We start from the raw sequence: 72,089 nt of genomic DNA, 5'->3' as shown, positions 1-72,089 counted from the left end.
TTAAATGGTTTAATAATTTTGTATTTAATTTCCGTGGGTGTAGTTTATGCACGGCAGATCTTAAAAGACACTATTTAGGTTGTGGTTTTCTTTTAAACGCTATGGTCTAATAATTTTATATATACTCTGCCTGGCATTTACACTCTCAAAGTCTCAAAGTTTCTGTTGATGGTGGATGATAATAGATAACTTTCTCTATGGCTCGGGTTTGAGCCTCGAAGATGATCACCATAGTTGGTGGGTGTGAGATTATTGATGTGTAGCTGTAGCACCCAACCTCCCGTCTAGGGTTCCACTATAACAAAGGTTATTGACATTTTTTTTAATGAAAATTAATTGTCTAAAATTGTCTGAATTTTACCTAACCTTCTGTCTGTCCCACCTGGAATCGGCTTTATGCCATACATTTTTAGGATTTTCATAGATATTAAAATATTTTATAAAATAAAAATTTAATGAATAAAATGATATATCATATAATTATAATAAATAAATAAATAAATCTAAAAAGCATAAATTTATTATAATTTGAAATTTGAAATTAAATAGGAGTGGAACTCATTCACATACCTTTAAATTTAAATAAAACTATCTAGATCTTTGAAAATTCATGTAAATCATAATTATCTCAATCTTGTACATAATTTTCTATATCTACTCTCAAAATTATTAATTCAAATTTTTTATTAATATAAATATAATTAACTTGATATTAAATTTATATATTTGGAATTGTTGAAGGATTATCGGAACTATTTGAAGGAGTTTCTCTCTGCTTGTATCTCCTAAGAAAGGTGCACAATTTGTTACCTATGTTTGTTTTCAATGGCCAATGTTAACTAGATTTGTCAATACTCTAATGTGGAATGACTTTGTTCATTATTGTTGAAGTATTGTTGAACAATCCATACAAAAAATAAATAACATATCTATCTATATATATAGATATATATATTTATGAAATAATATATAGATTTATGACATCCATTGTTCATATTTTCAAAAAAAAAAAAGTGTGTGAAAGTTGCACTTGATCTACTTAATTCAATAGCATAAGATTAGGGAGAGATGGTTTATCAAATGTGATTTTGTAGTTTATTTTGAGTGTTTTTTTCATATCAATATTGTATTTATATTCATATTCTTTTTTTCTAAGTTAGATTAGTCTATTAATATGTAACAAAAATGTACAGAGAGGACGAGGCCTCAACATAGTTTAACATAGTGTATCAGAGAATATCTGGACTGCCCCAACATTGGGGAAACCAGTCCGCAGAGACAAAAATACCCAGATGGGATATCAGTCCTTAAGACCAGAAACAACAAAAACCAGAGAAGTTTTACCATGACAAAAAAGATCCAGACAGATTCTAGTAGAACTAACATAACAAAAAAGACCAGACAAAAGACACCTGGCAGCCACGTCATCTCAATTGAGTTCGTCCGGGATGGTTCCTCAACAATCGGACACGCCCAGTCATCCGCGTCTTTATATTCATATTACTTTATGAATAATTTTATATTATTTGTAAATATATTTAAATTACTCATAATTAACCTAATTAATTGTTCACTATAAATTAACTATGTGGCACTATGAATTAACTTTTCCACCCAAACAAGTGGAACATGTTCTATTAAATGTTCATTGTAAAGAATGTCACACCTTTTTCTACTCGTTTAAAAGCCTTGTAAAATAAACAAATCTTTTCAAAAAAAAATTAGAGAAACTTTAAACACATTTTTTTTATTCTTTCGTAAATTATAATTACAAAAAGAACATTGTATAATAAAAATATGTATAAGAATAGATTAATTCAATAAAACAATTCTTTTCGATTTTTTAAAAAGAAACTTTAAACACCTTACTTAATATATGTTTAAATTCATGTGTTTTTAGATTTTCTATTGTTTTTAATTTGGCCAAAATTCTTTGGAATTACAAGTAAATTTGAGTAAAGATTGTTTGGAATCACAAGTAAAATGTAGTTAGTTCCAACCAAAAATTCGTTAACATCTACTTGTTAGACAACCCATTAAAAATATTTATAAACACATAAAATAAAAATAATAATTCAGTTTTAAGATTAAGATCAAGTTATATATCATTATTTTTTTAAAACAATGGAGACATATAGAATTAAAACACATTTTCTTAATGGTTAAAAACATTTAAATTATAACTATTATGATTAGTGTATCTTTAAAAATTACATTATTAAGTAACAAATACTATTTTAATAAATATTAAGAAATTCAAATAATTAAAAAACGTTATAAATATATAAATTATGTTGGAAAATCTCACAAACATAAAACATATTACATATTACATTTTTTATTATTTAAATTTCCTAATATTTATTAATTTAACCTCGATAAACCACATAATCATAATCATGCAGTTTTTTATTCTTTCATAAATTATAATTACAAAAAAAACATTGTATAATAAAAATATGTATAGGAATAGATTAATTCAATAAAACAAATCTTTTCAATTTTTTTTAAAAGAAACTTTAAACACCTTACTTAATATATGTTTAAATTCATGTGTTTTTAGATTTTTTATTGTTTTTAATTTGGCCAAAATTCTTTGGAATTACAAGTAAATTTAATTCAACGAACAAAATAAAAATTATAAGAAAATTTGAGTAAAGATTGTTTGGAATCACAAGTAAAATGTAGTTAGTTCCAACCAAAACTTCGTCAACATCTACTTGTTAAACAATGCTTTAAAAATATTTATAAACACACAAAATAGAAATAATAATTCAATTTTAAGATTAAGATCAAGTTATATATCATTATTTTTTTAAAACAATAGAGACATATAGCATTAATTATTTTGGAAAACACATTTTCTTAATGGTTAAGAACATGTAAATTATAACTATTATGATTAGTGTATCGTTAAAAATTACATTATTAAGTAAGAAATACTATTTTAATAAATATTAAGAAATTCAAATAATTAAAAAAAGTTATAAATATATAAAATTATGTTGAAAAATATCACAAACATAAAACATATTACATTTTATTATTATTTAAATTTCCTAATATTTATTAATTTAGCCTCCATATACCACATAATCATAGTCATGTAGATATTAATGTAGTCCACTAGAATGCTTAGGTTGTGATATTAATGCAGTCCATTACAAGGATTATCTTATCATATTAACAATCTATTGTTATATTAATAAATAAGTAAAATGATTTTGGATTAATTCTAAATATGAAAAAAATTAATACATACGAATAGGTTGTTTTAGAAATTTAGTAATATAATTTTAATTTGATATTTTTGGATTCATTATGATTGAGTCAATTTCTTTTGTCAAATTCCAACCACAAAATTATTTAGGTCATTCACATTACATACATAATTAAGACACATAACTAAAATAAATTCACAACTATACAAAAACTGGTAGCCATGTGATCTTCAATCTAGAAAAGACACCAAGTTGTTCACCAAATATTTTTTATTAGTTCAAATTTCACTCTTACACAACCATTAACATTTCTTATCCTTAAAAAAATGGAAAAATGTGTATGGTAAATTATGTAATTATGTTACTTTTAATTTTATTCAACATTAAATTCTTTTGTTGATATCAAATGCCCTTTTTTTATTGTTAGGTGATTTCACTGTTTCATCATGGATCCAACTATTTGGAGTTGCCTTCCATTCGAAGTTCTTGAACTTGTCTTCCTGTGGCTCCCTTTATCAGTTCTGATAAATTTTGTCACTGTTTATAAAAAATGGAAGAATGCTTTGCAAAAACCTTCTTTCTTTTTACATTGCAAGAATGTCTCTACGGACGAATCTAGATTTCTCGTTCCTTTCTTCAATAGTGAAGACAATTGTTTTGCTGCTCAATACCTTAATCAGAATGGCCACATATATCAATTTCATTTGGGATTCATAGATTCAAGATACAGAGTAGAGTGTATTGTTGGACCAATGGTGGTTTTATCCTTACCAATAGAATGCTCCCAAACACACAACTATTTTGTAACGAATCCATTTACAAAGGCATTTAAAAACATAGGGCCAATACGAATTGGAGACTCAGGATTCTTTTCATTATTGGAAAATGTAAGCAGCAGAAAATATGATTGGGTTGTTCTAAAACATATCTATGATAGAATGCAGTCTGAATTTTATGTTTGTAGTAGTCTTGATAGGGTATGGCAAAGGGCTGTTGTTCCATTTGGTGGCACTTCACCCCCTAAGAATGTAGTGTTTTATAAAAGTAAATTGTTTTGGCTATATCTCGACAAGGAGTATGAAGATTATCCTTGGTACGGGTATACAATCTACTGGTTTGATGTAATAAAAAATGAGTGGGGTTTTTCATTTGTTCCAATTAGTGACATACATTGTATGTCATTAGCAATATACATGAATCAGTTGATATGCCTCGTCAATGATGGATCCACTTCTGTATGGTCAATTGAAGAATTAGATCATTTCCAATTTGGTCAACCATGTGTTGACCGAAGAATTAACTACTTTGAAGATGATTTGGGTTTCAAATGGAAGTTGTTGGAAGAAATTTCTGCAGATATAAATAGCAAATGTCCCGACTATCTTTCGTTTCGAACAGTCCATGGTCTGGTTCTTATGTGAAACATCAGTGAAGTTCCTTTCCTATTATATGACATGGTAACTCGCATCTGTTTTCCAATAGATATTGATAATTCAACTAATGAGCAGGTGTCTCAATTTTGGTACCTGACATTGGAGGATTGCAATGATTTGATTGAGTATGGAGATGTTTTTGCAATTACTCCCCGTATGGATTCTGTTGATGAGATTCCACCATTGGATATGGCTATGGATTCTTAGGATATTAGTATTCTTAGGAGTTCTTATAAATATTTCCATTTTATATACTCTCTATGGTTGTGGAAAATATTTCCATTTTTTTCTCTATACATACTATGTGTCTTTATGGTAATACTTTAAAATTATGTTTGTATCGATCTTTGTGATGTAAAATATTTAATATTGTTTCCCCTAAAGTTTTCTTATTTACATGTAAATGTTTCTCGATGTTATGCATTTTTCTTTGTTTGTATAATTATAATTTCTATGATTTATGTTATACATATTATTTGTATTGGTTTTTGTCATTGATTCTCAAACAATGTTATATGTTTATGTTCATTTTAATATTTATATTTATATTTTGATAGTATATATAGTTCCAAATTTTTAGATATACTTCCAATTCATATAATTCTTAGATTATTGTGTCCCAATAGTATGGGTTTCATTTTGATTATAATATGACACATGGAAATTTAGAATTTTTTGTTTAGGCCATTTGGAAGAATTCATTTCTTTTTTTTTTCCATTTTGAAATTTTTTGTTTTTGTTTTTAGCCATTTCGAAAAAGCCTTATACATTTTGATAAGTTTATATGGTTGGAAAAAAATAACATATACACTTTTTATGTTCCATGTTTATGATTCCATAATGAATATTTTATTATTCATTGTAGACATGTCATTTGAAGGCACAAGAAAGCGTACAAGAAAAAGAAATTTGTCACCAAAATCACATGAGAGGTCTAATGAAAGTTTTCATTTAAGGTATCAACAAAATAAGGATGCCATAAATGAGCATAGGAGAGATACATATAATAGAAAAATGACTGAAGCCACTCTTCAAAATGATTTTATAATTCCTCGTAAGTATTGTACTATGGATGATATAATGGAAAGAACATTTCCTGTTAATAGTTCATTATCAGGATATGCTCCTCCTTAGCATAATCTTGTTGTTCAATGCTCTTTTGAAAATGTTCATAACATTGGGGAAACATCTTGAAATCGGGAAGAACACCATATCGATATTGTGGATGCAAATGTCCACCATAACCCTTCTGTGTGTCCAATTGCATGTTTTGATGGCCAAAGGTTGCAAAACATCCATGGTGGAGGTAATGATGACATTTTGTGTGATGATTTAGATGATAGTTTACTTGGCCATTTGTTTGATAATTTGGATCTAGTTGCTCGAAACATCAGATCTTCAAATCCCGCTTCTCAAAGTAATGTGGTCCCACCAAGAGAATCAGTCATCCCTAATAGCATTTCGTGTGGAACAATGGAGGTAACACAATTATATTTTGATTTTCGCTGCAATAGTGGTTGTTCTATTACATTCCTATATTTACAAAGTTTTGTTTACTAAACTTATGTTATTTTATTCTCTTCAAATAGGATACAACTTGTTTTAATAGAGGTCTAGAAATTAACTCCCAAAGTGTTCCATCTACTAATCTGAGAAGTGAAGATGAAGCATGTCATAATCTTCCTGTGCATTCTCCTCGACGATCAAATTTCCAGACTAATGTAAATTTTCAATGTTTTTTATTTGCTTTTCATTTTTTAAATTTCTAGTTGCTTAGACATTGAATTTTATGGCGTATTTTATTTTCTTTGAACAGGACACAAGTCATTTCAATAGAGGCATACAAATTAACTTCATAGATGTTCCATCTACTGATGTTAGAAGTGAAGAGGAACCATCTCATAGCGTTCATCCACATCACCAAACAAATGTAAATGTTGAGTGCATTTGATATTTTTCTCTTTTTTTCATTTATAGATGTCTACAAATTGTGTTTTGTAACCTTTCATGGAGAAACCATGATCTCATCTCATTGGGTTGAAGAATTGGAATCCAAAACATCAAATTGTAAAACTGATGTAGATGTTCAATGTATTTGATTTATTTTCAATTTTTGAATCTTTCTTTTTTGGACATTTAGTTTATAACGTATTTTATTTTTTTGAAACAAGGAAAAACTCATTTGAATAGAGGCAAAGAAACTACATCCAAAAATGTTCCATCCACTGATCTTAGAATCCAAGAGCAACCATCTCATAACCCTCATCCACATGAAGACACAAATGTAAATTTTGAATGCATTTGATTCTTTTTCATTTTCTTCATTTATAATTAGTTGGAAATTAAATTTTATAGTCCTTTATGACAAACAGACCTTTATATCCTCCTAGGTTCATGAAATGCACACCATAAATTTAGAAAGACATTCTCATATATCCATTCCACATGCTTCAAATTTGCGAAGGGAATCTCATGTTCTTGAAGATGAAGTAAATGTTAGAAGAGATTTTACTCATCCAAATGGTTTTCAACATGGTTCGACGAGTAGATATCATATTCATTTTGATGAAAACATGATTGCAATGCATAAAAGGTTTCGAGCAAATATAGATAGCTTGTCAGTTGTCCAAATGTGCCACATTTGCCAAGAATCATATCCCGGAATCCATGTTGTGAGACATTTTGAAGGACCTATTTGCAGACGATGTAAGAGTGAAAGAGGAGCCCATCGTTTTTGTCGATATAATAACATGGATCCTAGTGAGAAACCTCATATTTTAAGAGTTCTTACTCAAGTTGAAGAAATGCTAATAGCACGTGTGAATCCTATTTTTAAAGTGACACATGCTCGAGGTGGGAAATATAAGTATAGTGGTCATACAATTAGCTTTCCTTAAGATATTTCTACAATTGTACAAAGCCTTCCCGACATGTTGAATATATTGACTTAATTGTGAGGAGACATGGCACTCATTCTAAATATTATGAATGTTATGTCAAAAGATCTCGAGTGATGGCTACATTGCTTTTCAAAATCCAACATGATCAATATTATCGAGATGTTGTAATTGATTATGATTCAGTGAATTCTCTGCCCGAAAGATCAACAGATGTCTCCTCCAGGCTTAAATTTGTTGATTGTGATATTGAAGAATCTGAGATCAATGAAACTAATAATGAAGGGTTTCATGTTGATCATTTGCCCTCTCATCCTTCTTCTTTGTTGCTCACCTACCAAACGAATGAAGAGAAGTGGAAGAAATTAGAGCATTTCTTGATAATGTTGATTCTTCACATGTTCAAGACATGGATTGGCCCAGTATTGGAACCTCTCCAGTGAATGAATATAATATAGAGGGGTTATTAGATATGGCATTCCCAACATTGTTCCCCACTGGTGATGCTGATTGGTTGCAACCACGTATTTGTAGTGTTGAAATTCATGAATATGCAATGAATATTCTTAGGTACTATGATCAGAGATTCAGAAGCCATCCTCACTTTAGATATTACCTATTAAACATGATAATGCAGCATCGGAGCCAAGCAACTGCTGTAGTTTTTGCAAAGAAACATTTACATGATAACTCACCTACAATAGTTAAGGAGTTGCGTCACCAACTATCTGATTTACCAGATAATAAGTTGGCTGAGCATCTTATGCAGTTTGGTTCTTCTCTGAGAGGTACAAGGGAATACTGGACTAAGTGTCGATCTGAATTGATGGACATGATTACTCAGTTAGGATGTCCATCTTTATTTTTTACTTTGAGTGCAGCTGACACAAAGTGGCCAGAGTTGCATAACCTCATGCCCATACATTCACATTCTCATTCTTCAAATGAGCATCATATGAAAATTGAGAATGTTATCCAGTACCCTCATATTGTTGTGACATTTATGCACCACATATTCAATATTTTTTGAGAGGAAGTTATCCAAAAATATCTTAAAGCTAAAGACTTTTGGTACAGGTTTGTGTTCAATTTTTTTTCTATACTTTTTCAACTTTTATTATGATTCTATTTATATTTTTTGTAGTAACTATATCTTCATTTATTTCAGATATGAGTGGCAACATAGAGGTTCAGCACATATCCATGGTTTCCTATGGTTAGAAGGTGCTCTTGACATGGAAATACTTGATTGGTCAAATAGTTCTGATGTACAACTTGCAAAGATATTCTTCGACAAATATGTAACTGCATGGAATCCACGTGACATACATCGTCGCAACATAATGGTTCCACGAAGCCTCAATGATGACCCTTGCCTATTGAATACTGGTCAGATTTTCTCTTCTAATCCTCATAATGATTACGAAGAATTGTTAAACCATGTCCAAAGACACAGAAAGTGTACTGTAGATTCTTCTTTGTGCAAAAAGGGCACTATGCTAACATGTCGGTACAATGCTCCATGGGATCTTTGTGATGAATCAAGGTTGTTCATTGATGATTAAGGAAGAAAAAATTATGAGCCAGCAAGCAATGATGACAGGCTTAATGTACATAACATTGACCTTCTAATAATGTGCCGTGTAAATGTTGATTGCCAGCCAGTGCTTTCTCGCAATGCTGTGTTGTGCTAAATATGCATCGAAAGCATAAAAAAGGTCTAAAAGTTATCATCATATGTTAAATAGAATTGCAAATTCTATTGGCTCTGAGGATCATGATTTATGTGCATATGGAAAGTTTCTTGTACAAATGATTGTTGACCGTGACATTGGAGCAGAAGAAACATGCCATATGTTGCTTAAGCTACCTCTTGTTGTTTGTAGTCATAAATTTGTTTCCTTAAATGTTGGAAGAAAGGTTTTTAGGAAAATATCAAGGGATGGCTTGCAATGTTAATCTGAGAATACTTTTGTTCAACAATATCAGAAGAGACCTTTTTTCCTTGAACATCTATCTTTGATAGAAACAACAAAATCTTGGACATTTGATAGCAAGCATAAACAAGATCCATGGAAGCCTAGAGATGTGCTATTGTTCGGGTTTGGCCATGATTTTATTGTATTCCTGGTGAGGCTTCAGAGGAATTTGAAACCTTTTTCTAGATAGAATTACTATTGTACAAGCCATTTCGTGACATTATTGTAGAAATTGGCCTTTCAGCTGAAATTATTATTGAAAGTTGGAGGAATTTTCGATATCGAGCATGGCATGTTGATTGAAATCCATCAATTATAGACAATATTGAAGATGAAGAAGATGGTGATTTTTCTAACCAGGAAATGAATCTTGAAGATGATTTTCAAGAATGGCATATTTTCTCTCGTTTGATTCCACCAAATGATGTGAATGTTTCTGATCTTCACACCCTTAGTTGAAGGGACTTTGATATATTCTTTGACTGGGAAAGTACAACTATTTCTGATGATGTTGCAGAAGAAGCTATTAATTTTATAAGGAATGCAAAATCAATGGGTGATATTGTTGACCTTTCAAACAGAACATTTGCATCTCCAGATTCTTTGTCGAAAAAACAACGACTTGCTTTTGAAATTGTCTTAAGGCACTTTGCTAAATATGAGATTCTTGAAGCCCTTCTTATGATTATTCAAGGCATTACGGGCACTGGGAAGTCTTTCCTTATCCATTGTATTTTTGAAGCTCTTTCTAATTCATCAAGTAATGGAAGAAGGCCTTTGCTTCTTTTGGTCCCAACAGGAATAGATGCTTTTAATATACATGCAAAAACAATACACTCAGCTCTAAAAATTCCAATTAAAGATATGCAGCCACTACAGGGGCAGTCACTTGTAGTATTCCAAGAAGAAATGCGACATGTTAGATATATATTGATTGATGAAATGAGATTTCTAGGATCAAGGTTGTTTATGCAAATAGATGCTCGATTACAAGAAGCATTTCCAGAGAAAAAGAATTGTCCTTTTGGTGGAAGATCCATCATCCTTGTGGGTGACCTTGGCCAACTGCCTCCTGTCAGAGATAAGCCTTTGTATGTAGGTAATATAGCATGGAAAGTCTTGTGGAACAAATTCAACATTGTTGTCACTCTTGACACAATCTTTCACCAACAAGGGAATAATGAGAAACAATCTTGTTTTCATAGAGTCCTCAATAACATAAGAAATGTAGAACGTGTTCTTGAAGATTGAGAGATTCTTATGTCACGGGCTGATATGAGATTGCATCCTGGAGAAAGAGATTGATTTAATGCAATAGTTCACATGTTTCTAACAAATAATTTGGTATCCTTCCATAATAGGCATATGTTAAAATCATTAAATTCTCCAATTGCATGATGTGTTGCTGAGCATTCAAGACGTTCAAAAATCAGTGGTGCTGATGATGATCAATTAGACCGTGAAGTTTTGCTGTGCAGTGGTTAGCGTGTTATGTTGACATGTAATTTATGGGTTGAAACTGGCTTGGTGAATGGTGCACCTGGTTTTGTTAAGGATATATTCTATCCACCTACCTCTAAGCCACCTCAACTTCCAATGTTCACAAATGTTGTTTTTGATAAGTATGTTGGTGTTCCATTTGATGCAAGCAATCCAAACATTGTCCCTATCACCCCATTGATAATAGGAAATAGAAAACAAATTCCTTTGAAGATGGCATGGGCTCTTACAATCCACAACTCATAGGGATTGAATTTAGAATGAGCATCAGTTGATATCGGGAATAAAGAGCAGAAAGGCGTTACCTTCACAGTGATATCAAGAGTGAAATCAATAGATGGCTTATGCATTGCACCGCATTTTTCTTTCCAACATTATGCCAAGATGAAAGATAGCGCATATGTTACAATTAGGAAGAAGGCAGAGGAGCGATTAAAGTTCATATCACTATGAAATACACCTAATAACATTGTGACCTTCTTTATAGTATGTTTTTTGAAATTATTTTAGTATTCTCTTGATTTACTTTTAATATAATAATCATTTTCATATATTTATTAGATTAATAAATTCATAATATTCATAGTAATATTTGAGAAAGTTGTTTACATCATTTTTCATGTTGTTCATTTTACTTTTTTTTTTTTTTTAAGCGCCTATTTCTATTTTCTTTGAAACAAACCATTCAAACATAAATAATGAGTTATATGAACCAATCATTCCAAATCATTTCTATAACTAGTTCGTATTGATATTAATATTGTGGATTCATATTACATCATGAAATGAAAAAATGGAGGTTTTGAATACTGGCCATCACCATGGCCAATATTCATTTTTTGAATATTGGCCACGGTTTTATTCTATTTCTATAGTTTTTTCTATTGCATTTTGAAATGAGGCTTATATTTGTAGAAATTTTTATATCGTTTGGTTCATGTAACACTAGATTGTTTTTTTTTCATGTAACACTATAACATTATTTTTTTTTAACATAAATAAAAATGGGGTGTCAATTTTTATGTATATATATATATATATGTGTGTGTGTGTGTGTGTGTCTCTGCTTATTTATTTGTGCATTTCTTTATTGATTTTGCTTTTGTTTTTGTGTCTTTCAAATGCAGATATGGACAATAATGATGTCATATATTATTCCAAAACAATACGGGATATTGTTGGAGCTATAAGATTTCTTTCCTATCTTCGTAACATGTTTTATAGAAAACATGGGTTCCACCCTGCATTTCTTGATGATCATATTCGTGAGCTAGATCAAACAAAAACACACGTAAAATAATTGAAACATGTGCACCAAAGGGAGTCTGGGAGGAGAACAAGAAGGAATTGGTTGGAAAGTGTTTTAAGTATTGTGATCATTATCCTATTTATTTGAATTGGTGTTGCTTTGGTCATTGGTCTGGTTGTGTTTTGGAAGAGGCCACTCTGATGATGAATTTTGAAACATTGTTTGAACTTCGATTTTGTAGTGGAATTATTTGATGTAAAGAAAACAAAAAATATATGTTAAGACTCAATGTTCTTTCTGTGGTTGCAATGTTGGTTAAATTGATTATTTTAAACACTAATGTTGTTTTTATGTACAAAATTGTATATCTCTGGTCTTAAAATGTCCTATTATGTTGTTCTTCTTTAAATCCAATGTGTGCAATTTAGATGTGTTTTTTTCATTTATGTTGTTTTGCTCCAGTGGCAGTGTTACTATTTTATATCTTTCTCTTGCATTTCTGATTGTTGTGGTTTTTTGTGTGGATCCCTTCACTTTTTTCATGTCTTCCATAAATGAAAATATTGTTTACATTTATAATATTATTTTTGGGATTTCATGTTGTAGGTGTTTATATCAATATTCTTGAGATTTATACTATTAATACATTCGTTTATTGATACAATGTATTTATGGCTTAAATTCTATTTATTGTTTATAATGTAGTGTTATAAATGTGTTATTATTAATGTAATGATGATTTATCATGTTTTAATGCTTTATGGTTCGCAATGTGGTTCTTATTTTGGTTTTGGTTTATGTTTTTTATTTTTATTTTGTGTTAAAGCAATATTTATGTTTATGTATTGATGCCATGGATTTAGGGCTTAGGTTCGGTTTACTATTTCTTTGGATTTATAATATTAAATGATTAGGTTTATTTGTTCTTTAAGTTTGTAATATTAATAATTCCTTCGGTTTATCATTTATACCCTTTGTTTTGTTAATCCCCAACATTAAGGTTTAAATAATAGTCCTAAGGTTTAATATTAATCCCTTACATTTACAATGCTTATTCCTTCAATTTATTGACGTGCTACTTTCATAATACTAACAATCCCTATGGTTTATTGATCCATTAGGTTTATAATATTCATAGTCACGTGGGTTGATCAATCCGTTAGGTTTAAAAAAATAATTCCTATTAATCCCTTTCCATTTTTTATCCATTTGGTTTCTAATATTTTTCCCTTGGGTTTATTAATTCTCAATGGTTTATAATATCAAATTATTGGGTTTCTTCATTCTTCAACTTTTTAATATTAATAATTCCTTGGGTTCATAATCCCTTGAGGTTTTAGTGTTAATCCCTTGGGTTTATTATTCCTTTGGGTTTATTATATCAATCACTTGGATTCATTATTCCCTTGGGTTTATATTATTAGTCCCTTTTGTTTAATAATATTGTCTTAGGTTCATAATCCCTTGGCGTTTTAGTATTAATCCCATGGGTTTATAATATCAATCGCTTGGGTTTATTATTCCCGAGTCAAACATGGTTTATTATAATGTCGACCATGGTCCAACGTGGAATTGTGATAGGAATTGTCTCAATATGTTAATCAATGATGGTCGATCATATTTATTTAAGTTTGTAATATTTGTCTTAGGGTTTATATACGTTGGGTTTATAACATTAGTCCCTTGGATTTAATATTATTCCCTTGGGTTCATAATCCCTTAGGGTCTTAGTATTAATCCCTTCGTTTTATTATTCCTTTGGGTTTCTCATATTAATCCCTTGGGTTTATTATTCCCATAGGTTTATAATATCGATCATGGTAAACCATTGTCAATCATAGCCAACCATGCTTGAATGTCACATTGTGACAATGATTGTCTCACCATGAAAATAAATAATAATCCCTTGGGTTTATTATTCCTTTGGGTTTATTATATCAATCCCTTGGGTTTATTATTTCCTTGGGTTTATATTATTGGTCCCTTTTGTTTAATAGTATTCCATTTGGTTAATAATTCCTTAGGGTTTTAGTATTAATCCCTTGGGTTTATAATATCAATCGCTTGGGTTTATTATTCCTTAGTCAAACATGGTTTATTATGATGTCGACCATGGTCCAACATGGAATTGTGATAAGGATTGTCTCAATATGAAAATCAATGATGATCCATCATGTTTATTTCAATGTTTATAATATTTGTCATAGGGTTTATATACGTTGGGTTTATAATATTAGTCTCTTGGGTTTAATATTATTCCATTGGGTTCATAATCCCTTGGGGTTTTGGTATTAATCCCTTCATTTTATTATTCATTTGGGTTTATAATATCAATCCATTGGGCTTATTATTATCTCATGTTTATAATATCAATCATGTTCAAACATGGTTGAATGTCACATTGTCACAAGGATTGTCTCACCATGAATAAATCATGTTTATTTTAGTCTTTGTAATATTTATATTTTGGTTTACAAATGTTGGGTTTATAATATTAGTCCCTTGGGCTTAATATTATTCCCTTGGGTTCATAATCCCTTGGGGTTTTAGTATTAATCCCTTGGGATTAATATTATTCCCTTGGGTTCATAATCCCTTGGGGTTTTAGTATTAATCCCTTTGGCTTAATATTATTCCCTTGGGTTCATAATCCCTTGGGGTTTTAGTATTAATCCCTTGGGTTTATTATTCATTTGGGTTTATAATGTAAATAAGTTTGGTTTACTATTCCCTTAGGTTTATAATATCAAACATGGTCAACCATTGTGAATCATAGCCAACCATGGTCAGCCATGTTTGAATATTGCATTATGATAAGGATTGTCTCACCATCAAAATAAACCATGTTTATTTTAGTGTTTGTAGTATTTATATTTGGGTTTATCAATATTGGGTTTATAATATTAGTCCCTTGGCCTTAATATTATTCCCTTGGGTTCATAATCCCTTGGGGTTTTAGTATTAATGTAAATAAGTTGGGTTTTCTATTCCCTTAGGTTTATAATATGAAAATCAATGATGGTCGATCATGTTTATTTTAATGTTTATAATATTTGTCTTAGAGTTTATATATGTTGGGTTTATAATATTAGTCCCTTGGATTTAATATTATTCCCTTGGGTTCATAATCCCTTGGGGTCTTAGTATCAATCCCTTCGTTTTATTATTCCTTTGGGTTTCTCATATTAATCCCTTGGGTTTATTATTCCCTTAGGTTTATAATATCGATCATGGTAAACCATTGTTAATCATAGCCAACCAGGGTCAACCATGCTTGAATGTCACATTGTGACAACGGTTGTCTCACCATGAAAATAAATAATAATCCCTTGGGTTTATTATTCCTTTGGCTTTATTATATCAAACCCTTGGGTTTATTATTCCCTTGGTTTTATATTATTAGTCCCTTTTGTTTAATAATATTCCCTTTGGTTCATAATCCCTTGTGCTTCAGTATTAATCCCTTGGGTTTATAATATCAATCGCTTGGGTTTATTATTCCTGAGTCAAACATGGTTTATTATGATGTCGACCATAGTCCAACATGGAATTGTGATAAGGATTGTCTCAATATCAAAAATTAGTGATGGTCCATCATGTTTATTTCAATGTTTATAATATTTGTCTTAGGCTTTATATACGTTGGGTTTATAATATTAGTCCCTTGGGTTTAATATTATTCCCTTGGGTTCATAATCCCTTGGGGTTTTAGTAATAATCTCTTCGTTTTATTATTCCTTCAGGTTTCTAATATTAATCCCTTGGGTTTATTATTCTCTTAGGTTTATAATATCAATCATGTTAAACCATTGTCAATCATAGCCAACCATGGTCAACCATGCTTGAATGTCACATTGTCACAAGGATTGTCTTAACATGAAAATAAATGATGTTTATTTTAGTGTTTGTAATATTTATATTTGGGTTTACGAATGTTGGGTTTATAATATAGTCCCTTTAGTTTAATATTATTCCCTTGGGTTCATAATCCCTTGGGGTTTTCGTATTAATCCCTTGGGTTTATTATTCATTTGGGTTTATAATATCAATCCCTTGGGTTTATTATTACCTCATGTTTATAATATCAATCATGGTCAACCATGGTTGAATGTCACATTGTCACAAGGATTGTATCACCATGAATAAATCATGTTTATTTTAGTCTTTGTAATATTTATATTTGGGTTTACAAATGTTGGGTTTATAATATTAGTCCCTTGGTCTTAATACTATTCCCTTGGGTTCATAATCCCTTGGGGTTTTAGTATTGATCCTTGGGCTTAATATTATTCTCTTGGGTTCATAATCCCTTTGGGTTTTAGTATTAATCCCTTGGGTTTATTATTCATTTGGGTTTATAATGTAAATAAGTTGGGTTTACTATTCCCTTAGGTTTATAATATCAATCATGGTCAACCATTGTCAATCATAGCCAACCATGGTCAACCATGTTTGAATGTTGCATTGTGACAAGGATTGTCTCACCATCAAAATAAACCATGTTTATTTTAGTGTTTGTAGTATTTATATTTGGGTTTATCAATATTGGGTTTATAATATTAGTCCCATGGGTTTAATATTATTCCCTTCGGTTCATAATCCCTTGGGGTTTTAGTATTAATCCCTTAGTTTTATTATTCCTTTGGGTTTATAATATCAATCCCTTGGGTTTATTATTCCCTTAGGTTTATAATATCAATCATGGTCAACCATGGTTGAATCTCGCATTGTGACAAGGATTGTCTCACTGTCAAAATAAATCATGTTTATTTTAGTGTTTTTAGTATTTATATTTGGGTTTACCAAATTTTGGTTTATAATATTAGTCTCATGGTTGAATGTCGCATTTTGACAAAGGTTGTCGCACCATGAAAATAAACAATGTTTATTTTAGTGTTTGTAATATTTATATTTGGGTTTACCATATTAGTCACATCCTTGAATGTCTCATTTTGACAAATATTGTCTCACCATGAAAATAAATCATGTTTATTTTGGTCTTTGTAGCATTTACATTTGGGTTTACAATTGTTGGGTCTATAATATTAGGCCCTTGGGTTTAATATTATTCCATTGGATTGATAATCCCTTGGGGTTTTAGCATTAATCCCTTGGGTTTATTGTTCATTTGGGTTTTAATATCAATCCTTTGGGTTTTAATATCAATCCTTTGGGTTTGTTATTCCAACAAGGTTTATAATATCAAACATGGTCAACCATGTTGAATGTCACATTGTGACAAGGATTGTCTCACGATGAAAATAAATCATGTTTATTTTAGACATTTTAATATTTATATTTGGTTTTACGAATGTTGGGTTTATAATATTAGTCCCTTGGGTTTAATATTATTCCCTTGGGTTCATAATCCCTTGTGTTTATTATTCCCTTTGGCTGATAATATAAATCATGGTAAACCACTGTCAATCATAGCCAAACATCGCCAACCATGGTTGAATGTCGCATTGTGACAAGAATTGTCTCACCATCAAAATAAACCATGTTTATTTTAGTATTTCTATTTGGGTTTACCAATGTTGGTTTTATAATATTAGTCCTTTGGTTGAATGTCGCATTTTGACAAGGATTGACTCACCATGAAAATAAACCATGTTTATTTTAGTGTTTGTAGTGTTTATATTTGGGTTTAACAATGTTGGGTTTATAATATTAGTCTCATGGGTTTAATATTATTCCCTTCGGGTAATCATATTAATCCCTTAGTTTTATTATTTCTTGGGGTTTATAATATCAATGCCTTGGGTTTATTATTCCCTTAGGCTTATAATATCGATCATGGTCAACCATTGTCAATCATAGACAACCATGACCAACCATGGTTGAATGTCACATTGTGACAAGGATTCTCTCACCATGAAAATAAACCATGTTCATTTTGGTCTTTCTAATATTTATATTAGGGTTTACCAATGTTGGGTTTATAATATTAGTCCCTTGGGTTTAACATTACTTCCTTTGGTTCATAATCCCTTGGGGTTTTAGTATTAATCCTTTGGGTTTATAATATCAATCATGGTCATCTTTATGTTTCTCTTGTGTTTGTAATATCAATTCCTTGTGCTTCTTGATCCCTTAGGTTTTTAATATTTATCCGTTGGGTTCACTAATTCCTTAGGTTTATAATATTAAAGAGTTGGGTTTATTAGTTCCTTGGGTTTATAATATTAATCCTTTTTGTTTAATATTATTCCCGTTGGTTCATAATCCCTTGGGATTTTAGTATTAAACCCTTAGGTAATAATAAACAAAAGGGACTAATATTATAAACCCAATGTATACAAACCCTGAGATAAATATTAAAAATACTAAAGCCTAATCCTAATAATAATAATAATAATATGAGCTTATATTATGATAATATTATTAATATAATAATCATAAATATATAAATATATAAGAATATTGTTGCTATTAGCCCCAAGGGTTAGCTTAGTTGGTAAAAAATCGTGCCTTGCCATCGGGAGGTCACAGAGTCGATTCTACCTGAAGCCCTTGGGGTTAGGTCTTGCTAGTAGGCCGAAGGGCGATTAGCCCAAATTTTCCCATAGACGTAGCGACCACTCACTGACAAAGGTGTTCGTGAACCACATCGTGTATATATATATAAGTTGTTATTATTTGTATAATTATTAATTATCATAAATAATTGGCCTTTATTGTTATTATTGTAATACTATATTATAATAATATTGATTATACTATTATTATAATAATATTTCTATTGATATATTATTATATATTATAATAAGATATTATTATTATTATTATATTTTATTATTATAATAATAATACAATATAATTGTTATGATTTTTTTTATAATTTTATATTATTATATTATTTTAATAATATAATTATAATCTAATATTATTATGAGCTATTCTTATTATTAATTAATATATATTAAGATTTTATATTCTTATTATAATAATAATATAATATTTATATAATAATATATATAAATAATCTGGTTGTTAATATTTATATAGTTATTAATAATGCTAAATACCAATAATAATTAACCCAATGTGTACAAACCCTAAGATAAACATTAAAAATAGTAAAGCCTAATAATAATAATAATAATAATAATAATAATAATAATAATAGTTTATGATAATGATAATGGTTAACGTCCATTGAGACCAAAATTTGGTCTATCTAACCTAAAGAAATGAATTATTAAGTTTGAATTAAGATTTTATTCCTATGCTCAAAATAATAATATTATAATAATATTAAGATAATAATTATAAATATATATATAGGAATATAGTTGTTATTATTTGTATAGTTATTAATTATCATAAATAATAAATAATTGGTCTTTATTGTTATTATTATTATAATAATATGTTATTACAATATTATTATATTATTATTATAATAACAATTATATTTGTATATTATTATAATATTATAATCAGATATTATTATTATTATTATTATTTTAATAATATAATGATAATCTAATATTATTATGAGTTATTCTTATTATTAATTAATATATATTAGGAGTTTATATTATTATTATAATATTTATATAATAATATATATAAATAATATGGTTGTTAATATTCATATAGTTATTAATAATCCTAAATACCAATAATAATTAACCCAATGTATACAAACCCTAAGATAAATATTAAAATACTAAACCCTAATAATAATAATAATAATAATAATAATAATAATAATAATAATAATAATTCATATTATTATAATAATATTAATATAATAATCATAAATATATAAGAATATAGTTGCTATTATTTGTATAGTTATTAATTATCATAAATAATTGATCTTTATTGTTATTATTTTTTATATAATTTTATATTATTAAATTATTTTAATAATATAATGATAATGTAATATTATTATGAGCTATTTTTATTATTAATTAATATATATTAGGAGTTTATATTATTATTATAATATTAATATAATATTTATATAATAAACAATATAAATAATCTGGTTGTTAATATTTATATAGTTATTAATAATTTTAAATACAAATAATAATTAATCCAATGTATATAAATCCTAAGATAAATATTAAAAATACTAAAGCCTAAGAATAATAATAGTAATAATATTATGAGCTTATATTATTGTAATAATCATAAATATATAAGAATATAATTGCTATTATTTGTACAATTATTAATTATCAATAATAAATAATTGGTCTTTATTGTTATTATTATAATAATATATTATAATAGTATTGATTATATTATTATTATTATAATAATTATTATAATTTATTATTATAATAATAATACAATATAATTGTTATTATTTTTTTTTATAATTTTATATTATTATATTATTTTAATAATATAATGATAATGTAATATTATTATGAGCTATTTTTAATATTAATTAATATATATTATGAATTTATATTATTATTATAATATTAATATAATATCTATATAATAAACAATATAAATAATCTGGTTGTTAATATTTATATAGCTATTGATAATCCAAAATCTGGCTGATAATATTTATATAAGTATAGGGTTTTACGCAGTGCATTATATTAGATATCATTTTGGGATTCAACTGCGTTAAGTAAGTCATTCACGTATGACCATTTCCATGAGAGGTAGTCGTAACTAACTGATTTCTCATGATTTTTGAATAGTTCACTTAGCACTCATTGCATCGGGTGATGCTCACAAGGGTGAAGAAGTGGGATTGAAACTAGTGAAATGAATCACATAGCGTCAATAATCACTTCCAATCATCACTTCCGGGGCTTGTACCTGGTAACCAAGACTTCCCGAGAGGTCACCCATCCCTGATCGCCTCTGGCTCAATTGTGCTTAACTGTGGAGTTTTCCCGACAATCAAAGCTACTTAGCATGCTACCCCATTTGCAAAACCTTAGCAAGTATTGTGCCTCATGAACCGTTCAAGTAGAGATCCCTTCACTCTTTTTGAATTTAAGTATGGGAGTTTACATAGTGCATTAAGTATGGGAGTTTACATAGTGCATTATATTAGAGTGAAGGGATCTCTACTTGAATGGTTCACGAGGCACAATACTTGCTAAGGTTTTGCAAATGGGGTAGCAAGCTAAGTGGCCTTGATTGTGGGAAGAACTCCATAGTTAAACGTGCTTGAGCTAGAGGCAATCTGGGATAGGTGACCTCCCGAGAAGTCCTGGTTACCGGATGCAAGCCCCGGAAGTGATGATTGAAGCTATGTGATTCATTTCACTACTTTCAATCCCACTTCTTCACCCCTATGAGCATCACCCGATCCAATGAGTGCTAAGTGAACTAATAAAAAATCTTGACAAATTAGTGAGTTACGACTACCTCTCATGGAAATTGTCATATGTGAATGACTTACTTAACGGAGTTGAATCCCAAAATGATATCTAATATCTCATGGAAATGGTCATACGTGAATGACTTACTTAACGCAGTTGAATCCCAAAATGATATCTAATATAATGTAATGCTTAAACCCCCATACTTAAATTCAAAAAGAGTGAAGGGATCTCTACTTGAATAGTTCATGAGGCACAATACTTGTTAAGGTTTTGCAAATGGGGTAGCAAGCTGAGTGGCTATGATTGTGGTGGAAACTCGACAGTTAAGCCCACTTGAGCAAGAGGCGATATGGGATGGGTGACCTCTCGGGAAGTCCTGTTTATATTTCACTAGTTTCAATCGCACTTCTTCACCCCTGTGAGCATCACCCGATGCAATGAGTGCTAAGTGAACTATTCAAAAATCACGATGAAATGAATGCTAAATGAACTATTCAAAAATCATGAGAAATTAGTCAACTAAGACTACCTCTCATGGAATATTTATATAGTTATTAATAATCCTAAATACCCATAATAATTATTAATGTGATTGATATAAGCATATAGGCATATATCAACCACATTGGAAAATGTGGTTGTATATATGTTTCATATACGCCTATCAACATTTATCATTCACATTGATAAATGTGATTGTGCTAATAATACTCGTGCCAAAACTTTGGTTATAAGACTGAAGAAGTTAGACTCACGACATGTTTTCAAAGGGTTCTTCTTAGATCAATCTCTTAGCGAGCGATCTTTCTTTCAAAAAGTATGTCTTTCATAGATACTGCGCTTCCAATTGATAGGCGTACTCAGCATTCGATGCTTACTCTTTTTTTTGTGTTTCCGGGGACCTCGATAGCTTTTTCTGCGGAAGGTTCCCTGGTTTCATAAGATATCTATCTGCCTCCTCCCTCATGTGGTGTCTATTATCACCCCAAGAAACTCTCCTAGGTTTTATATTGGAGATGCTCGGGAACATTAGAAACTCAACAAAAAGTTGGAAATGGATGAATGGAAGGAATGATGCATATTCAAGCCAGATAACCACTTCTACTATGCTTAACCCCAGACATGGCTGAACACCCCCAGACTACAAGGCTTTAGACCACCAATTACTCATAGTTTGAGGATTAAGTGAACATGGAGAATACTGACCACACCAGCAGATGCACAAGACCATGTGATAGCCAATTGCAACTAGTAAAGAGGTCTGCAAATCTATTTCCTAATGCACAGACAGGATGAAAACTCTCTGCCACTAAGTAAACAGAAACTTGAAACAACACATTCACTGATACATGCAATATTCTAACACAGAGGTGGGATGACAGCCCCTCTAATGCTAAACATCATGAGCACATGAAAAATGCATAATAGGCACAACCTAGAACAGAATAGAAGTGGAAAGTGAGCTATTAACAACAAAAGAAGCTTGTATTAACTGAAAATGAAGACCGGACACTGCAAGTATCACAGTAGTTACAGTCTCCAGAAGTTGAACCTTACATCAAAACAACAACCATCAACCTTCATTACATCTTGTCTCTGGGTATATATAGAGGTTGATTACAAAAATATCTGCTATCCTATGCGTGGAGGGGTCATAATGGACCACCAACCACCTTAACTCTCTGATATGGATCTCTGCTACAATCAGTGTGCTTTAATGAACAAGATTTGATCTTTCTGCTGCTTGGCTTTCCTTCTCAGGCAGGTAGAGTGTAATATGCATAAAAATCCATGCATGATTAATGCTTTGATCTGCTTGAGGCCGTCCTTTCTCTTCTCGTCCATCTTCTTCCTTAAATACAGTTTTTGAGGATTAAAGAACAGTCGAGGGTGGTACAGACAATATGGCAGAGGCGTGAGTATAACAGGAACAATTATTGGCCATCGGATCGCGCAGATGAATGGATGAGATTGCATCGGAGAGAGCTATCGGGAGGAAGCGGGCGGAGACAAATGCGAGCCGTTGGATCACGGTCGGGCAGATCCGACAGCTATCGCGTGAAAGGTGCATGGAGATTAACGACCGGGGAACAGTGGTCTTGTGGGCGGGCAGTATTCCTCGCACCACCTTTGGACCTGCGGTGGTTTCTATATAAACCTACGTGATGCAATAGAACGACAACGTGTGGCTTCCGCGACGGGCGAGAAACTGCTTTCCCCGCCTGTTAACGAGTGGGTAGCTCGCGTGAGCTTGGCTTGCGACTACCGTCCGATCGCGCGACGGGCCGTCAGATGGCGGGGAATGCGCACGAGGTTTAACATGTAGGGGGGAAAGGCAGAGACCGTTAGATTGGGTGATGTGCGATTGATGGTCGGGATTTAACGGTGAGGAGTAGTGGGGTAGGCGCATGGTCATGTTACCACGGTCATATGACGATTGAAATTAGTGCTTGGGAGCCGAAAGAACATAGGTTTTCACAGCAATTTAGAGGTGAAATGGAGTGTTAGCTCTGCTACAAACTTCGGCATTTGGAGGACCAAATATCAGCTTGGCTGAAATGACACATTCACTGATACATGCAAGATTCTAACACAGAGGTGGGATGACAACCCCTCTAATGCTAAACATCAAGAGCACATTAAAAATGCATAACAGGCACAGCCTAGAACAGAATAGAAGTGGAAAGTGAGAAATTAACAACAAAAGAAGCTTGTATTAGCTGAAAATGAAGACTAGATGCTGCAAGTATCACAGTAATTATAGTCTCCAGAAGTTGAACACTACATCAAAAAAACAACCATCAACCTTGATTACATCTTGTCTCTGGGTATATATAGAGGTCGATTACAAAAATATCTACTATCCTATGCATGGAGGGGTCATAATGGACCACCAACCACCTTAACTCTCTGATATGGATCTCTGCTACAATCAGTGTGCTTTAATGAACAAGATTTGATTTTTCTGCTGCTCGGCTGTCCTTCTTGGGCAGGTAGAGTGTAATATGCATAAAGCTCCATGACTGATTAATGCTTTGATCTGCTCTAGGCCGTCCTTTTTCTTCTCGGCCATTTTCTTCCTTAAATACAGTTGTTGAGGATTAAAGAACAGTCGAGGGTGGTACAGACAGTATGGTGGAGGTGTGAGTATGAAAAGAACAATTATTGTTCGTCGGATTGTGTGGATGAACGCCTAAGATTGCATCGGAGGGAGCTATCGGAAGGAAGCAGGCAGAGACAAATGCGAGACGTCAGATCACGGTCGGACAGATCCGACAGCGATCGGGTGCGAAAGGTGCGCGGAGATTAATGGCCGAGGAACAGTGGTTTCGTGGGTGGGCGGTATTCCCTGCATCACCTTTGGAGCTGTGAAGGTTTTCGTATAAACCTGCGCGATGCAATAGAACTGCGACATGTGGCTTCCGCGACGGGCGGGAAACCACTTTCCCCACACGTTAACGAGCGGGTAGCTCGCGCGAGCGGGGCTTGCGACTACCGTCTGATCGCGCAACGGACGGTCGGATGGCAGGGAACGCGCACACGGTTTAACTTGCAGGGGGGAAAGGCGGAGAATGTTAGATCGAGTGATGTGCGATCGACGGTGGGGATTTAACGGTGAGGAGTAGTGGGGTAGGTGCGCGGTCATGTTATCGCGGTCATATGATGATTCAAAATTAGCGCTCGCAGGCCGAAAGAACATAGGTTTTCACAGGGATTTAGATTTGAAATGGAGTGTTTGAACGGAGAACAAAGAGGTTTCAGGAGAAAAAGAAACAAAGATGGTGGGGCTATGGGGTATGAAGAAACCGAAGGAGAAGAAGGTGAATGACTGCTGCGAGCTCCCTTTTCTGCATAAACACATGACCGAGCTGATATTTGGTCCTCCAAATGCCGAAGTTTGTAGCAGAGCTAACACTGGCTCCTTCTGGGGATGAGATCCTCCCTATGAGGTCTCAAGATCTGCAGACCAATGCCTTCATACAAAACCAGCTTAAAAAACTATGCCTAGTATTCCATTGGGCATGGAGTCTATTTAAGTCTATACTAAAAAGAACACAATTACAACATTAAGGCTTGAAAACTTAAAACTTCAAAAACTGCACATTTGTTGGGCCACTAAAATTTTTTCTCCTTCCCTTGGCCCCTTCATCATAAAGCTGCAAAACTGGATTTATTTGATCATCTACCTCAAAAAGCTTAGGACATTTGAGCTTAATAGGTAGATATGGATCAAATTTCATTCCCTTTCTGTGTGTTCTCATCCTTGGATGTTCTTCATGGGAGCCTTTGTATACCCTCTGAATAATCATGGTTGTTGTGTACTTAACTTTGTCACATGTGGCCTGCACAATTAATATGAATGGTGTACCAATGTGTTCATGTGTGGAGGACACAGAGACCTCATCTGCTCCTTCATCTTCCTTAGAACAGTCTACATCCAAGGAGGAGTCCCAAAACTATGTACCCTCTTCCTCTGTCACCTGACAAGCTGCCTTTTCAATCTGTGTGGAGGCCATCTGAGCAGGCATCAGAATATCAAGACTGAGATGATCAGTATTAGCCTTGGGCATTGGGTTATGGCCTGAATCAGTGCCTAGAGGGAAACTGTGAGGGATTCTCTTTTGAGCAGATAGAGAAACATCAGATGATAGGGAGCTTTCTTGTTGGGTCCCTATAATACTAGTGATTACCCCATTGCTATTGTAGTTATACCCCTTATTAATATTGTTGTGCCCCTATTTCCCCCATATTGTTATTACTGTGCCCCATAAAATCCCTCTATTGTTATTTTTGTGGCTTTATATTATTATTGTTAGGTCGGCTGGATTATATTGTGACTCCTTAGACTCCTATATATAGAAAGGAGGTTTTGTCATTTGAATCATCCAAGAATTGTTCATTTATGTAATATAAAGGAGGTTTTCCCCTTGAAGAGGCTGAATTCTAAGCCATTGATCTATCTTTTCTATCTTTTCTTGAGCTGGTTTCATAACATTTGGTATCAGAGCTTTGGATTATAGGGTTTCGCTGCTCCAAACAGGTCATTGTGGAATTTTAGCTATAAATTTTTTTCTGAGACGTTTCAGAAGTTGCAAAAAAAACCCATTTGAGAAGAAATCGCGCTGAACCTCGGGTCCAAATTTCAGAGCTTTTCGCGCTATATTTGTGGAGATATGATCTGAGGAAGTTTGTCTTTTTGCATACTCCTGAATTACATTCCGAATAGGTGACTTGGGGAAAATCATCATAACTTTCTCTCTGGGGATCGGATTGAAATTTCATAAAAAGATACAGAAAGAGGACGGACTGCAGTTTCCTGTATGCATTTTGCAGATCCATAGGTCGAAACAGTGACTCGTGGCACGTCGTACAAGTTCGCTCTACTGAACTAGTCTATAATCAAGTCACTGTGGGAGATTTCGCATAACTCTTCCTTGAAGAATCCAATTTGGGTCAGACTTGTGGCATTGGAAAGAGGACGCAGAAGGCTACTACAGGTCGCAATTTTAGAACTGGAGGATTTGAATTTACAGAGATACATCAGATTCAATATCAGGCTTCTACAAAGTGAAAAAGGTGTGTAGTTTTTTTTTTGCGTAAGCTTGGTTTGAAGGAATTCAAAGGGCATAGTAAAGCATTATTATTGGTAACTGATGCCCCGAGGAAAGAAAATGCAAACACCTAGTAAGGAACCTGAAATCTCTAGCATGACTCATGAATAAGAGGAAGAAATGCTACATGATATATCAAAATTACAAGAACAAGTGCAACAAATGTCACACTCACAAAAGCTAACAGAAGCTAAGATAAATGGCGTGGAATATAAGATAAATGGCGTAGAATCTAAGATAAAGGGCATGGAAGCTAATATGGATGATTCGAAGACAGATTTGAAGAGAGACATGGCAGGTTTGAAGATAGATTTGAAGACAGACATGGCAGATTTGAAGACAGATTTGACAAATTTTCTACAAGAAATACTTACTAATGGTGAAAAGGTTGTAAAGGAAACTCATGATGTGAACAAAAGAAATGTTAATCATGATTCCATAGACTCTAATGTTGGATCAAAGAGCCACCATATTCCAAAAATCGATATGAGGAAGTTTGATGGCAAGGATCCCGCCACATGGATATTACAGATGGAGCAATTCTTCGATCTCAATAATGTGCAAAACACACAAAAGGTACGTATGGAAACTTTATATTTGGAACCAAATCAGTTTGTATGGTATCAATGGCTTTGCTCTCGTAAAAAATTTATCACTTGGGCAATTTTTACAGAAGAATTGATAGCACATTATGAGGATACAAAAAGCAACACTTTTTTTAGCCAATTGATAAGTCTCAAACAAAAGGGTTCAATAATGGAGCACATTGAGGAGTTCCAAAAATTGAACATAAGGGTAAAAGATATTCCAGAGGAGCATAGGATTGATGTGTTCATAGGGTCTTTAAAGGATAATATCCAACATGATGTTCGCCTTTGGGAACCTGATTCATTAGAGAAGGCATTCAGGTTAGCAAGAAAAATGGAAAGAAAAATTATGGCAACCAGGAAGCATACCACTCACAACTATAAAGACGGAAGTGTTGTTGCCCCTAGTCTTCCACAACCTATAAGGTTGACACCACAACAATTGGAAGAAAAAAGAGCAAAAGGGCTTTGTTACAGTTGTGATAGCAAATACACTAAAGGTCATAAGTGTGCTGAGAAGAAATTATTCTACATAGATTGTGAAGAGGAAGAAGAAAAGGAGCAAGAAAGGTCAAAAGAAGAGGATATACTCCAGGAACAAAGCCTAGATGAAGAAAAAATAAATCCGACCATATCTTGTAATGCATTGGCAGGAATTACCACTCCTCAAACCATCAAGATAGAAGGACAAATCAAGAAGAAAAAGGTAATAGTGTTGATTGATTCAGGAAGCACCCACAATTTTATTCATTGTAAGGTAGCAAAAGAATTGAATTGCTTCCTATATCCAGCACCAGAGTGTCAAGTGATGATTGCAAATGGAGGAACAATAAATTTCTCTAGAAAGTGCCATAATATCAAGCTATCCATGGGAGAATATGTATTGACTAGCCCAATGCTTTCCATTCCAATGGGAGGTGCTGATGTTGTACTAGGAGTCCAATGGCTACAATCCTTGGGTACAATAGCTTTTAATTTTCAAGAACTTTTCATCAAATTTTCTACGGAAGGAAAGGAAGTTGAATTAAGGGGTATTGCAGGGAAACCAGGAAAGATAATCAGCTCTAATGGTATGACAAAGCTTCTAAAAAAGGAGCAAAGAGGTGTAATTGCACAATTATGTTCGCTAGATGTTTCCACATCGGAATCATCTATTTCTCCAGATCTCCAAAAAGTCCTGGACAATCATTCCAAGGTATTTGAGACTCCCAAAGGTCTCCCACCTATGCGTGATCATGCTATTCATCTGATTCCAGGAAGTGTTCCTCCAAACATCAGGCCGTACAGATATCCCTATGTCCAAAAGAGTGAAATTGAACGTATGGTTGCAGAAATGCTAGAGGCTGGTATAATTCAACCGAGTCAAAGTTCTTTCTCTGCTCCAGTAGTATTGGTGCACAAGAAGGATGGATCATGGCGCATGTGTCCGGATTATAGGGAGCTCAACAAGCTCACTATTAAAGATAAGTTCCCCATTCCTGTCATTGATGAATTACTGGATGAATTGCATGGATCAATTTACTTCACCAAGTTGGATCTTCGTTCAGGATATCATCAAATCAGAATGAAGATTGAAGACATTCCGAAAACAACATTTAGAACTCATGAGGGTCATTATGAATTTTTGGTCATGCCTTTTGGCCTTACCAATGCACCTTCAACATTTCAAGGTTTGATGAATTCAATTTTCAAACCATTCCTTAGAAAATTTGTGTTAGTATTTTTTGATGATATACTAATCTACAGCAAGTCTTGGAAGGATCATGTTGAACATGTTGACAGGGTGCTACAACTATTGGAGGAGAAACAATTATATGCAAAAAGATCCAAATGTTTCTTTGGAGTCCAGGAGGTGGAATATTTGGGTCATATTGTATCTCATGAAGGAGTTAAGGTAGACCCTAGCAAAATTAAAGCCATTAAGGAATGGAAAATCCCCACATCCATAAAGCATCTGCGAGGATTTCTCGGGTTGACAGGGTATTATCGCAAGTTTGTTAAGAATTATGGGAGAATAGCAGCACCTCTAACAACATTATTGAAGAAAGATGCATTTTCATGGACTCCGGAAGCAACAAAGGCCTTTGAACATCTTAAAGAGGCAATGTGCCAAGCACCGGTCTTAGCTACACCGGACTTCACAAAAACCTTTATTGTGGAATGTGATGCTTCAGGAAATGGAATTGGTGCTGTTCTAATGCAAGATGAAAGACCCATTGCTTTTGAAAGTCGTCCAATCAAGGGAAAGTTTTTAAGCAAAGCTATTTATGAGAAGGAAATGTTGGCAATACTCCATGCACTTAAGAAATGGCGACCCTACCTAATGGGAAGACACTTCAAGGTAAAAACGGATCATGATAGCCTTAAATACTTTTTAGAACAAAGATTATCCTCTGAAGAGCAACAAAAGTGGGTCACAAAGATGTTGGGTTATGACTTTGAAATCATCTACAAAAAAGGGAAGCAAAATGTGGTGGCAGATGCACTCTCAAGAAAGGATGAGGATGTGGAAGCATTTTTGTGCACCATTTCTATTATCCAACCAGATTGGATAAACGAAGCAAGGGAGGAATGGAAGAATGACGAAGAAGTGTGGGCACTTATTCGAAAGTTACAACAAGATTCCAGTACATCTGATACATTTAGCTGGAAAAATGATTCGTTATGGTACAAAGATCGCTTATACCTCTGTAAGAATTCCCAGCTAAAACAAAAGATTCTTATGGAATTGCACACTTCTCCCTTAGGAGGGCACTCATGATTTTTAAAAACTTACCACAGGGTTAAGAAGGAATTTTTTTGGGATGGCCTTAAATCAGATATTCAAAATTTTGTGGCGGAATGTTTGGTTTGCCAACAAAATAAAGTTGAAAAAATTAAGACACCGGGTCTATTACAACCTTTATCCATTCCAAGCCAACGTTGGGAGGAGGTTTCAATGGATTTTATCACAGGTTTACCCAAGTCTGAGGGAAAGAGTGTCATCATGGTGGTAGTTGACAGACTTACCAAGTATGCACACTTTTGTGCATTATCACATCCATTTAAAGCCAGTACAGTTTCTACTGCATTTATGGAAACAATTCAAAAGCTACATGGAAACCCAAAGATTATTGTAAGTGACAGAGATCCCATTTTCACTGGAAATTTTTGGACATAATTATTTTCTTGTCTTGGTACTCAGTTAGCTCATAGCTCATCTTATCATCCTCAATCTGATGGGAAAACTGAGATAGTAAACAAATGTTTGGAAGGATATCTTCGTTGCTTTGTATCTGATAAACAGACACAATGGGTCAAATGGTTGCCTCTGGCTGAATGGTGGTATAACACTTCCTTCCATACAACAACAAAAATGACCCCATTTATGGCACTTTATGGGTATCAACCACCATCCATCACATCATATTTAAGAGAAAATTCTAAGGTTCAGGCAGTGGAACATCACATCGAACATCAACAACAAGTCCTCCAACTCTTAAAGGATAACCTCGTGTTGGCACAGAATAGAATGAAACAACAGGCAAATCAACATCGCAGTGAAAGAAGTTTTGATGTAGGTGATTGGGTATTCCTACGGCTACAACCATATAAGCAAATGTCCCTCAAGCAAGCTAAGAAGGATAATAATTATCACCAAAGTATTATGGTCCATACAAGGTGTTGCAAAAGATTGGTACTATGGCATACAAATTGGAGCTTCCTGCAGCTTCTCGATTGCACCCAGTTTTCCATGTTTCATGTTTAAAGAAGGTTATAGGCGACAAGCTCCCAGTTCAAACAATATTGCCAGAAATTGACGAGGAAGGAAAAATTATATTGGAACCGGAAGCAGTCATAGAAACAAGAACTCGACAGCTACGAAATCGATCAATTTCAGAGTATCTTATCAAGTGGAAGAACTTATCCATTGAAGATTCCACATGGGAGGATGAGAATTTTATGCAGAAGTATCCAAAACTACTCAAGCGTTGAGGACAACACTTTTTTGAAGGAGAGGGGCATGTTGGGTGCCTACAATACTAGTGATTACCCCATTACTATTGTAGTTATACCCCTTATTAATATTGTTGTGCCCCTATTGCCCCCATATTGTTATTACTGTGCCCCATAGAATCCCTCTATTGTTATTTTTGTGGCTTTATATTATTATTGTTAGGTCAACTGGATTATATTGTGACTCCTTAGACTCCTATATATAGGAAGGAGGTTTTGTCATTTGAATCATCCAAGAATTGTTCATTTATGTAATGTAAAGGAGGTTGCCCCCTCGAAGAGGCTGAATTCTAAGGCGTTGATCTATCTTTTCTATCTTTTCTTGAGCTAGTTTCATAACATTTCTTCTCCCTTATTGATCACTGTGTTGGGGATAATAGTAGGCTGGTGAATTTGTAGATCTACATAGTCATTGGAAGCTGGGCTGGTTTCAAGCTCAGACTCTTTGAGGATGGTGGGACCTGCTGCTGGCTGATTCTGCTAATCAGCTTGTTGTTTTACAGGTACAAAAAACTGGTGAGCAGTACCTTTGGATAATGCTTCTTCATATGCAGCTCTGGTTAGCAAAGGGGCACTGCCCTTATCTTCCAAACCATGGACCTCCTCCTCTTCTTCAAGTTACTCTTCTTCCGTGACTATATTTTGAAAAAGGGTTTTCACCCTCTTGTCTTCGTTTATATCTCCTCTTTTTTGAAAAATCTGCACTTGCTCCACTCCTAAACGCTGCTAAACTCTTAACTTGGAAACTTCAAAGGCCAATGACCCAATCATTCTGGCCATTTCTTCGATCTTATGATCTGAGGATGATGAGAACCCATCTCTTTGTAAGTTCCCAAACTCAGTATGATCATAGAGCAGATCTTCCTTATCCCCCAATTGTTTTAGGAACACGTCATCTAAGGCCTCAATGTCTGCTATGGACCTAGGGGCTAATTCACTGAACCATTTTCTAGCTTCCCCATCTAGGCTTTGGACAAAAACCCTCATCCATACATCCTCTTCATTGATATCCAGGTTATCAGCATAACTATAAAAGGACTCAAGGTGCTCTTCAGCTGTTATTCCTTCTCTACCAGTAAACTTAGGCATATATTCTTAATAATCTCCTGCGGGCATGGCGTTCAAAGGGATAGGAAAGACCAAGGGTCCATACCTAGCAGCAACGATTCTTTCTATCTTTGTAAGAGCTTGTTGACCTGTCGTGACTGAGGTGGGTGAAATGATAATGGTAGACTGAGTAGAATGGATCAATGAAACGGATGACAAAGATGGAGGAATATGACGAACAACATGGGTGCTTTCTTTGGACTGAGATCCGAAAGGGAAATGAAAGAACGAGAGCTGTATGAATCTATGAAGGTATTGCTACATTAGCAGAGATACATAAAAATTATTTAAGGCTTACCTGATCCTGATGCTCCTTTCTACAAAGTTTTCTTCTGCTTAACGATCTTCTCAGGATCAGGCACTGGTCAGCAGGTGATTTTTGAGGATTTCTCCGAGCATGCCTCACAAACTGCGCCATAACTATAACATGGAGTAACCAAAGGTTGGCCTTCCTCCAGTGGAGTCACCAGATAGATGATTACCACCAGAAATGTGTCCAAACCTTGTCTATCATCAAAGTTTGGAACTGTGTCGTCTCCCAGGGAAGCTAAGCTTCAATCTCCTCTCCCTGGCAACGACGCCAATTGATGTTATCACCCCAAGAAACTCTCCTAGGTTGTATATCGGAGATGCTCAAGAACATTAGAAACTCAACAAAAAGTTGGAAATGAATGAATGGAAGGAATGATGCATATTCAAGCCAGATAACCACTTCTACTATGCTTAACCCCAGACATTGGTGAACACCCCCAGACTACAAGGCTTTAGACCACCAATTACTCACAGTTTGAGGATTAAGTGAACATGGAGAATACTGACCACACCAGCAGATGCACAAGACCATGTGATGGCCGGCTGCAACCAGTAAAGAGGTCTGCAAATCTATTTCCTAATGCACAGACAAGATGAAAACTCTCTGCCACTAAGTAAACAGAAACTTGAAACAACACATTCACTAATAGATGCAAGATTCTAACACAAAGGTGGGATGGCAACTCCTCTAATGCTAAACATCAAGAGCACATGAAAAATGCATAACAGACAAAGCCTAGAACATAATAGAAGTGGAAAGTGAGCAATTAACAACAAAAGAAGCTTGTATTAGTTGAAAAAGAAGACCAGACGCTGCAAGTATCACAGTGGTTACAGTCTCCAGAAGTTGAACCTTACATCAAAACAACAACCATCAACCTTCATTACATCTTGTCTTTGGGTATATATAGAGGTTGATTACAAAAATATCTGCTATCTTATGCGTGGAGGGGTCATAATGGACCACCAACCACCTTAACTCTCTGATATGGATCTCTGCTACAATCAATGTGCTTTAATGAACAAGATTTGATCTTTCTGCTGCTCGGTTGTCCTTCTCGGGCAGGTAGAGTGTAATATGCATAAAGCTCCATGACTGATTAATGCTTTGATCTGCTCGAGGCCGTCCTTTTTCTTCTCGGCCATCTTCTTCCTTAAATACAGTTGTTGAGGATTAAAGAACAGTCGAGGGTGGTACAGACAGTATGGCGGAGGCGTGAGTATGACAGGAACAATTATTGGCCGTCGGATCGCGTGGATGAACGGCTGAGATTGCATCGGAGGGAGCTATCGGGAGGAAGCGGGCGGAGACAAATGCGAGCCGTCGGATCACGGTCGGGCAGATTCGACGGCGATTGGGCGCGAAAGGTGCGCAGAGATTAACGGCCGGGGAATAGTGGTTTCGCGGGCGGGCGGTATTCCCCGCACCGCCTTTGGAGCTACGGCGGTTTCCGTATAAACCCGCGTGATGCAATAGAATTGCGACGCATGGCTTCCGCGATGGGCAGGAAACCGCTTTCCCCGCGCGTTAATGAGCGGGCAGCTCGTGCGAGCGGGGCTTGCGACTACCGTCCGATTGCGCGACGGACGGTGGGATGGCGGGGAACGCGCATGATGTTTAACGTGTAGGGGGAAAAGGCGGAGACTGTTAGATCGGGTGATGTGCGATCGACGGTGGGGATTTAACGGTGAGGAGTAGTGGGGTAGGCGCGCGGTCATGTTACCGCGGTCATATGACGATTCAAAATTAGCACTCAGGGGCCGAAAGAACATAGGCTTTCACAACGATTTAGAGGTGAAATGGAGTGTTTGAACGGGGAACAAAGAGGTTTCAGGAGAAAAAGAAACAAAGATGGCGGGGCTATGGGGTATGAAGAAACCGAAGGAGAAGAAGGTGAATGACTGCTGCGAGCTCCCTTTTCTGCATAAACACATGGCCGAGCTGATATTTGGTCCTCTAAATGCCGAAGTTTGTAGCAGAGCTAACAGTGCCTATGTCTCTTTCTCCTCTGCCTTTGTGTCCTTTCCCATCTGTTTGAAGCCTTTTTCCTTGACGCCTGTGGGAAGAACCATTGATGCGGAACCCTCTCATTTAGTCCAAGCAAGAGGGAAACAATCCCTTTGAGAGCAATTCCATGCCAAAACGAATGTTAAATGGTTCCTCTCAAAGGATAACGTTCCTACTAACTAAGAGGACTCCTTTCCAGACCTTGAAAAAAAGGAATTAAAATTCCATCCTCAATCCAGATCCCGACTTGACTTACCCGAAGTAGATAGCGATGCCAGAAGGCGGGGCATAGAAAATTTGATATAAGATAAAATCTCAATAAAAACAATAGAAATATAAATCACTTAGACAACCCATCCATGTTCATTTGAGTTAAATAGGATAGTGGATGATCATTGCAGAGACACCGAGAGAATCATTGTGAAGAAGAATATTTTCAGAGGAGCGTTTTGCACGCGAGAGTGCATAAAGGAGAGTTCTGCATGTGAGAGCGCCTAGAGAATAGGCTTCTTGCCTTTGTTGGTTGGCATGTCAATAGATTGAGCGTGATCGGATCAATCATTTGAGTGTGGGGTGTTCAGAGGATAGGGTGATCTCAATTATTGGTGCCTCCCAATAGGGTGATCTCAATTATTGGTGCCTCCCAATGTTCAGTATTTGGGTCATTGAGTTTTGCATCTATTTGTGTGCATTTATTAGTGATATGAGATTTCAAATTTGTATATCGAAATCCACCTTTAATAGAGTTGTTGATAATTCCTGGATATAACAAGGTCACCACTGCTTGACTAAGGCATACCCTCTCTCTCTGCATGCATTATAATGATAACAGAAGAAATCGTTGGGTTTGTTGTAGTAGTTGCTGATTAAAATATGGTAAAGAAAGGTAAGTGAGTGAGGAAGAATTTGGTAGCAGATTTTAAGAATATTTTAAATTTCAAAATAAATAAATAAATGATCTCTCTTATTTATCAGATTCTATAATATTTTCAAAAATATACACCATAAAAAATAAAATAATAATCATAATAATAATCATCAAAACAAGATAAAAAAATAATCATCAAAACCAGAAAAGAAAACAGCTGAGAAAAACAGATTCTGGTCGTAAGAAAAACTTATTTAAATTTGATCCGTACACTTATTCTGGTTTACCTATTGTATTAATATGTACATCATTCTTTATATTATTCTTCTTAATAATATATTGTTGAATTGGATTAAATTTGTGTTTCCAACAGTTTTTTCATCTTGTGTTTGTTGCTGCAAATTAAAAGATGTAAAGAAAGATAACTAATTGAGTGAAAAATTTGACTGCAGATTTTATGAATACGAATATTTTAGAATTCAATGTAGTCAAAAAATTTGATCTTATTCATATTTGTCACATTTTATAATATTCTCAAAAATCTACAGACCCACTGTATAAAAAAATAATTGCCAGATAAAAAGAAGAAGATAATCCAGAGAAGAGAAAAGAAACTGCAGAGAAAGACAGGAGAGGAGAAAAGACCCCATGTATAAAAAAATAATTACCAGATAAAAAGAAGAAGATAATCCAGAGAAGACAGATTCTGGTTGTAAGAAGAAACCTATTTAGATTTGATCCGTGCACTATGAAAGAATAGTGTACACACTTCCAAACGGAAGTTGCCAAATAGGGAAACTCTGCTATATACATCTATAGAATCCAAATAAAAAAGTAAAACAATTAAATTTGAAATTTTGAATAACTAAATTCCTGCATGGATTTCTGCCTGGGCGCTTGAAATTTGTAAACGACACCACCTGAAGAGAAGCTGAGTTTATGCTTCTGGAACAATTTCTCGACAACAATCCTGCAGGTGGAAAAAACCTTACTGAAGAATTGGACGATGAAGTAGCTACGAGGTGCAGTGCTCAGCATGTGCGTTGGCAATATCTTTGAATCTTCTAATTCCGGCAGAACACGTGTCTCGAGATCCGGTCTGTAACTACCCGGCAATTCTGTACATTCGAGGGCCAACTTAGCGAACTCCATAGTTTCCTCAAGAGGCCACTCCCCTGCAGTTTTGTCCAGAATTTCTTTGAAGGAATTCTGCTGGATCGCTGTTTGAACTTTTTCCTTAATTGCTACTGGTGGTTGAGCAGTGAGCAATTGCAGGAGAATGATTCCTAGGGCATATAAATCGGACTTGGGACTCCATGTTCCAGTCGGTACGTACTGTGGATCCATGTAACAGTAAGCGCAAGTGGAAGAAACTGGAGGAGGAATGAGCCTAGGTACTCCCACATCACTGACTTTGCTCACAAAATTGTGATCTAACAATATGTGAGCAGGCTCTAGATGAATGATTGGTTTTGGTTTGGCGGTGTGAAAAAAATGAAGTGCAGAAGCTATTTCTGAAGCAATTCGAAAGCGTATATACCATGGAAAAGAAGCTCTTCCATCCCTGGGGAACAACTGATCTTCTAGACTGCCATTTTCCATGTATTCATAAACCAAAACTCCGCGTTCAAGGCAAGCGCCAAGCAGCAGAACTACGTTGGGGTGATTTATGTGACGTAGAGCCTCAATCTGCAAAAATAATTGACAAAATATTATTCAAAACATTATTCACATTCGAATCATTTAGAATTTCAATGCTTCAATTGATATTAAACATGCAAATTATAGATAGGCTTAGTAATTCATTCAAATCATTTTCATACCTCCCGTTTGAATTCATCTGTGCCTCTAGCTGCATCTGTACCGAGAACCTTGATAGCCACAGTGGTATGATCCAAACTGCCCTTGTAGACTGGGCCATGTCCTCCCTCCCCTATCTTAAGTGATTCAGAAAAGAAATACGTAGCTAATTCGATTTCTTCTATTAAATATTTTCTCGATCTTTTATCAGATGATACCAACGCCTTTGCATTTTTAAATTCCCACAACTTTCTTATCGTATCCTCCAATTTCAACAGCTCTTGTAACTTGCCCTACATGAAATGAGATCATTACACGTTAATTTTTTTTAGCCACGATTAGGAAAATGGTTAAGAATCATTAAGCCACAGGAATCAGTTCGTCGAAATGTCTTTCTAGAAATAAATTGATTTCAGAAACGGTTGCATCTCATATTGGCTTCTCATTTGTGCTATGAAATTCAATTTTCCCAACGATAATCACACACATCACATCAAAGTTAAAATGATGAGTAGGAAAGACACTACATGGAATCATGTGTCTATTTTCCATGTTGTTTTTAGAAATAGCATTGTTTTAATCTAATTTTTAACATTTCTCCCTAAAGTCTATACATGAGTCAAATTCAATTTGTTTAAGAAGAGGAGTGTCACCATGCTTGTTTTTTTTTTTTGGGGCTATATTCACAAATTATCTAGAATAATATTATAAGTACAAAATATCTTCAACAAATATTTCTACAACTTAAATTTATATAAAATAACCTGTATTAATGTTCTTAGAACATGAAGAGTCACACTGACTTGACATTATCAATAACCATTTATAACTACTACTTCAAGAGCAAAACAGATCATATTAATCTATTCAATAATTAGTTAATTATGTGTGATTTTGAATCAATTAATTTTTGCACAACTCATATCACAAACTTGGACACGAACAAAAACAAATAAACTGATTGAACCAAATGAACGCTACAAGATTAATATCTCGATCACACAACTAACTGAATTCACGCACAACAACAGCCATTGAATCACAAGAATATAACATGAGAAAATCAAGTTAGATGATTAATTATTTGTGCGAAGGATGTCAATCTCATGAAACCATAGATGCAAAAAATCAACACTTTCAATTAAATTGTAAAGACCTGCTCCGTCTGAAGCCCTTGCCACAATCCTCGTGCATTTCACATCATCTTCGTTTCATTTTCTGCAGATCTGAGTATAATGTTTTCAAAAACCTTGCACCATTGCTAGCGGTGATCGTATTTGACTTTCTGAAAGCGCACCATGGCCTTATCTCACATGGTCTAGATTCCTTTCTTTCGCTGAGCAGCTTCATTTGTACCTTTTTCATCTCCTTTCTGAGAGGCTCCACATTTGTATATTCTTCCTGTTATCGTTGGCATTATGTAATTATGACATTTTCAACAGCATGGACAACTTTCGCCGCACGAGGAAGGTCTATTTATTTTCTGACATGAGGTTGAATGAACTGATTGTCCACCAGCACATTGTGTCTCCAACTGCTGACTGGTGACCGTGGTTTTCTCGTGACTAGACCCCGAATGAGCAGATGCCAGTTTCGAACCCTATTTCTGTTGGAAGAATCACCACACCTCTATAGAATCCGTAATTTCCACCCTTGGGATCCTAGTTACTGTTTGTTACGTTTACCAACACCTGGGGGTTTTGGTGTAACGCCAAACCTCACATGGTATCAGAGCATAGGGATTTGTAATCAGTGCACAAGCAATTTTATTTGCAGGTTCACAAGATTGAAGCAACAACAAAGAATGGAGTCTAAATTGGAGTTTCCACAATCGGCAATTCTCACTCCATATAATTATTTCGAATGGAAGCGAAAGATTCAACTTCATCTCAAAAGTAGAGGCTTATTTCGAATAACCATGGAAACGAAAGTTGAACCAACATCGGCAATGGAGAAAACAAGATATTTCAATCGCATGGACGAGGCCTTCTGCATCCTATGTTTATCTATTTCTCCGGAACTGCTATTTCATGTTGAATCATGTTCAACTCCAAATGAAGTATGGAAAATTTTGGAAGGATTGTTTGGAAAACAGGATGAAATGCAAGGTCACATTCTCGAAAATGAGTTAAACTCATTAGATCCGAGAAACTTTGAGAACATTCAAGATTTTTTTCACAAGGTATAAAGCCTTGTTGATTCAGCTGAAAGGATGTGGATCGACAAATCCAAGCAAGAAAATCAGTTGATTCTTTCCATTTTATCGAAACTTGGTCCAGAGTATGCAGTCTTCGTCTCTACATTCCACACAGTCAGATCTGCAACTGGTGCAGCTTGGAAGATGCCCTCACTGGATTCTTTTATTCAGTCTTTGATGCATGAGCAAGATAAGCTTATCAAAATGGGCACACTTAAGAATTCCAAAGCGCATGCACTTACTGTGCATGCAAAAGGAAAGGTAAATTCCAAAGACCATCAGAAAGGAAAAGGGAAGAAGGATCCTGATCCAAGTAAGGGAGGACATCCCAAACCCGCTGATGGATCATCTGGCTCAAAGGAAAGGAAAGTAACGAAAGGGCAATCAATGTGCAATTATTGCCACCGTGGTTTTCATCCTGAATCTTCATGCATGAAGAAGACTATAGATCTTATGGCGTAGACACTCCAGCAACACAATCTTGGAGACCACATTCCTGAGAATGCTAAGAAGAAGTCTGGAGAAAAAGCACCAGATCCAAGAGGTAACGGGCATGCTTTGATTTCTCTTCATTCTGCACCACAAGAATGGATCATCGATTCAGGAGCTTCACATCATATGGCTTCTTCAAAGGAATCCTTTTCTTCTCTACATGCATACTCAGGTCCTCCCATTCTCATGGGGGATAATTCTGCAGTTGCAGCAACTGGACAAGGAAGAGTGCAATTCGAAGATGGAAGTTTTGAAAATGTCTTGCATATTCCAAGGCTTTCTGTGAATCTTCTCTCAGTGTATCAGATGACACACACAACCAGCGGAAGGAAAGTGGAATTTACCCCAGATTCCGTGAGCATTTATGACATGCAAACCAATTTGAAGATTGCATCTGGCAAGGTAAATGATCAATCTCGTCTGTATACATTTTCTGATTTTGTTCCTCAATCAGATTCTATTTTGCTACTTACGCATGCAAATGAAGAAAGTAGGATTTGGCACGAGAGATTTGGGCACTTGAATTTCAGATATATGCAATAGCTTAGTAAGCAAGGGATGGTCAAAGGATTGCCAACCATTGAATTTTCAGATGGTGTTTGTAATGGATGTGCTCTTGGAAAGCATCCACAAGAAAAATTCGAGAAGGGGCATGCATGGAGAGCCTCTTCACCTTTGGAACTTGTACACAGTGATCTCATGGGTCCATTTCCGGTGCTTTCAATGAGCAAAGCAAGATATGTGTTGTCATTTATAGATGATTACACGAGATTCACTTGGGTTTACTTCTTGAAACTCAAGTCTGAAGTTTTTCAACATCTAAAGATTTTCAAAGCGCATGCGGAAAATCAGTCTGGAAAACGCATCAAAATACTCTGCACAGATAATGGGACGGAATATGTCAACAAAAATATCAAGAATCTTTGTGATGAAGCAGGCATACAGTTTCAACATACAGTTCCTTACACTCCACAGCAAAATGGCGTGGCTGAAAGGAAAAATCGATCTTTGATAGAGATGGCTAATTGCATGTTGCATGCAAGATCTCTTCCGTTGAAATTGTGGGCCGAAGCTATTAATTGTGCCTCATACATCCAGAACAAATCTCCTCATAAATCTGTTACTGGAAAAACACCTTTTGAGGCTTGGACTGGCATGCAACCTGAAGTTAGTCATTTCCGCATTTTTGGATCTCGAGCATGGGCCCGCATTCCTCTAGAGAAGAGAAAGGCTTTGGAGCCTCAAAGCAAAGCATGCATGTTTGTTGGATATTCTGATGAAGTCAAAGGGTACAGATTGCTTGATATCCACACTGAAGAGCTCTTTATTGAAAGCAGTGTAAATTTTGACGAAGATATTTCGCATGCACCAGTAGATGAACTTGTTACCAAATTTTCATCACCACTCATTGATGAGTATGCAGATGAAACTTCAGACCAGCATTCTGATGAAGATGAGTCTTTTCCTGTGACCCCTGTTAGACCACCAGTTGTTGAACATCGAGATCATACTTCTGCATGTAGTTCAGAAGATTCTCGACCACCTTCAACACAAAAATGGCGCAGCATGAGTGATATCCTTGATGATCCTTCCTCTATCCCTCTGTTTGAGGAAGATCCGCAAGCACTCTTAGCTATGGAGCCATCCATGCCCATGCATGCTTATATGATGCATGGATCTGATCCACAAACTTATGCATAAGAAAATGGGCATCCTGAATGGGAAGCCGCCATGGATGAGGAATATAACTCTCTCATTGAGAACCAGACTTGGGATTTGGTTCCGCTACCTTCAAATCGCAAAATTGTGAGATGCAAGTGGGTTTACCGGACCAAGAAAGCATCAAATGGCCAAGTTAGTCGATATAAGGCATGATTGGTAGCAAAAGGTTTTCAGCAAGTACATGGTGTTGACTATGATGAGACTTTTCCTCCAGTGGCAAAAATGGATTCCATTCGGCTAGCTCTCTCCATTGCAGCAGCAAGAGGATGGGAGGTGCGTCATATGGATGTGAAGAATGCCTTTCTTCATGGTGATCTTGAGGAGGAAATCTACATGGAGCAGCCATCGGGATACATGCAGAATTCATCTCTGGTATGCAAACTAAAGAAGTCTCTCTATGGCCTCAAGCAGGCAGCTAGAGCATGGTATGCAAAGATGGATTCTTATTTGTTATATCAAGATTTTGTACGCTGCAAATCTGATTCCAATGTTTATTTTCTAAAGAAAATTGACTCCTTGTTGATCATAGTACTCTACGTAGATGATCTTTTGATAACGGGTAGTTCAGCTTCTGTCATTAGTAACATCAAAACTGCATTGCATAAGCGGTTTTCTATGACAGACATGGGCTTGCTAAATTTCTTCCTTGGACTAGAGATCCATCACCGTGATTCTGGCATTACCATTTCTCAACCAAAATATGCCAGAGATCTTTTGACACGATTTCACATGAGTGACTGCAAGCCAGCGACCACACCTTTCTTATCAGGGATATAGCTTGAGAATGGCAAAGACACACCATTGGTTGATTGCACATTGTATCGCTAGCTTGTGGGAAGTCTTCTTTATCTCACTCACTCCCGTCTTGATCTCTCCTATGCTGTCGGAGCAGTTTCCAGATACATGCAGGAGCCACATGAGTTACACTGGAATGCTGCAAAGCGCATCCTTCGATATGTCGAGGGGACAATCACCTATGGGATTCATTATGTAGCCAATTGTTCTTTGAATCTCATCGGGTTCACAGATTCAGACTGGGCTGGCGACACCATTGATCGCAAGTCTACTTCCGGTTATGTACTTATCGGATTCGTAATGGCTAGAGGCTCTCCACTTTCATCTCATATCTCATATCCTCCAGATATAGAGGCAGGCGCAAAATCGTAGCAGTGGCGAATAAATACTCTATTCTAAATGTTTTTATCCGGCTTCGCTTTGGGAGAGTGGGTACCTTAAACTTAAACATATAACATCAGATCATTTTTTCTCGGCCAATTTGATCCACACTGAATAATAAAAGAATAAATCTCCACTACTCTGCTACCAAACAAACAGATCGAAACACTTCAACACCACAAAATATACAACACTAGAAATATGGAAATCAAACACTTAATTAATCTATTTACATAAAATCAATAAACTAAAGATTCTTTGTGAAGTAGTCAAGTCAGTATAGGTTCTTATCTCATGTCAGAAATTAGAGAGACAAAAGAGCAATTACACACAACACTAAAACAAACTTTCTATATTATTATTGATCACAACAATTACAAATATATAGGGCATAAATCATTGACTTCGACACATCACATCTAGATCACTACTACAACGGAGAACATAGGAATCAACATCTTCTAGATTGACACTTCTAGATTCACGATGACAACCCGTAAATGATATGGAAACATTATTTCCAACAATAAAATCTTCTAAGGTATGTTCCAATCAAATGTGTAAAATTGAATTATAAAGTATTGATTTGGTATAAACTAATAAATTGAGAGGTGAAGTTGATAAATTAATTTCTTGCCCAAGCACAAGAATTTGCATATATTTTGGTGGATAGTAACCACTAATAATTCTACACATTTACAATTTTACTTTTGCATAAGTGTTCACCAAAACAAAAATAATAATTAGAAGTAACTACTAGTAAATACATTTATTTACATCTTATTATTCCTATCCTTTTTACTAAAACAAAAATAATAATGAGAAATAAGCACTGGTAAATACATTTATTTACATCTTATTCCTATCCATCTTTTATACAAGGTTAAATTAGGGTGAAATGTAACTAATGGTAAACGTGTTGTTTACCTGAGTATGAGTTGTTCTAAATGATTTTATTTTTAGATGATTTTATTGCAAAGCTTAAAAATAAAAAAAAAACTACACAAATATCTAAAAATCATGCATGAATATTACATAATTTTTGTTTTGGATGGTTTCCTGCAAAACTTTAAAAATAAAAAATCACCACATAAATATTTAAAATCATATATGAGTATTGTAACCATATTTATAAATTATGACATAAAATATATAAGACACACAATATTAGATTGTACAAAAACTATGATAAAATTTTAAGTTAAAATCCAATTAAATATTTAAAAAATAAATTTTAATAATATTAAAAATAAATATCTATTTTTCAAAATTAAACTTTATAAATTGTATAAATAACTACTTAACTAAACTAATATATAAACTAATACAAATGTAAAAATCAATTACTAAAATCCTACACTCAAGAGAATATTACATTTGAAATGGATATTTGTGTTCATTTTTAACTAAACTAGTTATTAATAAAGCCTAACTTGTTGGGTATATTTGGAAACTGTTTTTTAAAATATTATAATAGAGCCTGCATTCTAATATCATCATAGGCATATAACACTTTTACGTCGTAAGGCGTTCTTCTCTTAAATCAACTCCCTTCTTTGCCCACCTGTCATCCTTGTAATGCATAAGATTATATGTTAGACGATTCCAAAGAAATTAGTCGTTTGATCAAAATAGTTACAATTCGTTACCTTAACTGTTTGCGAACTGGTAAGCATAAGCGATTACAGCGCCGTGATATGTTGAATTCATCATGCTATCGAGTGGTGAGCATAACCGATTACGGCATGGTATGTTGAATTCATCATTCTGATCTTTCAAGTTTTGAGGCTGTGTTTCAGTAATCATGACGATGGCGATGGCTAGGGGGAGCTTGACACTGAAATTGTATTTGGGTGCAGGTTTGATCTTTCAAGTTTTAAGGCTGTGTTGCAGTGATCATGACGATGGCAATGACCAGGGGGAGCTTGATGGAAATTTCTGATAATTTCGAACAAAACAGAGGAATCAAATTTCCTCAACTCAACACAAAGAAATGAGAGAAATCTGGACAAAGAAGATATGGAGAAAAGCTCTATTTTTATTAACCATAAAAATGACAATAAAAATTACAAACTTCTTCAGAACTACAGTTCTGGAATAACTAAAAAAAAAACTCCATACTCTGTTTTTTACAAACTCTCTAACATTCTTCTAACATAAAAAAGAACTGTTGTTCATTACATTTATATGTTAAAAACATATTTGACTTTAAACAATAAGATAATAAAAATATCTTACCTATATTTACCAACCGCAGTAAATATCATTAATTACTTCACATGGGGATAAATTAATTTCTCGTCCTTCACGGCTAAAAATATCTTATCGGAATTTAATGCGTGGCCTATCACAACATCGCACCATCGCATCGGTGGAAGAGAAAAGATGTGTCGTCGCTGCCATAACCGTTGAATCATGCGATTTGCGATATGCGATCAGATCGCATCGCGAAATCGCAATCGGGGCAAAGCAGGGGTGCAACAAGTTAATATGCGATAGCGATCTGCGATTTGATCGCATCGCACGAACGCATTGCGAATGAAGGAAATGGAAATGGCGGGGAACTCCAATGGCGGTTTTGCGATTTCTGTTCAACTGTTGCTGCAGTTGAAATTACATTCCAACACTCCCCTTTAATTTCTACTGCTGGGTTATCAGTCATACCCAGACATTTCCTGAAATGATCAAAACTTTTCTTTCCTAATGGTTTTGTCAAGATGTCAGCTAACTGATCCTCTGTTCTGCAGTGTTGCAAAACAATCTAACCATTGTTAACCAATTCACGTATGAAGTGAAATTTGGTGTCTATGTGCTTTGTCCTTTTATGAAAAACAGAGTTTTTAGACAATGATATTGTCATAGTAAATGGTTGTGCCCTTTTCTTGTTCATGAAACAAATCTCTGAGAACTCTTCTCAGCCACACTGCTTGGCATGCTGCTGCTGTTGCTGCCACATACTCTGCCTCTGTTGTTGACAAAGACACAACTGGTTGCTTCTTGGAAGCCCATGAGATGGCTCCCGATCCCATATGAAATACATATCCCGATGTGATTTTCCTATCATCAACACTTCCAGCCCAATAAATGTTAGTGTAACCTGTCAACATGAAACTTTTAGAAGAGGAGTATAAAATACCAAACCCCTTCGTTCCATTCACATACCTTAAAATCCTCTTGGCTGCCTGCCAATGAGTCTCTTTCGGTCTTTCCATAAATCTGGAGATTAAACTCACATCGTGCATAATGTCCGGCCTAGTTGTAGTCAAGTACATAAGGCTGCCAACTATGCTCTTGTACAGTTTTGGATCAAAATCCTTGCTGCTGTCTTCTTTGATCAATTTCAACCCCATTACAGTTGAAGTCATAGCTACCTTGCTATTCTGCATGTTAAATCTCTTTAACACTGCTTCTACATATTTAACGTCATTCTCCTTTATGTAGAGTGTGGGTTTACCATCACACTTATCAAACCCATTCTCAATCAGATAAGCATCTATTCTGTTGTACCATGCTCTTGGAGCTAGCTTCAATGCATAAAGAGCCTTCTTCAGTTTGCAGACTTTATGCTCTTGGCCTTTAACTTCATAGCCTAGAGGTTGTTCAACATAAACCTCTTCTTTTAACACTCCATTCAGGAATGTAGATTTAACATCCATCTGATAAATCTTCCATTTGTGTTGTGTTGCAATAGACAACACTATTTTGACTGTTTCCATCCTTGCTAATGGTGCAAAGGTTTCATCATAGTCTTTGCCTTGTTGCTGCTTGTAGCCTTTCACAACAAGTCTTGCTTTGTGTCGGTCAATCTTGCCTTCAGCATTGCTTTTGGTCTTAAAGACCCACTTAACTCTAATGGCATCTTTGCCTTCAGGGAGGTCCACTAACTCCCATGTTTTACTCTTCTCAATTGCACCAATTTCTTCATTCATTGCTTCAATCCATTTATCTTCATTTACAACATCTTCAAAATGAACTGGGTCATCAACATGACAATACAAAGCGAATAATGAATTCAGACCGGTATTGTTACTTACCTCTCCTTGTTCATAAATCTCATTCAGATTTCTGAATCTTGGTCTTCTTAGTGTGCTTGGAGTTCCATCTGAACTTGAGGGTATTTCTGATCCCTGTGGTGTGCTTGGAGAAGCACTTCCTTGACTTCTCAAGGCTGTTCGAATTCCAGCTTGTGGTGTGGTTTGTTGTACTTGCTGTGGTGGAGGAGGAGCCACCAAGGAAGGATTATTTGATGTTGTCCCTTCCTCTTCTTCTTCGTGAGACACAATTGTCTTCACATTCACTATCTTCTCTAAGCTTCCATCCCAAGCTTCATCTTCAATGAACTGCATATCTCTGCTTACTATCAATTTCTTGGTGGATGGATTATAGAGTTTGTATTCTTTTGACTCATCACAATAGCCAATAAAGACACACTTCTCCCCCTTACTGTCAAGCTTCTTCCTTAGCTAATCCGGTACATGTGCATATGCTACACAACCGAATACTCTCATGTGAGTGACAGTTTGATTTTGACCACTCCATGCTTCTTCTGGTATTTTGTTCATGACAGCTTTAGTTGGGCATCTATTCAAGATGTAAACTGCGCAAGTGACAGCTTCTGCCCAATACTCATGCGGCAAGTGTTTTTCCTTCAGCATACTTCTGACCATGTCAAGAATGGTCCTATTCTTCCTTTCGGCAACATCGTTTTGCTGAGGTGTATACCTCGCGGTGAACTACTTTTGTATGCCATTCTCTCTGCAAAAACGCAGAAAGTCTTTGGAGATGTACTCTCCTCCTCTATCTGCTCTGAGAACTTTGATATAATTCCCACACTGCTTCTCAACAAGAGTTTTGAAGTGGCGGAATTTCTCAAACACTTCACTCTTTTGTTTCAGCATATACACCCATGTCTTTCTGGTGTAATCATCAATGAAAGTTAAAACATATTTATTTCCGGCAAATGATGGTATTTGCATTGGTCCACACACATCATAGTGAACAATTTCCAAGGGTGCTTTTGCCCTTATACTCTTTCCTGCTGGAAAGCTTTCTTTGTGTTGCTTACCCAAAATGAAACCTTCACAAAGGCTGTTCGGTTTCTCGATTAATGGAAATCCCTTTACCATTCCCTTTCTGTGCAATAGATTCAAGCCTTCGAAATTCAGATGTCCAAATCTCAAGTGCCACAACCAATTCTCATCTTTCACTTGTTCCTGAAAGATTACTTGTGTTACAGCTGCAATAGTTCTTCCTTCCTTCAAATCTGCCCTGAGTTTGAGAGGAAACATTCTATTGTTGGTCATCTGCACCTATGCAATGATCTTCTTACTTGGAGGTATGTCTCTGATTGTACACATATCATATTTGAAGAACACATTGTAACCTTTGTTAATGAGCTGTCCAATGCTCAAAAGATTACATTTCAGACCAGGTACATAGTATACCACTGGCACAATCATATGTTCTCCATTTCTTGCTTGGATACTGACTCTACCCTTACCCTTGACAGATGTCTTACTATCAGTTCCTGTTGTTACCTCAGATTTCACATTTTCATCCAGATTGGCAAACATTGCAATATTTCCAGTCATGTGATTACTACAACCTGAGTCTAAGAACCAAAAATCTTCTTGTTTGTCTTGTGCAATGTTACATGTTAACAACACAATCTTTGGATTCTTATCTTCTTCATTTGCAAAATTAGCATTCTGCCTACTATTAATGTCATTTTTTTTTTCCTACATTCATTGGTGTAGTGCCCATATTTCTTACAATAATGACATTGGACTTGGGATTTGTCATACCTTTGTTCATGAGCTTGCTGTTTGCTTGAACCTTCATCTTGGTTCTGATTGCAACTCCTTCCGCTTGTGCTTGCAGGATTATTTCTGCCTTTGTTTTGGCTTCTTCCACGACCTCTGTTATTTGCTTTGTGTCGACCTTTTCCTTGGCCAAAAGACATCTAAGTCTTGAATGCTTGCTCAAAAGAGGAATGTGTTCCTCTACTGAGTCTGCGTTCATGAGACATAAGAGAAGCACTCAGTTCATCTACTGTGAACTGTGAGAGATCCTTTGTTTCTTCTATTGCTACCACAATAGCTTCAAACCTTGAGGGTAAACTTTTCAAGATCTTCTCTACAATCCTTCTTTCTTCAAGAATCTCACCATGAGATCTTATCTGGGTTATCAACCCAATAACCAGAGTGAAGAATGAATCTATTGTATCAGTTCCCTTCATGCTGAGTGTTTCAAAGTCTCTCCTCAACATCTGCAACTTTGCAGTCTTCACCTTCTCCATGCCTTGATAGGAAATTTTGAGAATATCCCATGCCTCCTTGGATTTTGCTGCTGCTGCAATCCGTGGAAAAACACTTTCATGTACTGATTGGAAGAGAAAAAAGAGGGCTTTGGCATTCTTCTTCCTGTCACTCTTCAACTGGTCTCTTTCTGCTACTGTCAAAGTAGCCAATGCTGTTGCATCTGCAGGTTCAACATAGCCAATTTCAACCAGCTCCCATATTCCTTGAGAAGCAAACAATGCTTTCATTGTTATGGACCAATAACTGTGATTTTTTCCATTAAACTGTGGCAGTTGGGAATTTGTCAAACCAGTTCCAACATCTGCCATCTTAACCTGTATAAGTAAAGAAGAGATACTGACTGTATAATTAAAAACAAGCAAAAAACTTTCTCTGCTGGAGAAAATCTGCTCAATAAGCTTCTTATAGCTCCTACAGTGAAAAAACAAACTCTGTTTTTGACTCACTAAGTGCCTAGACCAACTCTGATACCATGATGGAAATTTCTGATAATTTCGAACAAAACAGAGGAAGCAAAGTTCCTCAACTCAACACAAAGAAATGAGAGAAATCTAGACAAAGAAGATATGGAGAAAAGCTCTGTTTTTATTAACCATAAAAATGACAATAAAAATTACAAACTTCTTCAGAACTACAGTTCTGGAATAACTAAAAAAAACTCCATACTCTGTTTTTTATAAACTCTCTAACATTCTTCTAACATAAAAAAGAACTGTTGTTCATTACATTTATATGTTAAAAACATATTTGACTTTAAACAATAAGATAATAAAAATATCTTACCTATATTTACCAACCGCGGTAAATATCATTAATTACTTCACATGGGGATAAATTAATTTCTCGTCCTTCACGGCTGAAAATATCTTATCGGAATTTAATGCGTGGCCCATCACAACATCGCACCATCGCATCGGCGGAAGAGAAAAGATGTGCTGCCGCTGCCATAACCGTTGAATCATGCGATTTGCGATATGCGATCAGATCGCATCATGAAATCGCAATCGGGGAAAAGCAGGGGTGCAACAAGTTAATATGCGATAGCAATCTGCGGTTTGATCGCATCGCACGAACGCATTGCAAATGAAGGAAATGAAAGGGAACTCCAATGGCGGTTTTGCGATTTCTGTTCAACTGTTGCTGCAGTTGAAATTACATTCCAACAGAACTTGACACTGAAATTGTCTGCGCAACGCGTTGTGGCAATCGAAAATCAAGCGTGGCGAGCCTCCTTTACTTACGATAATGGCACACTGTTAGACGACAGGGAAAGAGCGGCCGAGCCTCCTCCTTTACTTACGATAAGGGCACGTTGTTCGAGAGAGTGAAAGCACTAGCCGAAAATGGTTTTATACAAGTTCTTATTTCAAACTTTAACGCGTTAATTGACTTTTCTTCTTATGATGTGAACTCTTATATTAGTATATTCTACAGAAGTGGGAGAGAGAGACTGGAAAAGCGGATGAAAAAGAAGATGAAAATGGCAGATCAACAGGAGGTAATACATATATATTGAAAGTTAATTCTGTTTCTTGTGTTTCTGCTGAATAACTTTGTTGATCTTTCTAGGCTGAACAGTGTCAGAAGTGGCAGGAAAGTACAGTTAAAACTGAAACAAAGACTCCAGAACCAAAGGAGCAGCCATGATTGTAAGCCACACTCGCCTCACAATTCTAGAAAAGGGCGCCGGGACGCAACATAATTTTTGGTCAGATCTGCACAGTAAAACCATCTCACAAAATAATCGACCTAATCGACCTTACAAAATAATGTGTCTGCGATTTATGCATTTGTTCGTATGTTGTTTTCCTTTCTTTTGCTCCAAAAATACGACTTGCGCTGTCATCTCCATTATATTCATTGGAGTTTGGTGCATATATCATTTTACTTCTACTATAACAAGAGATCACTGAAACTAACTTTCAATCGAAAAGCTCAGGAATTAAAACTTGAAGCGGAACTTCAACTTTTATTTGTGCGGAACAATTTATACCCAACAATTTATAGTGTCAAACGTTTCAATAAAGTGTGGTCCAAACAATTGGACATTTAGACCCAAAAAAACGTTATGGGAATCTTGTCTGATTTCCAACCTAGACAGAGTCTGACGAAAGGTGATACTTATATTAGAGGTCAATATTCCAAACTTTATACGTGGCTCTGCCTTTGGTGGCATGACCCAATTGTAGATAGTCCTCAATGGATGTTAACCCCCTAGCTAGGCTATGAAACCAATAAGTTAAAAAAAAGGTAATTCAAAATTGTTGGGTCACTTCTCCTGTTGCAAAAATCAATAAAATACCTACTAAGAAACCCATTATTTAGTTCTCTAATCATATCAACTTCTAGTGCTCATGATGCTTGCCCCACACAACATAACGATGATATTTATTTATCTACTCAATAGTCCTGTAAAGGATCTCCCATCCATTGTTTTTCAAGGAGTCATAGAATGTCCAAATTTTTGTTTATTTTACATGTTTAAGAATTTCTCTTGCTTTTTTGATATTTTTTTATTAACTTTTTAAGGCATTCTAAGGACTGTTCCCTGTTCCTACTATTGTACATCAACTCATTTCTTTCTCTCTATGGATTCATCTTCCTCTTCCTATTTACTACTAAGCTCCCATGACTTTCAAAATTTTAAGACATTCTAAAGAGTGTCTCTATTTTGTATTGTTGTATATCAATTTATTGCTATTTATCTCTATAGGTTCATCTTCCTCAATTTCTCTACTAAACTCCCATGGATTTATTTCCTAATTTATAACTGTATCTTTCTCCAATATAAAGCCCCATTTTTCTTTTATCTATAGGTTTGCAATATAAGCCCCTTTCTCTTATTAAAAGATTCTCTCTTGTCATGAGTGAGAGACGAAAAAATATTTCTAATTTAACTTCTTTTGATTTCAAAAATGTGAAACAAAAAATTCTCTAGATTTAGGCAATGATTAGATATTTTACACCTATTTTAAATTAGACTATATGTTAGACTGAACAGTTGAATGATGACTCAGGATAATGACAATAAAATTTTTTTGAATATAAGTAGCCATTCCCAACAACACCTTTGAAGTATTAGATAGCACAAGATGTTCACCTTGCACCCTGAAAACATTGACTTTCTCAAATGCCACTGATTCTTTGTACATCCTCCCCGTAATCTTTGGTCTTTCTAATTTAGACAAAATATCAGGCTCCATGCAGAAAATAGATTGCCATTTAGCTTCAAATGCAATTGGTTCCCTGTACGTCTCCCCTGTATGTTGATGTTCAATCTTCAACTTTTCTAATCCAGTCTTTGTGTCAGGCTGCATGCAAGAAACATTTTGGCATTTAGTCGTAGAAGATATTTTCCTTTCTACATTTCATCCTAGTTTGTATTAAACAGTAAAAATGAATCAGGGCCAAAAATTATTCATTGTAAAAATTAGTTGTTAATGTCTAACTAGTGGATTTTTTCTCACTGGGCTTCCTAAAAAGAAGCTAGATTTGCTCACCCTACATACAGATGGGACTTCAAAATCCCTTTGTTGTTCTCAAGCTTCTGGTTGCCATTCTCAGTTGTAACAATTTCCTCTTCAAATGAAATTGCTTCCTTCTGGGTCTCTGTATGCCGTGTTGAAATATTAATTTCAACCGCATTTACTGTAGCATGGTTTGGCAAAACCACCCAGACTTCCCTGCACCACCATTCGCAAAAGGTTGTTTTCCTCACAGGGCCTCCGACACAATTCGTTGCTGCCACGCGTCCAGTGTACAACTTCGAAACCACCAATTCCCCAGACGTTAAAAGTCGTTTGGCTTGTGTGAGGTTGGTGTGTGAATTGCGTCCAATCGGGTCAACAGACAAAGATCTTATTCAACCTGCCATAATATTAGTTTTGTTTTTACCATCATTTTTTTATTTAATGTATTTAATGCACTGTCATAGTCATAGGTAAAAGTTGGTAAACGTTTTTAATTTTTTTTTTTTTTTTAATTTACGGAAGTATGGGTAAGGTATCGTAAGTGATATGTTTTGGTTTTGAAGCGTTGACTTGGTAACTTAAAAAAAAACACGGGGATGAAGGTGTGTTTTCAGATGCAGCCAATAAAAAAACCAGGAGAGCACAGCAGTGCGAACAAAAAAATTGTAAAGCATATGCATTGAAATGCATTGAAATGAAATGTAGGGTGCTAGCGCAAATGTTTTTTTAATTGAATATGTAATGTGAATGATCAGCCGCTTGAATGTAATGAAAATTTCACACAGGGGTGAATGTGAAGGATTTCTTTTACAGCAGTAAATCCATGTAAATTTATTCTACAACAGTAAATGTAAAAGCTCCTTTTACAGCAGTAAAAATGTATGAAGATTTTACACAGCAGTGTAAAAATCATTTGTAAAAGAGGCAAAGTATTTATTTTTGGTGAATCCCTCTGAGAGAGAGGAAGAAAATTGTATTAAGCAGTTTATAAATTAATACAAGTTTGTTTTGGCTTAGAAACTCTGTCTTGCTCAATTTTTTTTTTTGGGCTTCCCTGTGCAAAAGATCCTGAGGAGAAAAACAGAGCATTGCTCTGTGTTCAGTTAATTTGTGTTTGAAATTACCAGAAATCCCCAACAGTGGTATCAGAGCAGGCTTAGGCTCTTTGAAGGTGTTCAAGAAGCTGAAGGGAGGAGTCTTTTGTTGCAGCAGTAAATCTTCTCCAGCAGAGTGAAGTTTCAGGCAAAAGATTCAGGTATTCCTCAAAGTTTTTTTTGAGTTATTGTTGAAGAAACAGTCAGTGCTTTAAACACACAGTTAAGAATTTAAAGCATAGTTGAGGATGCAAGGAATGGCTAGTACCAGCACTAGCATGGGTATGTTTAATACCCAGCTCCCACAGTTTAATGGGAAAAACTATGACTACTGGGCCATAACCATGAGAGCCCTGTTTGTCTCACAAGATCTATGGGAACTAGTTGAATCTGGGTTTGAAGAACCAACAGATGAAAATCAATTTAACAACTTAACTCAGGGGGAGAGAGATCTACTGAAGAGCAATAGGAAGAAGGATGCAAAAGCCATTATATTGTTGTATCAAGTAATGGACCAAAGTGTGTTTCCAAGGATAGTAGCAGCTAAGACATCCAATGAAGCATGGAAAACCCTCAAAACAGCCTATCAAGGCATGGAGAAAGTGAAGACAGCAAAACTACAATTGTTGAGGAAAGATTTTGAAAATCTGAGCATGAAGGAGTCTGACACCATTGACTCATTTTTCACACATGTAATTGGTCTGGTCACACAGATGAGGACTCATGGAGAAACCCTTGAAGGAAGGAGGATTGTGGAGAAACTTTTGAGGGTCCTACCCTCAAAGTTTGATGTGATTGTCACCACCATTGAAGAGACAAAGGATCTCTCAAACTTTTCAGTTGATGAACTTCATGCATCACTGATAACACATGAGCAGAGGTTGAGCAGAAATGAGAACTCATCTCTAGAGCAAGCCTTCAAGACCCAGATGTCCTTTGGAAGAGGAAGAGGTCAAGGCAGAGGAAACAAGAGAGGAAGAGGCAGAAGCCAAAACAAAGGTGGAAGGAACAGTCCAGCAAATGCTCAAGGAAGAGGCATCAATCCAAATCAGAACCAAGGCCAAGGTAGCAGTCAACAAAGAGGACAACATCATGCTCAAGGACAAAGGTATGAAAAATCCAATGTCCAATGCTATTATTGTAAAAAATATGGGCATTATGCCAGTGAATGTAGGAAGAAGCAAAATGATATGAGTAATAGACAAAATGCAAATGTCACTAGAGAAAACATCAACCAAGATAATGTGTTGTTAGCTTGTAACATGGCTGAAACAAACAGTGAGGACATATGGTTTTTAGACTCAGGTTGCAGCAACCATATGACAGGAAACATCTCCCTCTTTTCTGCCCTTGATAAAAATATGAAATCAGAAGTCACACTAGCAACTGATAGCAAAATTTCTGTTATGGGAAAAGGAGAGGTAAAAATATTTACAAAGTAAGGAGAAAGGAAAACCATAGCAGATGTCTAATATGTCCCTGGAATGAGATGTAACCTCTTGAGTATTGGACAACTTGTTCAAAAAAGGTTACAATGTTTTCTTTGTGAATGATGTATGCACCATCATGGATATAGCACCCAGCAAATGATGCATTGTTGAAGTGAAGATGACAAGGAACAGGATGTTCCCTCTTAGAATAAGAGCAGATTTGAAAAAGAAAGGAGAAATTGCAGCAGTCAACCAAGAGGCTTTCCAAAGCGTGCCAAAGGATGAAAATTGGTTGTGGCACTTGAGATTTGGACATCTCAACTTTGGAGGTCTTAACTTATTGAGCAGAAAAGGGATGGTAAGAGGATTACCATTGATAGAGAAACCAGACAACCTTTGTGAAGGTTGCATTTTGGGGAAACAACATAGAGAAAGTTTTCCATCAGGTAAAAGCATAAGGGCAAAGGCACCCTTAGAGATTGTCCACTCAGATTTATGTGGACCAATGCAAAATCCATCATTAGTAGGAAGCCAAGATTTCATAACATTTATTGACCACTTTACAAGAAAAACTTGGGTATACTTTCTTAAAAACAAAAGTGAAGTGTTTGAAAAATTCCGAAATTTCAAAGCACTTGTGGAGAACCAAATCGGGCTGCATATAAAATTTTTGAGAACTGACAGAGGAGGTGAGTATATCTCCAAGGAGTTCCTACGGTTTTGTAGAGAAAATGGAATTCATAAACAGTTTACAACTAGGTACACCCCACAGCAAAATGGAGTTGCTGAAAGGAAGAATAGGACCATCATGGATATGGCGAGGAGCATGCTGAAGGCAAAGCATTTGCCAAATGATTATTGGGCTGAAGCTGTAAATTGTGTAGTGTATATTTTGAATAGGTGTCCTACAAAAGCAGTGTTGAACAAAGTGCCGGAAGAAGCATGGAGTGGGAGAAAGCAAGGTGTCACCCACATGAAAATTTTTGGATGTGTGGCCTATGCACACATTCCAGATCAGCTAAGGAGGAAGTTGGACATCAAAGGGGAGAAATATATTTTCGTTGGATACAGTGAGGAATCCAAAGCCTATAGGTTATATATCCCATCCACCAAGAAGTTTCTTGTCAGCAGAGATGTTCAGTTCATTGGGGAGGAAACTTGGGATGGAAGCATAGAGAAAACAGTGAATGTTAAAAACTATTTGTCTCATGATGAAGATGAGGAGGAGGTGGCTGAAATACATCCCCAAACAACAGCACCAACACAAGGACAACAAGGAACACCATTGAGGATAAATGAAAGTGCTTCTCCAAGCACACCACAAGGAGGAAATTCAAGTGCATCTTCAAGCACTTGCACACCAAATGAAAGAGGTAAGAAATTCAGAAACTTAAGTGATATTTATGATGAAGGAATGAATTCCTTATTTGCCTTGTATTGCCATGTTGATGACCCTATTCATTTCGAAGAAGCAATTAAAGATAAGAAATGGATAGAAGCTATGGATGATGAGATAAATTCCATAGAGAGAAACAAGACATGGGATTTGGTAGAGCTACCAAAAGGTAAAGAGGTCATAGGAGTCAAATGGGTTTATAAGACCAAGTGCAATGCTGAAGGCAAGATAGAAAGGCACAAGGAAAGGCTGGTTGTCAAGGGATACAAGCAGCAGTATGGAAGAGATTATGAGGAGACTTTCGCACCGGTTGCAAGAAAGGAAACTGTGAGAGCAGTGCTGTCTATAGCAGCTCAAAACAAATGGAAAGTCTACCAAATGGACGTGAAGTCAGCATTCCTAAATGGAGTGTTAAAGGAAGAGGTTTATGTTGAACATCCTCTAGGCTATGAGAAGAAAGGTGAAGAGCACAAAGTGTGCAAATTGAAGAAGGCTCTTTATGGGCTGAAGCAAGCGCCAAGAGCATGGTACAACAAGATAGATTCCTATCTATTGGATAATGAATTTGACAAGTGTGAAGGAGAACCCACCGTCTACATCAAAGAAAAAGATGGTAAAATTTTAATTGTTGTCTTATATGTTGATGATGTTATTTTCACAAGTAATGATGATCACCTCATTGAGAATTTTAAATCAGTCATGAAAGAGGAATTTGAAATGACTGACATGGGTTTCTTGAGATACTTCTTAGGCATAGAAGTATATCAAATTGAAAAAGGAATTTTTATCTCACAAGCTAGATATGTAAATCAAGTGTTGGGCAGATTTAACATGCAAGAATGCAAAGCAGCGATCACTCCCACTGTAATGGGATTAAAACTTAGCAAAGAGGACAACAGCAAGGATTTTGATCCTAGTTTGTACAAGAGTATTATTGGCAGCCTTATGTATTTAACAACTACTAGGCCTGACATAATGTTTACTGTTAGTTTAATTTCCAGATTCATGGAGAGGCCAAAGGAAGCACATTGGCAGGCAGCAAAAATAATTTTAAGGTATGTCAAAGGTACCAAAATGTTTGGCATATTATATAGTGTCTCAGAAAGTTCAGATTTAATTGGATACACTGATAGTGATTGGGCTGGAAGTGTAGATGATCGGAAAAGCACTTCCGGTTATGTTTTTCATATGGGTTCAGGAGCCATTTCATGGGCTTCTAAGAAGCAGTCCATTGTAGCATTGTCTACAGCAGAGGCTGAATATGTGGCAGCTACAACAACAACATGTCAAGCAATTTGGATGAGAAGAATGTTGAGGAGTTTAGGCCAAGAGTAGGCAAAAGCAACAGTGATTTTTTGTGACAATAGCTCAGCTATTACATTGTCAAAGAATTCAGTGTTTCATAAGAGAACGAGACACATTGATACAAGGTTTCACTACATCAGAGAATTGGTGAACAATGGAGAAATTATCTTAGAACATTGCAGGACTCAAGAACAGGTAGCAGACATTTTGACAAAGTCATTGGATCTGAAAAGTTTTGAATTTTTGAGAAAATGTTTGGGTATGACTGATAACCCAGCAGTTGAAATTAAAGGGGAGTGTTGAAATATTAATTTCAACCGCATTTACTGCAGCGTGGTTTGGCAAAACCACCCAGACTTCCCCGCACCACCATTCGTAAAAGGTGTTTTCGTCAGAGGGCCTCCGACACAATCCGTTGCTGCCACGCGTCCAGTGTACAACTCCGAAACCACCAACTCCCCGGACGTTAAAAGTCGTTTGGCTTGTGTGAGGTTGGTGTGCGAATTGCGTCCGATCGAGTCAACGGACAAAGATCTTATTCAACCGGCCAGAATATTAGTTTTGTTTTTACCGTCGTTTTTTTTATTTAATGTATTTAATGCACTGTCATAGTCATAGGTAAAAGTTGGTAAACGTTTTTAATTTTATTGTTTTTTTAAATTTACGGAAGTATGGGTAAGGTATCGTAAGTGATATGTTTTGGTTTTGAAGCGTTGACTTGGTAACTTAAAAAAAAACACACGGGGATGAAGGTGAGTTTTCAGATGCAGACAATAAAAAAACCAGCAGAGCACAGCAGTGCGAACAAAAAAATTATAAAGCATATGCATTGAAATGCATTGAAATGATATGTATGGTGCTAGCGCAAATGTTTTTTTTTAATTGAATATGTAATGTGAATGATCAGCCGCTTGAATGTAATGAAAATTTCACACAGGGGTGAATGTGAAGGATTTCTTTTACAGCAGTAAATCCATGTAAATTTATTATACAGCAGTAAATGTAAAAGCTCCTTTTACAGTAGTAAAAATGTATGAAGATTTTACACAGCAGTGTAAAAACCATTTGTAAAAGAGGCAGAGTATTTATTTTTGGTGAATCCCTCTGAGAGAGAGGAACAAAATTGTATTAAGCAGTTTATAAATTAATACAAGTTTGTTTTGGCTTAGAAACTCTGTCTTGCTCAAATTTTTTTTTGGGGCTTCCCTGTGCAAAAGATTCTGAGGAGAAAAACAGAGCATTGCTCTGTGTTCAGTTAATTTGTGTTTGAAATTACCAGAAATCTCTAACATGCCGAAGTTCAGTTTTTCTCTTTTCAATTTTATTCTCGATATCAGGATGCACGCAGGAAATAATTTGCCATTCATTTTAGGAACAAATTTTCCTTTCTACAATTAATCTTATTTTGTATTGAATAGTAAAAATGAATCAGGTCCAAAAAATATCAACGTTAAAATTTAGTCTTTATTGCGCGACTGGTAGATTGTTCCGCACCAGGCTTACTGAAAATAAGCTAGTTTAGCTCACCTTTGATATACCTAGGTCTTCAAAATCCCTTTCGGTGTTCTCATGCTTCTCGTTGCCATTCTCGTTTGCAAAAATTTCCTCTACAAATGCAATTGTTTCTCTGTATGTCTCCCCTCTATGTTGAATTCCAGTCCTCAGCCTTCCTAAGTAATAGACCCAATATCAGGCTGCATGCAGGAAATAATTTGACATTGAGTTGCGGAATAGAATTTCCTTTCCACATTTGATACTAGTTTCTATTGGATAGTAACAGTTTTAAATGAGCCAGGTCCAGAAAAATATAGAAGATGCCTTGGGATGATCCTAATTATAAAAACCATTGTATCATTTAAGAAACTAACTAACAACAAAGTCAATTTGTCAAACTAAGTAATTAATATTCTATTAAGCTCATCCGTTCGAATATGGCATAAAATTTAATTATAATGATTTAATCTTTTGCCAATAACACAATTTTTCTCAATACTTTGTAACTTAACTTATGAGGTCTTATGAGAGTAAAACATATTTAAAGGGATAGACAAGGTAATCAACACAGATATTTTTAAATTAGTAATAATAATAATTAGTTTTAAGGGTTAGTTTAAGAGTTTTGGCCATTTTAAAATGTTTTGTTAATGAGAAGTTATAAAGTCAATTCTCTTTCATGCTCTAGGGTTAGGTTTAATAAAGTCACATGATCAATTCTCCTCGATGCTTTAGGGTTAGGCTTAACAAGGTCACATGGTCAATTCTCCTCTATTCTCTAGGGTTTTTCTTTGCTAATAATCCGGCCAAAAATAATCCCTTCTAGTGGATCTCATATAATAGTTTCCATAGATGTAACAACCACTGATCTATACATTAAAAATCCTATCAACTATCATAACTCATGAATGGTATAAGCACATTATATTGTATTATTATTTAGCTCTCAAAATATATTCAATATATTATTTTGGTTCAAATGAAGTCTTTTATGTTATAATGTTTATTTTGAATATTTAGTTTATGAACTATATCATTTATTTAAACACATGAAATAATAATCTATAAATTCATAAATACACTTGAAAACAATTTCTTGATTGTTTAGACAATGCACAATACAAAACTATCTCACCAATAAGCATTATCTAGCATGATAAAGCTAATTTTAAATTGTGTCATCCAGAAATATAATGCAAATGGCTACATAGCCAAAAGGTAGTGAAATAAGTGGCAACCTATTAGGCATACTCCTCATTGATTCAAAGTCAAATTTAAATCCATATATAGTAAGGTAAAGACTAAGAGTCTAAGAATGCATACAATAATAACTAAAATGCCCTTGGACCTAAATTCAAAAAATAACAAAATTTAAACTAAAATAATTGTAGTGAGAAAATTTACCATGAGCCAATACTTCCTACCATATTTATACATAATCAAAGACATGTAAAACTCCATATAATTGAGTGAATTATATATAAGATATAATCTCACTTCTTATCCTATAATAGGTAGCTAGAATTTGCCATTTACATAGGAAATTACAACACAATTTCATAATAGAGGTTATTTATTTGGAAAAATGATTGGGAGAGTTATATAATCCATATAGATAATATTCGAATAATCAAATGATTGGGAGAGTTACATAATCTATATAGATAATATATGAATAATCAAAAGTAACAATTCACAAAGCCAAAAAGCTCTATTGTATTTATTTGTAAAATCATTGATTTATAATTTGAAATATATAATAAAAGAATTTCAAAGACATTAATAGGTACTTAACTTTTCTAAATCATGAATAGTACGCAATCTATCAAGATATATCAATTTTTGGCCCAATTCTAGGTAGTTACCTATGGATATCACCCCTTTTTAAGGCTACAATATCACCAAGGTGAGGAAGAAGATAATGCAAAAATCTTAGAGAAGTCTCCCCATCCCAAAAGAATAAAAAATCAATGAAACAACTCATTGTTATGTTCTTTAATTAGACCAAATTCTAGAACTCATAATCCCTACCACACACAAAGAAGATACTTCTTTATTTACTCAACAATCCATCAACAAGTCTTTCCTCTAGTGCCTTCTAATGTATATATAAAGTATAAACTGTCATCTATTTCAAATTTATCTCTAGTATTTATTTTCTTGGTCATTTGGCATTTTATGATCAAATTTCTTTATGTTTTCTATCTATCTATCTCACCTTATTATAGTTTCAGTTGTTGTGCATCTATCCCTTCCCCTTACTCTATATGGTTTCATCTTACTTTTCCCAAAGTTTACTAAGTTACCATCCCCTTTCTTTCATACTTTGTTTGATCCTATAATATGCTAGCTCCCTTTTCCCAAGGTTAGACCACATTTTATCTTATTAAAAAATTTCTAATATAGCCTTATCTTTTACCTTTTGAATTTCCTCTAATATCACAAGAGAAATGTGGAAAAGAGTCTTAACGTAACTTCTTTTAGTTTGGAGGATTGACTTCCTATAATAAAAGAGGGTGTTTCCTATATTTAGGAAATGATTAGATCTATTCCTCTTAATTGGTCACATGAATCTGTTGAAATCTAATTTCAACTGCGCACGTACAACCCCAAAACCACCGCAGCGAAACCACAAACTGCCTGACGCATTTCGGACCACTTTTGCGGTGAAAGCAGTTTCCGTACAGTTGACTCCGATCCAACGAGCTGCCTCCACACGTCCTGCACATCCTGCACTTTTTTGCAAAATCTCTGCCATATCGGAACGTAAAGTTTGGTAACAAAGGGCCTTCCGATATTCATACCGGCCGTTCAATTCCGCAAGGGCAAATCAACGGTTTTCGGACTTCTCGAACCTACAGCAAATTAAATTTAACATGCCGTAAAAATTTTGGTTGACCGCCGGAAAAGAAATTTAATGTATTAATTCTGTCTGTAGAAGTTTTAGTAAGAGTTTTAAATTTTAATGTTTTTTTTATGCACGAAGGTATGGTGAATTTAAAGAAAGGCATGGTTATTTTGTTATAATGTATACGCAATGTAATATCCAAAATATATAGGAGCTCGTGCATTACGTAATTGTTTTTTTTTAGTTGACTTTCATAAAAAAAAGCTCTCGTGTTGCACAGCAGTGCAATGGGTTAATGAAAAAGAAAAAGACCAGCGTGTTAAGCGAGCACAGTAGTGCGAAACAAAAGGAATACAAAGTTGAAATGTAAGTTTTAGATGTTTTCCAAATGAAGGGGGAGCAATAGCGAATGGTGAATTGTATGGTGCGGGTAAATCTTTTTTTACAGTAAATGTAATGTAAGAAATTCTTACAGCATATGTAAGTTTACAGGAGTATATGTAAAAAAAATTTCACAGCAGTGAATGTAAAATGAGAATTTTACCCAGCAGTGTAAAATCTCAGAAAGAGACTGAGTTTTTTTTTGTTGATGGTTGAATGTATTTTTGTTAAATCCCTTTGAGTGAAAGAGGATGAAGTTTGTATCAGGCATTATATTTTAATGAATACAAATCTTTTTATGGTGGTGTAATACTCTGTTCTCAGACAATTTTTTTTTTAAAGCTTCCCTGTGCAAAAGATCCTGTGGCAGAGAAAAACAGAGCATTGTCTCTGTGTGCAGTTTGTTTCTTTGTTTTTGGGATTTTACCAGAAAAATCCCAAACAGTGGTATCGGAGCAGGTTCAGGCTCTTTGAAGTTGTTCAAGAAGCTAAAGAAAGGAGTTATTTTGCTGCAACAGCTTCTCCAACAGAGTGAAGACTCAGTCAACAAAAGATTCAGGTATTCCTCAAAGTTTTCTTTTTGTTACTGCTGAAGAAACAGTCAGTGTTTTTAAAATACACAGTCAAGAAATTGAAGCATAGTTGAGGATGCAAGGAATGGATAGCACCGACACTAGTATGGGTATGTTTAATACCCAGCTCCCACAGTTTAATGGGAAAAACTATGACTATTGAGCAATAACCATGAAAGCCCTGTTTGTCTCACAAGATCTATGGGAACTTGTTGAATATGGGTTTGAAGAACCAGCAGATGAAGAAGAGTTTAACAGTTTGACACAGGCAGAGATATCTGCTGAAGAGCAATAGGAAGAAGGATGCAAAAGCCATTGTATTGTTGTATCAAGCAGTGGACCAGAGTGTGTTTCCAAGGATAGCAGCAACTAAGACATCCAATGAAGCATGGAAAACCCTCAAAATAGCCTATCAAGGCATGGAGAAAGTAAAGAAAGCAAAAATATAGTTGCTGAGGAGAGATTTTGAAAATCTGAGCATGAAGGAGTCAGACAATATTGACTCATTCTTCACACATGTGATTGGTCTGGTCACACAGACGAGGACTCATGGAGAAACCCTTGAAGAAAGGAGGATTGTGGAGAAAATATTGAGGGTCCTACCCTCTAAGTTTGATGTGATTGTCACCACCATAGAAGAGACAAAGGATCTCTCAAACTTTTCAGTTGATGAGCTTCATGCATCACTGATAACACATGAGCAGAGGTTGAGTAGAAATGAAAACTCATCTCTACAGCAAGCCTTCAAGACCCAGATGTCTTTTGGAAGAGGAAGAGGTCAACGCAGAGGAAACAAGAGAGGAAGAGGCAGAACCCAAAACAGAGGTGGAAGGAACAACCCAGCAAATTCTCAAGGAAGAGGCAACAATCCAAATCAGAACCAAGGCCAAGGTAGCAGCCAACAAAGAGGACAACATCATGCTCAACGACAAAGGTATGAAAAATCCAATGTCTAATGTTATTACTGTAAAAAATATGGGCATTATGCCAGTGAATGTAGGAAGAAGCATCATGATATGAGTAATAGACCAAATGCAAATGTCACTAGAGAAAACAACAGTCAAGATAATGTGTTGTTAGCTTGTAACATGGCTAAAAAAAACAGTGAAGACATATAGTTTTTAGACTCAGGTTGCAGCAACCATATGACAGGAAACATAGCCCTCTTTTCTGCTTTAGATCAGAATATAAAATCAGAAGTCAGATTAGGAATTGATAGCAAAATTTCTGTTATGGGAAAAGGAGAGGTAAAAATATTTACAAAGCAAGGAGAAAGGAAAACCATAGCAGATGTCTACTATGTCCCCGGAATGAGATGTAACCTCTTGAGTATTGGATAGCTTGTTCAAAAGGGTTACAATGTTTTCTTTGAGAATGATGTATGCACCATCATGGATATAGCACCCAGCAAAAGATGCATTGCTGAAGTGAAGATGACAAGGAACAGGATGTTCCCTCTCAGGATAAGGACAGATTTGAAAAACAAAGGAGAAATTGCAGCAGTCACCCAAGAGGCTTTCCAAAGCGTGCCAAAGGATGAAAATTGGTTGTGGCACTTGAGATTTGGACATATCAACTTTGGAGGTCTTAATTTGTTGAGCAGAAAAGGAATGGTAATTGGATTACCACTGATAGAAAAACCGGACAGCCTTTGTGAAGGCTGCATATTGGGTAAACAACATAGAGAAGGTTTTCCATCAGGGAAGAGCATAAGGGCAAAGGCACCCTTAGAGATTGTCCATTCAGACTTATGTGGACCAATGCAAACTCCATCACTAGCAGGCAGCCAATATTTCCTAACATTCATTGATGACTTCACAAGAAAGACTTGGGCTTATTTCCTTAAAAACAAAAGTGAAGTGTTTGAAAAATTAGAAACTTCAAGGCACTTGTGGAAAACCAAAGCGGGCTGCATATTAAAGTTTTGAGAACTGATAGAGGAGATGAGTATATCTCCAAGGAATTCCTACGATTTTGTAGAGAAAATGGAATTCACAAGCAATTTACAGCAAGGTACACTCCACAGCAAAATCGAGTTGCTGAAAGGAAGAACAGGACCATCATGGATATGGCGAGGAGCATGCTAAAGGCAAAGCATTTGCCAAATGATTATTGGGCTGAAGCTGTAAATTGTGCAGTTTACATTTTGAACAGGTGTCTTACAAAAGCAGTGATGAAAAAAGTGCTTGAAGAAGCATGGAGTGGGAGAAAGCAAGGAGTCACCCACATGAAAGTTTTTGGATGTGTTGCCTATACACACATTTAAGATCAGCTAAGGAGGAAGTTGGACAGGAAAGGGGAGAAATGTATTTTCATTGGATACAGTGAGGAATCCAAAGCTTACAGGTTGTATATCCCATCTACCAAGAAGTTTTTCGTCAGCAGAGATGTTCAATTCATTGAGGAGGAAGCTTGGGATGGAAACATAGAGAAAACAGTGAATGTTAAAAATTGTTTGTCTCATGATGAAGATGATGAGGAGATGGCTGAAATACATCCCCAAACAGCAGCGCCAACACAAGGACATCAAGGGACACCATTGAGGATAAATGAAAGTGCTTCTCCAAGCACACCACAAGGAGGAAATTCAAGTGCATCTTCAAGCACTTGCACACCAAATGAAATAGGTAAGAAATTTAGAAATTTAAGTGACATTTATGATGAAGGAATGAATTCTTTGTTTGCTTTGTATTGTCATGTTGATGACCCTATTCATTTTGAAGATGCAATTAAAGATAGGAAATGTATAGAAGCTATGGATGAAGAAATCAATGCCATAGAGAGGAACAAAACATGGGATTTGGTTGAGCTACCAAAAGGTAAAGAAGTCATTGGAGTTAAATGGGTTTACAAAACCAAGAGAAATGCTGAAGGAAAGATGGAAAGGCACAAGGCAAGGCTGGTTGTCAAAGGGTACAAGCAGCAATATGGGAGAGACTATGAGGAGACTTTCGCACCGGTTGCAAGAATGGAAACGGTGAGAGCAGCGCTGTCCATAGCAGCACAAAACAAATGGAAAGTTTACCAAATGGACGTGAAGTCAACATTCCTAAATGGAGTGTTAATGGAAGAGGTTTACATTGAACAACCTCTAGGCTATGAGAAGAAAGGTGAAGAGCACAAAGTGTGCAAATTGAAGAAAGCTCTTTATGGGCTGAAGCAAGCGCCAAGAGCATGGTACAGCAGGATAGATTCCTATCTATTGGATAATGAATTCGATAAGTGTTAAGGAGAACCCACCGTCTACATCAAAGAAAAGGATGGTAAAATTTTGATTGTTGTCTTATATGTTGATGATGTTATTTTCACAGGTAATCATGATCAGCTCATTGAGAATTTTAAATCAGTCATGAAAGAGGAATTTGAAATGACTGACATGGGTTTGCTGAGATACTTCTTAGGAATAGAAGTAGATCAAAATGAAAATGGAATTTTTATTTCACAAGCAAAATATGTAAATCAAGTATTGGACAGATTTAACATGCAAGAGTGCAAGGCAGCAATCACTCCCACAGTAATGGGATTAAAACTCAGCAAAGAGGACAGCAGCAAGGATTTTGATCCTAGTTTGTACAAGAGCATTGTTGGCAGCCTTATGTATTTAACAGCTACTAGGCCTAACATAATGTTTGCTGTTAGTTTAATTTCCAGATTCATGGAGAGGCCAAAGGAGGCACATTGGCAGGCAGCAAAAAGAATTTTGAGGTATGTCAAAGGTACCAAAAGGTTTGGAATTTTATATACTACTTCAGAATGTTCAGATTTAGTTGGAGACACTGATAGTGATTGGGCTGGAAGTGTAGATGATCGGAAAAGCACTTCCGGTTATGCTTTTCATATGGGTTCTGGAGCCATTTCATGGGCTTCTAAGAAGTAGTCCATTGTAGCATTGTCTACAACAGAGGCTGGATATGTGGCAACTACAGCAGCAACATGTCAAGCAGTTTGGATGAGAAGAATGTTGAGGAGTTTAGGCCAAGAGCAGGAAAAAGCAACAATTATTTTTTGTGACAATAGCTCAGCTATTGCATTGTCAAAGAATTCTGTGTTTCATAAGAGAACGAAACACATTGATACAAGGTTGCACTACATCAGAGAATTGGTGAACAATGGAGAAATTGTCCTAGAACATTGCAGGACTCAAGAACAGGTAGCAGACATCTTGACAAATCCATTGGATCAGAAAAGATTTGAATTTTTGAGGAAGTGTCTGGGTATGACCGAATGCCCAGCAGTTGAAATTAAAGGGGAGTGTTGAAATCTAATTTCAACTGCGCACATACAACCCCAAAACCACCGCAGCGAAACCACAAACCGCCTGACGCATTTCGGACCGCTTTTGCGGTGAAAGCAGTTTCCGTACAGTCGACTCCGATCCAACGAGCTGCCTCCACGCGTCCTGCACTTTTTTGCAAAATCTCTGCCATATCGGAACGTAAAGTTCGGTAACAAAGGGCCTTCCGATATTCATACCAGCCGTTCGATTCCGCGAGGGCAAATCAACGGTTGTCAGACTTCTCGAACCTACAGCAAATTAAATTTAACGTGCCGTAAAAATTTTGGTTGACCGCCGGAAAAGAAATTTAATGTATTAATTGTGTCCGTAGAAGTTTTGGTAAGAGTTTTAAATTTTAATTTTTTCTTTATGCACGAAGGTATGGTGAATTTAAAGAAAGGCATGGTCATTTTGTTATAACGTATGTACGCAATGTAATATCCAAAATATATAGGAGCTCGTGCATTATGTAATTGTTTTTTTTTAGTTGACTTTCATAAAAAAAGCTCTCATGTTGCACAACAGTGCAATGGGTTAATGAAAAAGAAAAAGACCAGTGTGTGAAGCAAGGAGCACAGCAGTGCGAAACAAAAGGAATACCAAGTTGAAATGTAAGTTTTGGATGTTGTCCAAATGAAGGGGAAGCAATAGCGAATGGTGAATTGTATGGTGCGGGTAAATCTTTTTTTTACAGTAAATGTAATGTAAGAAATTCTTACAGCATATGTAAGTTTACAGCAGTATATGTAAAATGTTTTTCGCAGCAGTGAATGTAAAATGAGAATTTTACCCAGCAGTGTAAAATCTCAGAAAGAGACAGAGTTTTTTTTGTTGATGGTTGAAATGTATTTTTGGTAAATCCCTCTGAGTGAAAGAGGATGAAGTTTGTATCAGGCATTATATTTTAATGAATACAAATCTTTTTATGGTGGTGTAATACTCTGTTCTCAGACAATTTTTTTTTAAAGCTTCCCTGTGCAAAAGATCCTGTGGCAGAGAAAAACAGAGCATTGTCTCTGTGTGCAGTTTGTTTCTTTGTTTTTGAGATTTTACCAAAAAAATCCCCAACAGAATCACGCCTAAGCTAAGAATCATTAATAAAAAAATTATACATTCAATATTTATTTTCCATACAAAATTATATTTATATGCTTGTGTTTACCAAAATAAATATAGCTTGAATGTATATAGCTTAAATGTTGGTGGGTCCAGAAATGTCAAGAAGTCATTAAACACTCTAATGTTGTATACTGTCCATAACAGTGTCTAAATTAGCAACATGTTTAAAAAGTGCTCAAAGAAAAAATGAAATTTTGGAGATTGAGTCGTAATTACAGTGAGACAAACTTCAAAATAAAAATTGTGATTCTAAATTGGTTTTTATTCACAACAACACTTTGTTTGAGCCCAATTCAAATCTATAGTTAGAGATGGATCAAACTTCAAGAGAAAATTTGGATACAACAGAAAGTCATGTTCAAGCAAGGGCATGCAAGATTCATTTGCATACATATATGAATCCTGTCATTCTCAAAGCCTTTATAAGACCATGGGAATAAATTGTACACAATAAAAAGAAAACTAGATTGGGATATAAGAAGGATGTCTTGGACATATCTTTTCATATTCCTAATTCTTCTAAACCTATACAATTTCATAGTGTTGGATTTATGGATGGTATTGTTAAAGAACACATTTATCGGTGCCAACATTGTAACAAAGTTGGAGATGTGAAAGATCAATGTTTGATATTCATCGGTGCAAGTATTGTGGAAAGTGAAATCACCATTCAAACATATGTTCCAGAAAGAAGTCTACTACAAGAGAGAAACTAAATTTTGGAGGGATTGATTATTGGAACTGGTCCAAAAGTGGCAAGAAGTATTACAGGTCATACTATAGGATATATTCGAGATTATTGCCGAGTGTTGTAGTGATGAAGAGTAATTCAACTTCTCACCCTATATTATACAAGAGGAGAATTGATGGATTTGATGGTCTGCTACAAGTTTGAAGATTTGTCAAGCGAGCCTCAACCAGAGGTCAACAAGTGAGTCTGAGCCACAATCGGTACCAGTGAGAGCCAGAGTTGTAGCTAGAGAGACTTCGGTTTTCGCTGAACGAGGTGTTTTTGAACGAGCACTTCTAGACTAAGAATTGTTCAAGGAACTACATTGATAGTTCTAGAGTTAGTGGTCACCTTAAAACCATATTTTTTATTATTCTAAGAACTGCTATGAAGGTTCCAGAGTTGGTGTTGGTTGAGAGCTTGAGTTCTCCCATATTGGTTTGTGGTCATCCTTAAAAACAATTTCTGGGAGACATTCAACTCTTAGATGATATGCATTTTTGCATTTTGAGCTATCATTATTGGACTTTGATACATCCATTCGAATTAAGGGGGAAATTTTAGACACCTAATCTTCATATTACGATTTGGGTTATGGTGTATTAGTGTGATTAGTGTTTGAAGTTCAAGAAACCTGAAAACTGGATCGAATGGTTTCATGATTATATTTATATATGTACATTTTCATCATTCTTTAAATTAAATTGAATTAATTTTCCACTAATTTATGTCTTATAATTTTTCCCTCATTGCAATTTAAAAATAAATAAAATTAAATAGTAAATTCACTGTGGTTAGTTTATGTTTATTGTATGTTTGATCTTTTCCACACGTTTATTCCTAACAAAAATATTCCTCTTAACTCAAATTATATCATTCATAGCATAAATATTCCTCTTTACTTCCATTATATCATAATCATAATGGAAAGAAAGTCCCCGAGATGAAAACCTTTTTGATAGTGGAAAAATAAATAGAAATTGACATTTAAAAATATCTTTATATGCACAATAAATTCAAAACTCATCTAATAAATTTGAATTTCATTATGTTGATTATTGGAATATTGAAACCATGTCGCTGTGACTCTATTTGAACCATAGAAATTAATGTCTCTATACGATAACAGATGTGGTAAGTGGATCTTCATACTTATCCACCATATTCAAATTTCATGGGAAGTAATTATGATAGTACTTTGTGTGAAAACTTGTACATATAGGATTTATCGGCCGAATTTCTTTGTTAGGTAAGTGAATAGCATTTAAAAAAAAATGGTACCTAGAATCTTAAGAAAAGAATTTTGGAAAAAGTAAGAATTATCTTTTTCATTCTTTTAGTTTGATATGGAATGTTGTTAGTTTCTGCAGTCTAATTCTTGATTGTTTCTTAAACTTATATGGTATCATACCCTTGGCTTGGGTTTCATTATTTCAGTTGGGAGTGTTGGTGTGATTCTCATAATCATTTCATTGGTAATAAATCAAGTGGATTAATAGCAACTCTGTGAACATGTATTAATTATATATTCAAAGTAATAGTAAAAGTTTGGAAATTTACTCAATGCTAGGCCATCTGATAGGTCCAATAGTACTTTTCCTCCAGAGACAAGGATGCCTTTGAGCTAGGTCAGTCTCCTTGTTTCTAACTGACCACCTCTATTTTATACATACTTCAAGGATGTGGCAATGAAAATTTGGTAAAGGGCTTAGCTAAAACTAGCTGGGAAGATGCCTAAATGTGCATATGTAGGGTATTTAAGAATTAGCCCGCAGGCTTACTTCTGAGTCTCAAATGCATCACCATTGTTCATGTGAATACTTACAAACTAATGGCACAGGAAAACAAAAAAAATAACTACACAAGCATCGCCACTGTTCCGTCAAAATTATGTGTTAATATGCTTCACAGTCATTCGGGGATACATTGAAATGGGTCAATTCCTAAGCTCAACCTAACAAAAAATTCTTTCTCAAAGACACAGGGTATTGATCATCACCATTCCAACTCTTTTCCTAGCTTAAATTCACTACTCTACTTATTAATGGTAGTCACCAAATTTTCAAAGAGGCTTAATAGAGGAGTTCCGCTAACCCATGGAAATCGTGGGTCGATAGCACGCTGTGATCCTTTGAAGCTCCCGTGTGATTGGTAGTAACTTTTGTTTGTAGCGCTAGGAGT

The 72,089-nt window shown here is 35.3% G+C and overlaps 2 pseudogenes; one reads left to right on the top strand and one right to left on the bottom strand.

The window, feature by feature from the left end:
• Nucleotides 1-36,929: 36,929 nt before the first annotated feature.
• LOC149144157 (U-box domain-containing protein 35 pseudogene) lies at nt 36,930-50,741 on the bottom strand (annotated as a pseudogene).
• A 26-nt stretch (nt 50,742-50,767) lies between these two features.
• Nucleotides 50,768-51,440, top strand: LOC149144156 (uncharacterized; annotated as a pseudogene).
• The last annotated feature ends 20,649 nt before the right edge of the window (nt 51,441-72,089 follow it).

Source organism: Pinus tabuliformis, chromosome X (assembly GCF_031772625.1).
Source record: "Pinus tabuliformis cultivar Carrire ecotype Pingquan chromosome X, CPIR1, whole genome shotgun sequence".
NCBI classification, from domain to species: domain Eukaryota; kingdom Viridiplantae; phylum Streptophyta; class Pinopsida; order Pinales; family Pinaceae; genus Pinus; species Pinus tabuliformis.
The sequence above is the reverse complement of the archived record's forward strand: the minus strand, read 5'-3'. Positions and strand labels throughout refer to the sequence as shown.